Source organism: Littorina saxatilis, linkage group LG17 (assembly GCF_037325665.1).
Source record: "Littorina saxatilis isolate snail1 linkage group LG17, US_GU_Lsax_2.0, whole genome shotgun sequence".
Classification (NCBI taxonomy): domain Eukaryota; kingdom Metazoa; phylum Mollusca; class Gastropoda; order Littorinimorpha; family Littorinidae; genus Littorina; species Littorina saxatilis.
This window is the reverse complement of record NC_090261.1, coordinates 63,760,820-63,832,908: the sequence shown is the minus strand read 5'-3', so window position 1 is coordinate 63,832,908 and position 72,089 is coordinate 63,760,820. Positions and strand designations below refer to the sequence as shown.

The window sequence follows — 72,089 nt, the reverse complement described above, 5'->3', positions numbered from 1 at the left end:
ACTGAAATCACACCGCTCTTTCGACATGACAACAACAAGGCCCCGCCCCCCAATACCGCCATCACGACCCCGGACACCAGCCCCCTGCTGTGCGGGAACCACTGAAATCACACACTCCTACCCGCCCAAGTTTAACGCTTTTTATACGTTATAAGAACATGTACCTTATAACTGCCCTTTTATTACTGCCCTTTTATTACTGCCCGTAAGGATTTAGTTGTGGTTTTCGGCGGTGTCACGAAAAACTCGGGTAATTTCTTGCCTGATTTGTATTGTACATGTATCTAGCATCTCATCAGAGAGACATACTGACGCTGAGACTGAGAGACATACTAACGCTGAGACTGAGAGACAAACTGACGCTGAGACAGAGAAACATACTAACGCTGAGACTGAGAGACATACTAACGCTGAGACTGAGAGACATACTGACGCTGAGACAGAGAAACATACTGACGCTGAGACTGAGAGACATACTGACGCTCAGACAGAGAAACATACTGACGCTGAGACTGAGAGACATACTGACGCTGAGACTGAGAGACATACTAACGCTGAGACTGAGAGACATACTGACGCTGAGACAAAGAGACATACTGACGCTGAGATTGAGAGACATACTGACGCTGAGACTGAGAGACACACTGACGCTAAGACTGAGAGACATACTGACGCTGAGACTGAGAGACATACTAACGCTGAGACTGAGATACATACTGACGCTGAGACTGAGAGACATATACTGACGCTGAGACTGAGAGACAAACTAACGCTGAGACTGAGAGACATACTGACGCTGAGATTGAGAGACATACTGACGCTGAGACTGAGAGACACACTGACGGTGAGACTGAGAGACATACTGACGCTGAGACAGAGAGACATACTGACGCTGAGACTGAGCTTGACGGCGGCAGGGAAGATGACGGCGATGGCGACCCCCTGCAGCACGCCGTACACCATGACGGTGGCCAGGAAGGATCGCTGCACCGCCCAGTAGTTGCCCACAAACGACGCTCTGCAACAGGCACTCGCTCTTTGGTCGCACTGTTGTTTGCATGATGTGTTTGCAACGTGAAAATAAAGCGAAATGAGCAGTTTCAAAGATGGAACACGAACAGGTCAAACACCGAAGGCATGTTGCATTGTAAGAGGAATAAACAAATAAAACAAACGAAACAACAACACCAACCACAACAACGACACCATCAACAACAACAACAACAACAACAACAATAACAACAAACTAAAACGGGAAAAAACTAATATTGGCAGTTTCCATAACGCCAGTGAATCTTTTTTGGCGCGGGAAATAGCTCAGTCGGTAGCGGCGCTGGCTTCAAAACCAGTTGTCGCTATCGGCGTGGGTTCGATCCCCACGTTCGGCGAGGGATTTATTTTTCAGAGTCAACTGTGTGCAGACTCTCCTCGGTGGTCGAACACCCCCGTGTGCACGCATGCGCACGATAAAGAATCCAAGTTCACAGCGAAAGTCTCAGGGCTTGGAAACATGAATACACGCATGCAGGAAAAAGAAAAAATATGGGTAGCGCCGTATACTGTATGGCAGCTCGCTTTCCCCAGGGAGAAAGCGGCCCGAATGTCCATGAGGGTAAGCTCACAGGACTATATGAATCTTATCCTTATCATTATTGTCAATTGCATGCATAATGTTGCCAAAAGGGAAATGTTCATTTTGCAATCTTTCCATAGAGAAACAGCCGCTCAGACTCCCAACAAAACTAAGGGTGACAAAGCACGCTGCTCGCCGAATGATCTGGGCAATCTCGCGAGTTTTCTCTCAACAGTTAGCAAACCACGAAGCGCAAGCATACTTGCACAACAGACGTAACAAACTGAAACAAACACCATATAAAATACGGAAACAAAATTATCTTTTTTTCTCAACATGTCCCTCCAAGAATACTTCTATTCATACAACACACGTCAGCAGACTGAAACAGCCAACAGGGAAAGCAAACAGCGTAGTGGTCCCACTTACGTGTAGAAGAGCCAGCCGATGGCGATGAAGAGTCTGTTGGACATGCGTTTCTCCACCACGCCCAGACAGGGTGTGGCCAGCGAAGACAGGATGAAGCCGCTCTGGTCAACCCACAGCGTCTGGCTGTAGTCCACCTCGCTCTCCCCCGTCACGTTGCGTAGGTATGACGTCAGGTAGGGCATCAGGTTGGCTGAAACACACGGTGACGTCACATTAAATGGCTATGACGTCAGGTAGGGTATCAGGTTGGTTGAAACAGATTGTGATGTCACATTAAATGACTATGGCGTTAGGTAGGGCATTAGGTTGCCTGAAAAACACGATGACGTCATTGTTGTGGCTATGACGTCATAGTTACGTCCCGTTATGTAGCTATGACGTCAGAAAAGGCATGGGTTGGCTCAAACACATGGTAACGTCATGCTTGTTGTGAACTTGCTGCGGGACTATTCCTGGTATGTATGTATTTACAAAGATTGTTGCTTGTCTCCCCAGTGTCATTCTAGCGTTGTTTCTGGTGATGAAGCGCCTTTGAAGCGTCGCAATAAATTAAGGGGACTCGCAGCTGCTCTTCATGCGAACAAGTGTGCGGGTTTGAGAACCGATTTGACTGCCAGCAGTGTCACCACAGTGGAAGGCAACAAAGGCCTCTGAAGTATAAGTGATAAACCTTACCTGAGGTATAATTAAGTGACAAAAGAAACGTTAGCGTCTTACCTGAGGTATAATTAAGTGACAAAAGAAACGTCAGCGTCTTACCTGAGGTGTAGGTGAAGCCCAAGGTGAGCTGGAACACGACGCAACACGTCACGGTGACCAGCCCTCTGACCGGGGCTCGCGTTCCGCAACACTGACTTCCCGACACTCCCGCTTCCTGTCCGTGTTGTCCCCCAGGCTCTGAGCTACGTCCACAACACCCCATGACTACCACAATGGACGCTTGGCTTGATGGTACGAGGAGTTTAATCAAGAAAAATGGCGGTCAGTTTAAAACTGGTGTAAGCTTTTACACATCGGGACTGCTCAGTCTCTGGAACTGTAAGTCATGAACCCTTTAAGTTTAGAAAATACCTATACAGACTAGAACAAGGGTGGTTTGGACTGGATAGATTATGATCAAAATCGAAGGTTTTCAAAATGAATTATTCCGTTTGAACCGTTTTATGTACAGACACCAACAGCCTTCCAAAGAAATCTATCTAACATCTTGATCAAAAGCGGTTCAGACCGGATGCATTCTTCAAGTGTTCTTACCAACTCCACCCCCTGTCACCCCCAGCCCCCCCCCCCCCCCACCACAAAAAAGTATCCAGGTTAGTGCAGCTACCAAAGTACTAAGAGCGTTTTCAAAGGGTCTCAATTTATTAAAAGAACCCGTCACATCCAACTGCAAAACTCAGTGTGCGTACGTGTGTGTATGTGTGTGTGTGTGTGTGTGTGTGTGTGTGCGCGCGTGCGTGCGTGCATGTGCGTGTGCGTGTCCGTGTACGTGCGTGTCAGTGCGTGCTTGCGTGCGTTTGGCGAAAGTTAGAGTCAGTAAATGTAGCCTGAATCAGGCTGTTTCAAGCATTGTGATTGTTAAGTGAATACTGACAGACTTATGGGGGTACATGACATAAGCGTCGAGCTTTTGTCGCGTCGAGCATTTGTCCGGTCGAGCTTCTGTCGTTCGAGCATATGTCGCGTCGAGCTTTTGTCGCGTCGAGCATTTGTCCATTCGAGCATTTGTCGTTCGAGCATATGTCGCGTCGAGCTTTTGTCGCGTCGAGCATTTGTCCATTCGAGCATTTGACGTTCGAGATTTTGTCGTTCGAGCTTTTGTCGTTCGAGCTTATGTCGGACACCGGACTTATGGTGTAGTGAAATGTTCTACGTTTGTTTGGTAATATGTTTGCTGGATAAGACCTGTGATGCGAACGCAGTATATGAAGTCGAACGGAAAACATCTTTAACTCAGCACTTGTCGAGTGTTCGTGTATCCCTGTCCTTACTGGGATAGGAGGGTGCGGGGGAGGAGTGTGGAGGAGTGGGGGGAAGAAAGAGGGGGGGGGGTGTTCGCGGCGGAAGCCTCTTTACTTTAATGGGAGTAGCTGTTGAAAAAGATGTTGTTGACACCAAAACAGTTTGCACGTTGCTGAATGTTGCCATTGCTCTACACCTTGTTTTGTTTCTTATCGTTTTTTTAATATAAATACTTGCTCATGCAGTTTCGTCTGATTACAATTGCAGGCTAATCACTCATCATTCCTCGGCTCTGACACAAATATGTGTCAATGGCTTATCGTGTAGACTTGGGCCGGGCTGAATTGTAGCACTTGAACTTCATGAAGAAGGCTTTGAGTTAACTAGGGATGAAAACTTAATTTAGGCATGAATAGGGGTATACACGCACACGCACACACACACACACACAAACACACGAACGCACTCGCGCATATACACTCACACACACACACATAAACACACGCGCGCGCGCGCACGCACGCACACACATGCGCGCACGCACGCACACACATGCGCGCACGCACGCACACACGCATACCCACACACACACATGCACACACGCACGCACATACACACACACACAAACTTACGCACGCACGCAAGCCCATCATATATACATCATCAAAAATTGGGGACGACTGTCCATACACATGCACGCACACACGCCCGCAGTCGTGCAACTCTTTGTCAACAACCACAACATCTTTGTATTGGTGATGTGACTTTATTTTATTTGCTGTTTTTGCGTGACGTTCACATTAAACGAAACATCCAATAATGACATCAATAAACATCAACCGATGCTGACAACACGTGACAGAGATGTGACACGGTGAGTTGAGTGGTAATAACAGCATGCTGAGTATAATTATGGCAAGTGTAGACCAATTGAAAGCGAACGCGACATGTGTGTACTATCATCACCTGGGGGGGGGGGGGGGGGGCGCGTAACACCTATAGACATGCACATATTGACTAAATCTGTGTGAATGCATTCTTCCAACAATAAAGGGAGCGCTCATTCTCCATCCCTAGACATCCTGCACTCCCTAGACATCCTGCACTCCCTAGACATCCTGCACTCCCCAGACATCCTGCACTCCCTAGACATCCTGCACTCCCTAGACATCCTGCACTCCCAAGACATCCTGCACTCCCTAGACATCCTGCACTCCCCAGACAACCTGCACTCCCTAGACATCCTGCACTCCCAAGACATCCTGCACTCCCTAGACATCCTGCATTCCCTAGACATCCAGCACTCCCAAGACATCCTGCACTCCCAAGACATCCTGCACTCCCTAGACATCCTGCACTCCCTAGACATCCTGCACTCCCTAGACATCCAGCACTCCCAAGACATCCTGCACTCACAAGACATCCTGCACTCCCTAGACATCCTGCACTCCCAAGACATCCTGCACTCCCAAGACATCCTGCACTCCCTAGACATCCTGCACTCCCTAGACATCCTGCACTCCCCAGACATCCTGCACTCCCTAGATATCCTGCACTCCCTAGACATTCTGCACTCCCAAGACATCCTGCACTCCCAAGACATCCTGCACTCTCCAGACATCCTGCACTCCCTAGACATTCTGCACTCCCAAGACATCCTGCACTCCCAGGACATCCTGCACTCCCTAGACATCCAGCACTCCCAAGACATCCTGCACTCCCTAGACATTCTGCACTCCCAAGACATCCTGCACTCCCAAGACATCCTGCACTCCCCAGACATCCTGCACTCCCTAGACATTCTGCACTCCCAAGACATCCTGCACTCCCAAGACATCCTGCACTCCCTAGACATCCTGCACTCCCTAGACATCCTGCACTCCCTGGACATCCTGCACTCCCACCCCTGCCCCCAGCCCCACCGTCCCAGCTCCAGTAATATCCCCCTCTTTAGTTCCAAAATTATCATTCGCTCCTCCACCAAGAAACAGCATATAGTCGCTGGATAAGCTACCAAGACTTTCGACTGTAGTCAAACCCAGAAAATAGTTTGGAGGTTAATTCGCGAGAAAAAAATGTTATAAGCCATCTCCAACAAAAATGTTGGAAGATGTACTGGTGACAATTCTCTTCATTGAAAAGAATACATCGATAAAAGTGGTGTCGAGATGTTTTTCTTCGGGACAAATGAAGCAAAAATAGTTGCTATAAAAAAAAATTGTCTCGTTAAAAAAATTAGACGCTCATAGCACAACGCAAAATCTCGAAACATGATCATAACCAGAAGATCGCGACACACTAGACACACTAGAACACAGATCAACACGACAAAGATCTCAAACAGAAACGTGTTATTGTTGTTGTTGATATTGTGTCCTGCAAACAGCAAACACACAAATAGGACGTAATTGCGAGCTCAAAATATAGAGTATCACTGGTAAGCAGACAACATTTTTGTTTTTCGAAACGTGTTGACAATTAAGTTCGACAATTTGATCACGAGTAAACAACAGCAATGCGTCGTCTGTGAAAGGTTTACTGCATTAATAATGCCCTTGCAGTCGTGGGATGTGTGTAAATACATTCACAACAATCTCTCCCAGGTCTTTCGAGCTTTGACATTTTAAATAACAAAATAATTAAACAACCGTTTCACTTCGAGATCAAAATTAAAAATAGTTATTTATGGATGACACCTTAGATGTAGTCTTTTACTGTGATATCTCTCCTGCATTCCGACTCAAAAAACCGATTTACAGAGCGATCCCCCGTGAACCCATTCATTATTATATGCAATTTATATCGCGCACATATCTCAACCACGGATTCAAGGCGCAGGGATTTATTTATGCCGTGTGAGATGGATTTTTTTACACAATATATGACGCATTCACATCGGCCAGCAAACCTCAAGCCTATTAGGGCGAGCATTCACCTTTCACACGGGTGGACATTTTTATCTATGCCTATACAATTTTGCCAGGAAAGACCCTTTTGTCAATCGTGGGATCTTTAACGTGCACACCCCAATGTAGTGTACACGAAGGGACCTCGGTTTTTCGTCTCATCCGAAAGACTAGCACTTGAACCCACCACCTAGGTTAGGAAAGGGGGGAGAAAATTGCTAACGCCCTGACCCAGGGTCGAACTCGCAACCTCTCGCTTCCGAGGCAAGTGCGTTTACCACTCGGCCACCCAGACCATGCTCTGTTCAAAGTCACACATGCAGCATGGAGAAAGGCTTAAGACCAGGACTGCACAACACGAGCACAATTCTCAGCTAAAATCGTATGTTTATAATTACAATGTATTTAGAAAACAAACACACATTTTCTCAGACACTGAATTTCGGCCTGGTACAGATTTTGCGGCTTGCACACAAAGTGACCTTCAGGCCAGCAAAGTGACCTTCAGGCCACCAAAGTGACCTTCAGGCCACCAAAGTGACCTTCAGGCCAATTTGTCTCGCATCGTTACTCGTTAGCAGGATATATCATATCATGTTTAATCAAACATAAGTGACAATGAGCAAACTAAAACAAAAACAGGATATGCATACTGTCTAAGATACAACAGAAGTGCAAACAATGTCCAAATTATCCCAATTGCTACGATCTTAACTAAATTGCCGAATATTCTGAGAAGATCATTGCAACAACAAAACTTCAAAACTTTATTCTTAACATAAACACAACAGAAATGTACATCTACTTGAGACAAATACACGGTTGCTGTTCACATTGAACTGTATGCCAGACAGGAAGGATCCAGCTCAACCAGGCAACTACGGTATGCCAGACAGGAAGGATCCACCTCAACCAGGCAACTACGGTATGCCAGACAGGAAGGATCCAGCTCAACCAGGCAACTACGGTACGCCAGACAGGAAGGATCCATCTCAACCAGGCAACTACGGTATGCCAGACTGGAAGGATCCAGCTCAACCAGGCAACTACGGTATGCCAGACAGGAAGGATCCATCTCAACCAGGCAACTACGGTATGCCAGACAGGAAGGATCCACCTCAACCAGGCAACTACGGTATGCCAGACAGGAAGGATCCATCTCAACCAGGCAACTACGGTATGCCAGACAGGAAGGATCCAGCTCAACCAGGCAACTACGGTATGCCAGACAGGAAGGATCCAGCTCAACCAGGCAACTACGGTATGCCAGACAGGAAGAATCCAGCTCAACCAGGCAACTACGGTATGCCAGACAGGAAGGATCCATCTCAACCAGGCAACTACGGTATGCCAGACAGGAAGGATCCACCTCAACCAGGCAACTACGGTATGCCAGACAGGAAGGATCCATCTCAACCAGGCAACTACGGTATGCCAGACAGGAAGGATCCATCTCAACCAGGCAACTACGGTATGCCAGACAGGAAGGATCCAGCTCAACCAGGCAACTACGGAATGCCAGACAGGAAGGATCCACCTCAACCAGGCAACTACGGTATGCCAGACAGGAAGGATCCACCTCAACCAGGCAACTACGGTATGCCAGACAGGAAGGATCCATCTCAACCAGGCAACTACGGTATGCCAGACAGGAAGGATCCACCTCAACCAGGCAACTACGGTATGCCAGACAGGAAGGATCCATCTCAACCAGGCAACTACGGTATGCCAGACAGGAAGGATCCAGCTCAACCAGGCAACTACGGTATGCCAGACAGGAAGGATCCATCTCAACCAGGCAACTACGGTATGCCAGACAGGAAGGATCCAGCTCAACCAGGCAACTACGGTATGCCAGACAGGAAGGATCCAGCTCAACCAGGCAACTACGGTATGCCAGACAGGAAGGATCCACCTCAACCAGGCAACTACGGTATGCCAGACAGGAAGGATCCATCTCAACCAGGCAACTACGGTATGCCAGACAGGAAGGATCCACCTCAACCAGGCAACTACGGTATGCCAGACAGGAAGGATCCATCTCAACCAGGCAACTACGGTATGCCAGACAGGAAGGATCCATCTCAACCAGGCAACTACGGTATGCCAGACAGGAAGGATCCATCTCAACCAGGCCACTACGGTATGCCAGACAGGAAGGATCCAGCTCAACCAGGCAACTACGGTATGCCAGACAGGAAGGATCCAGCTCAACCAGGCAACTACGGTATGCCAGACAGGAAGAATCCAGCTCAACCAGCCTGTAGTGAGGGATACCAAGATCTGAAACCCGTTTAAGATCGGAACTGGTTCAGTTCCTGTTACTAAACATTACAGCTGTTGTTCAGGTAAACCGGAGTACTCCAAATGACAACGGTTTGTACAGCTGCACAAAGACCTCCTCGCTACCCAAGCGCCAGCGACCAGGCTGTGTCCATGAAGACATGCAAGTGTCCAGCAATAGACGCAGGTCAGTGCAACAGTGTGTGCCCGTAAAAAGCCGTATCATCAGTCCACAATCCATTCTCTTCCCGCCATCAAGAGGGAAGAATTTACCCGATGCTCCCCAGCATGTCGTAAGAGGCGACTAACGGATTCTGTTTCTCCTTTTACCCTTGTTAAGTGTTTCTTGTTTAGAATATAGTCAATTTTTGTAAAGATTTTAGTCAAGCAGTATGAAAGAAATGTTAAGTCCTTTGTACTGGGAACTTGCATTCTCCCAGTGAGGTAATATATTGTACTACGTCGCAAGCCCCTGGAGCAAATTTTTGATTAGTGCTTTTGTGAACAAGATACAATTGACAAGTGGCTCTATCCCATCTCCCCCCTTTTCCCGTCGCGATATAACCTTCGTGGTTGAAAACGACGTTAAACACCAAATAAAGAAAAGAAGGCAGGGAAGGTTTAGTTGGTTCTGTGCAAGCAACAACCGACAATCCATTCTCTTCCCACCATCCAGAGGGCAGGGAAGGTTTGGGTCTATGCAAGCAACAACCGACAATCCATTCTCTTCCCACCATCCAGAGGGCAGGGAAGGTTTGGTTGGGTCTGTGCAAGCAACAACCGACAATCCATTCTCTTCCCACCATCCAGAGGGCAGGGAAGGTTTGGTTGGGTCTGTGCAAGCAACAACCGACAATCCATTCTCTTCCCACCATCCAGAGGACAGGGAAGGTTTGGGTCTGTGCAAGCAACAACCGACAATCCATTCTCTTCCCACCATCCAGAGGGCAGGGAAGGTTTGGGTCTGTGCAAGCAACAACCGACAATCCATTCTCTTCCCACCATCCAGCGGACAGGGAAGGTTTGGGTCTGTGCAAGCAACAACCGACAATCCATTCTCTTCCCACCATCCAGAGGGCAGGGAAGGTTTGGTTGGTTCTGTGCAAGCAACAACCGACAATCCATTCTCTTCCCACCATCCAGAGAGCAGGGAAGGTTTGGTTGGGTCTGTGCAAGCAGCAACCGACAATCCATTCTCTTCCCACCATCCAGAAGGGAGGGAAGGTTTGGTTGGTTCTGTGCAAGCAACAACCGACAATCCATTCTCTTCCCACCATCCAGAGGGCAGGGAAGGTTTGGTTGGGTCTGTGCAAGCAACAACCGACAATCCATTCTCTTCCCACCATCCAGAGGACAGGGAAGGCTTGGGTCTGTGCAAGCAGCAACCGACAATCCATTCTCTTCCCACTATCCAGAGGACAGGGAAGGTTTGGGTCTGTGCAAGCAACAACCGACAATCCATTCTCTTCCCACCATCCAGAGGGCAGGGAAGGTTTGGTTCTGTGCAAGCAACAACCGACAATCCATTATCTTCCCACCATCCAGAGGGCAGGGAAGGTTTGGTTCTGTGCAAGCAACAACCGACAATCCATTCTCTTCCCACCATCCAGAGGGCAGGGAAGGTTTGGGATCGGGACTGTGCAAGCAGCAACCGACAATCCATTCTCTTCCCACTATCCAGAGGACAGGGAAGGTTTGGGTCTGTGCAAGCAACAACCGACAATCCATTATCTTCCCACCATCCAGAGGGCAGGGAAGGTTTGGGTCTGTGCAAGCAACAACCGACAATCCATTCTCTTCCCACCATCCAGAGGGCAGGGAAGGTTTGGGTCTGTGCAAGCAACAACCGACAATCCATTCTCTTCCCACCATCCAGAGGGCAGGGAAGGTTTGGTTCTGTGCAAGTAACAACTGACAATCCATCCTCTTCCCACCATCCAGAGGGCAGGGAAGGTTTGGTTCTGTGCAAGCAACAGCTGACAATCCATTCTCTTCCCACCATCCAGAGGGCAGGGAAGGTTTGGTTCTGTGGCAAGCAACAACTGACAATCCATTCTCTTCCCACCATCCAGAGGGCAGGGAAGGTTTGGTTCTGTGCAAGCAACAACTGACAATCCATTCTCTTCCCACCATCCAGAGGCCAGGGAAGGTTTGGGTCTGTGCAAGCAACAACCGACAATTTATTCTCTTCCCACCATCCCGAGGGCAGGGAAGGTTTGGTTGGTTCTGTGCAAGCAACAACCGACAATCCATTCTCTTCCCACCATCAAGAGAGCAGGGAAGGTTTGGTTGGGTCTGTGCAAGCAGCAACCGACAATCCATTCTCTTCCCACCATCCAGAAGGGAGGGAAGGTTTGGTTGGTTCTGTGCAAGCAACAACCGACAATCCATTCTCTTCCCACCATCCAGAGGGCAGGGAAGGTTTGGTTGGTTCTGTGCAAGCAACAACCGACAATCCATTCTCTTCCCACCATCCAGAGGGCAGGGAAGGTTTGGGTCTGTGCAAGCAACAACCGACAATCCATTCTCTTCCCACCATCCAGAGGGGAGGGAAGGTTTGGGTCTGTGCAAGCAACAACCGACAATCCATTATCTTCCCACCATCCAGAGGGCAGGGAAGGTTTGGGTCTGTGCAAGCAGCAACCGACAATCCATTCTCTTCCCACCATCCAGAGGGCAGGGAAGGTTTGGTTCTGTGCAAGCAACAACCGACAATCCATTCTCTTCCCACCATCCGGAGGGCAGGGAAGGTTTGGTTCTGTGCAAGCAACAACCGACAATCCATTCTCTTCCCACCATCCAGAGGGCAGGGAAGGTTTGGGTCTGTGCAAGCAACAACCGACAATCCATTCTCTTACCACCATCCAGAGGGCAGGGAAGGTTTGGTTCTGTGCAAGCAACAACCGACAATCCATTCTCTTCCCACTATCCAGAGGACAGGGAAGGTTTGGGTCTGTGCAAGCAACAACCGACAATCCATTCTCTTCCCACCATCCAGAGGGCAGGGACGGTTTGGTTGGTTCTGTGCAAGCAACAACCGACAATCCATTCTCTTCCCACCATCCAGAGAGCAGGGAAGGTTTGGTTGGGTCTGTGCAAGCAGCAACCGACAATCCATTCTCTTCCCACCATCCAGAAGGCAGGGAAGGTTTGGTTGGTTCTGTGCAAGCAACAACCGACAATCCATTCTCTTCCCACCATCCAGAGGGCAGGGAAGGTTTGGTTGGGTCTGTGCAAGCAACAACCGACAATCCATTCTCTTCCCACCATCCAGAGGACAGGGAAGGTTTGGGTCTGTGCAAGCAGCAACCGACAATCCATTCTCTTCCCACCATCCAGAGGGCAGGGAAGGTTTGGTTCTGTGCAAGCAACAACTGACAATCCATTATCTTCCCACCATCCAGAGGGCAGGGAAGGTTTGGGTCTGTGCAAGCAACAACCGACAATCCATTCTCTTCCCACCATCCAGAGGGCAGGGAAGGTTTGGGTCTGTGCAAGCAACAACCGACAATCCATTCTCTTCCCACCATCCAGAGGGCAGGGAAGGTTTGGTTCTGTGCAAGCAACAGCTGACAATCCATTCTCTTCCCACCATCCAGAGGGCAGGGAAGGTTTGGTTCTGTGCAAGCAACAACTGACAATCCATTCTCTTCCCACCATCCAGAGGGCAGGGAAGGTTTGGTTCTGTGCAAGCAACAACCGACAATCCATTCTCTTCCCACCATCCAGAGCAGGGAAGGTTTGGTTCTGTGCAAGCAACAACCGACAATCCATTCTCTTCCCACCATCCAGAGGGCAGGGAAGGTTTGGTTCTGTGCAAGCAACAACTGACAATCCATTCTCTTCCCAACATCCAGAGGGCAGGGAAGGTTTAGTTCTGTGCAAGCAACAACTGACAATCCATTCTCTTCCCACCATCCAGAGGCCAGGGAAGGTTTGGGTCTGTGCAAGCAGCAACCGACAATCCATTCTCTTCCCACCATCCAGAGGGCAGGGAAGGTTTGGTTGGTTCTGTGCAAGCAACAACCGACAATCCATTCTCTTCCCACCATCCAGAGAGCAGGGAAGGTTTGGTTGGGTCTGTGCAAGCAGCAACCGACAATCCATTCTCTTCCCACCATCCAGAAGGGAGGGAAGGTTTGGTTGGTTCTGTGCAAGCAACAACCGACAATCCATTCTCTTCCCACCATCCAGAGGGCAGGGAAGGTTTGGTTGGGTCTGTGCAAGCAACAACCGACAATCCATTCTCTTCCCACCATCCAGAGGACAGGGAAGGTTTGGGTCTGTGCAAGCAGCAACCGACAATCCATTCTCTTCCCACCATCCAGAGGGCAGGGAAGGTTTGGTTCTGTGCAAGCAACAACCGACAATCCATTATCTTCCCACCATCCAGAGGGCAGGGAAGGTTTGGGTCTGTGCAAGCAACAACCGACAATCCATTCTCTTCCCACCATCCAGAGGGCAGGGAAGGTTTGGGTCTGTGCAAGCAACAACCGACAATCCATTCTCTTCCCACCATCCAGAGGGCAGGGAAGGTTTGGTTCTGTGCAAGCAACAACCGACAATCCATTCTCTTCCCACCATCCAGAGGGCAGGGAAGGTTTGGTTCTGTGCAAGCAACAACCGACAATCCATTCTCTTCCCACCATCCAGAGGGCAGGGAAGGTTTGGTTCTGTGCAAGCAACAGCTGACAATCCATTCTCTTCCCACCATCCAGAGCAGGGAAGGTTTGGTTCTGTGCAAGCAACAACCGACAATCCATTCTCTTCCCACCATCCAGAGGGCAGGGGAGGTTTGGGTCTGTGCAGGCAACAACCGACAATCCATTCTCTTCCCACCATCCAGAGGGCAGGGAAGGTTTGGTTCTGTGCAAGCAACAACCGACAATCCATTCTCTTCCCACCATCCAGAGGGCAGGGAAGGTTTGGTTCTGTGCAAGCAACAACCGACAATCCATTCTCTTCCCACCATCCAGAGGGCAGGGAAGGTTTGGTTCTGTGCAAGCAACAACCGACAATCCATTCTCTTCCCACCATCCAGAGGGCAGGGAAGGTTTGGGTCTGTGCAAGCAACAACCGAGAACACCTGGAATGCCCTGCCTCCGCCAAAAATATGCTGTTTCAATTTAAATACAAAATCGCATCTCCTTTGCAAACGTTCTTCCTCCTCCAACACAAGCGCCCGGTGTGACAAACAATATGTGCACGTGACGGCCATTAGGACCAGCTTACCTCAGCTGCACCAACTGTGAAAAGTCACCCTGGCAATTAATAGTACCGCCGATTTAACGCCTCAAGTCAAAGCTTGTAACCAAAAGACCGCATGGGAAACTTGGATACGCTGACACATCCATGCTGCAGCAAGGAACCGCTTTGTGCTCACGAGGCTTCCCAAGGGAAGAATTTTCCACCCACAATGCTGTGTTGTAAAACACTGATTTCGGGACAAAAAGGTCTCCTAAGAGACCAGACAATACCAGCCAATCAGCGGGGGGAGCCGTGTCACTTTTTGGGCCACAGGGCCTCCACGGAGAAGAGTATATCGGCCATGTTGCCGTCCAGCAGGGCGTCGTCCAGAAACATCTCTGTGGGGGGAATGACTCCGGGAGGAAAGATGCCGGGGGGCAAGGCACCAGGGGGCGTGGCGACGGGGGGCGGGGTTTGGGTGTCAGGGGGCGGGGCGTCAGGCACGTAGTAGGCGGCCCTGCCAGGCGGTGTGAGGTTGAGGAGGCTGACACTGCGCCGCCTGGCCAGCACGTAGTCCGGGATGTCGTGCTCCCCGCGCACCTCATCCAGGGCGGTGTTCAGCTTGTCCAGGTCCCCCGTGGAGGCGCTGCAGGGGATGACTTGTGCCGGCGTCAGGGTGGAGCTGATGGTGACCATGCTGGAGCGGTTGCTGCAGCTGCCGTACCCCGAGTACCTGCTGCTCCTCCTCCCCTCCCCCGCACCGCCCCTCCCGTAGTCCCCCTCCCCCTGACTGCTGGCTGTGGAGGACCCGAGCAGCGCCTGGCGGAGCAGGGGACGTCTGCTGGCCTCACGCTGCTGCTCTCTCTGCTGGATGAACCTGCAACATCGACACCCCGTCCCGTTAGATTAAGCTCAGTTTGGCGTGACTTTGTGTACTTTTGCTACCTATGCAAAATGGGCAGCAAGAAATCGGTGTGTGTGTACAGAGCGATGTATGCACAATGGAAAGGGCATCTGTGAAAGAACCATCTAGTACGTGCTTGCATCTCCGCCTCCTGTCCCCTGCCCCCCCCCCCCCCCCCCCCCAGGCCCCAACCCACATTCTAGAAGCCACGAAACACACACAAACACACATCCCTAGTATAACCGCCATTCAACCTAACGCGGCGTTCTAGAGCTGGGATAAGCATCGACTTCGCTGTCCCCGTCAGACCGTCCATGTCGACACCTTCACATCCCCCCCCACCACCCCCCCCCCCCTCACCAACACAGCCCTCATCCCCCATGTCAACCCAACACCTTTTAAACAGACACCCACCTAGCGCGGCGAGACGCCCCGTTGTCCCAGCCCTCAACCCCCACCCCTGTCACACACACAGACACCCACCTAGCGCGGCGAGACGCCCCGTTGTCCGAGCAGTACGTGCTGGGCATGGCGTCCAGCTCGCTGTCCCTGTCCGAGCCACTGTACAGACTCTCCATGGACGCGTTGCGCACGTCAGGATCTTCCTCCAGGTCGTCGTTGACAGTCAACTGGCGCGCGCTGAACGCGTGCTGACGCCACGCCTGGTTGGGGTCAAGGGAGTCATCGAACGACCTGAAAGTGAAGGGAGACTTAGGCGAGGGTTGATCTTGTGCATCGTGTTGGTCAGTCTGTCGTGCGAACTGTCTGTTTGTCAGTCTGTATGCATATATCTCTGTCTGTCAAAGTCCCTTCGCGGGTGCCTAGGTGTCATCGAACGACCTGAAAGGGACGGGAGTGTTAGTCGAGGGGTTGAATTGGTGCACCGTGTATGTCAGTCTGTATTGCTAGCTGTGTGTCTGTCAGTCTGTATTGCTAGCTGTGTGTCTGTCAGTCTGTATGTTTGTCTGTCCTTCAGTGTATGTCTGCCTGTCGCTCATAGTCACCAGGGCCGAGGTGAACGAGGCAACACCGAGTGCCACACAAACGGGCGGTGCGCAGCCGCGGGATCGGATGAGTTGAAGTTGAGATTTGTTGTGATTTAAACCAATCAGACCCCGCAGTTTGTAACGACCCAGTTGGGTGGCACCCAGTTTCGCTTCATGCATCCCGGTTCAGATGCAAGCTTCAAACGTGTGGTGACGTCATGGCTGGCAAGGGTTGAGTTGATTTCAGAGAGCTCAACATTTTGATGGCGTCAGTCCAGGGTCTTTGGTGCGCACCATGTCTTTCTGGCAACTTGTCTGGCTGGTTATGTGTTCGCACACCTGTCTGCCTGTCTCCCCCTTTGCATGCTAGCACAGCACAGATCAAAAAACCTCCTCGATGAGAAAATGAATAGACTCGTTATCTATTGGTCAGTTTTGAACGTATTCCTTCTTTCGCCTTGTAGTTGGCCCAACTGCTCAGTCAAGAAGGTGAGTCTATAGCTGTCATCGTTTCTCTTTATACCTTACTCGCTAGCAGTCTTTGAAATATGACTTGTTCTTTGTATTTGTAGACAGAATAAAAAACGCTCGCGCTGGACCCGAGTACTCTTCAGACATTCACACACACACACACACACACACACACACACACACACACACACACACACACACACACACACACACACACACACACACACACACTCTCTCTCCCTCACTCCTTCTCTCTCTCCCTCTCTCTCTCTCTCTCACACACACTCACACACGCACACACACACACACACACACACACACACACACACACACACACACATTCTATTTTCTTACGTCACTATTCTTGGTTTACGGTACCATTCGGCGGCTTTGCTACGAGTATGGCATAGTCTTGGTTGGCCGAGACCTTGCACCGTTCTATCAGACTGCCTGGCTGGCTGTTGCACCGCGAATTCCTCCCACCGCCAAGTCGTTTTTTTGTGGTTTATTTCGCATTTAGGTCCCAGGTAACATTATGAAGTTTTAATACGATCAATCGGACCTATTATCAAGTTAGTGTATCAACTTTTGAACGAACTGCGGCCAGTAGTTTCCCAGCAATAAGCTGTTAAGTCGAGACACACACACAGACACACAATTAAAGTCTGTTGGACCCTTGTATAAAACACGCTCGCGCTGGACCCGAGTACTCTTCAGACATTCACACACACACACACACACACACACACACACACACACACACACACACACACACACACACACTCTCTCTCCCTCACTCCTTCTCTCTCTCCCTCTCTCTCTCTCACACACACACACACACACACACACACACACACACACACACACACACACACACACACACACACACACACACGAGTACACTACCACATCTCCATTCTACAACACGTCACGTTCCAAATCAAAAGACGACATTCTATTTTCTTACGTCACTATTCTTGGTTTACGGTACCATTCGGCGGCTTTGCTACGAGTATGGCATAGTCTTGGTTGGCCGAGACCTTGCACCGTTCTATCAGACTGCCTGGCTGGCTGTTGCACCGCGAATTCCTCCCACCGCCAAGTCGTTTTTTTTTGTGGTTTATTTCGCATTTAGGTCCCAGGTAACATTATGAAGTTTTAATACGATCAATCGGACCTATTATCAAGTTAGTGTATCAACTTTTGAACGAACTGCGGCCAGTAGTTTCCCAGCAATAAGCTGTTAAGTCGAGACACACACACAGACAATTAAAGTCTGCTGGACCCTAGTACTAGCGTACTCGGGGACTAGCGTACTCGGGGATAATTATGCTCTATCGCTATTAACAGCTATTGTGTTTTCAGCGTAGCAATAGGGTCCGATATTTAGACGAGACAAGTATAATGCCGACGAGTCAGCGTAGCAATAGGGTCCGATATTTAGACGAGACAAGTATAATGCCGACGAGTCGAAGACGAGTCGCATTATACTTGTTCGAGTCTAAATATCGGACCCTATTGCTACGATGAAAACACAATAGCGTTTATATAGCTATTCTGACATTAAATTCTGTCAGAAATCATGTTTTTGTCAGCAACAAGTACCAGACTGGTCCATGTCGTTGATTGCAGACGACGGTTCCCTTTCCGCATGAAGCCACGGAAATAACCGAACATTGAAAAACACACGGACATGTATTACGGAGAAAACTCGAGATAACCGGATGTTTAGCATTACGTCAATATGCTAGGATTCATATGACGTCATGACGTATCATGCTTGCCTACGTAGATTGTATGTTCGAAAGTCTGACTTCTGTTGGGAATTCGCGTGGTGAAGACTGCGGTAAATCTGTAGATAAGAGAACAAGGATTGTCTCAGAAGAAACGACTAAACCGGTAACTTCATTTCAACATTGCACTATACAATGGACGTTCTATGTGACAGGAGAGTTTGCTGATTTTGTATTAACCATTGGAGAGATCGTCTGCTAGAATCAGAGATAGGTCGCTTCAGATTGCAGCTTCTGGAAATTTGCAAGGTGTGTTGCCTGTTAAAGAACTGGATTTTACACGTAATGTATGTCATGTACAGTAAGCAACAACAAAAACACACACAAAGCAAATGGCATCGTCTGTCGACTAGTCACAGAAACAAACCTGGCGAGGTATGCGTGTACGTTTTACACGTGGAAGAAACTGGAGCCATGCGTCTTTGTTATTAGGGACATCCAGATTCAACCTTCGTCAGACGAACATTCGTCAGTGGTGGGGATTTCCTCTCTATTTTTAACTTTGTGCCTCAATGCGCATGCGCTTGGTTTTTCGCGCCCACCACTGCTTGCCGAAGACCGGGATCTGCGTGGTGAAAAAGGCGTGTTTGACGAACCTCAATCAGCAATCTTCGTGAGTACTTTTAGTCCTTTTCATAATGTTAAAACAAGGAACTTAGTCGATAAATATCGACAGGGGGCCGACAAATGGTTTAAATGGGAAATGTGTGTATATGGGTGTGGGTTTGAAACAAACAAACAAACCAACCCATGTGAACCCCGGGCCGCAGGCCTTCGATGTAGTGATTGAAAAAAAAGGATGTTCTCAAATGGTTCAATTCTCATTTGGTCTGATTCTCAAATGGTACCGGTATACTCCCCCCCCCCCCCCTGGCCGCAGGCCTAGGAGTAAAATTTTTATAGACACTGACCTTCTTCCCAGGGGTCATTGACCCAGTTTTAGCTATGAGAGGTGGTTCGCCCAGAGGCTGTAGAGTATACTGGGGCGGTCTCTTTGATGTCTTGAGAGGAAACTTGGCCAGGGTAGTACATGCACCAGAACTGGTGGACACCAAGGACAAACATGAAATCGAAGCAGTTTGCTTTCAGAGAGAACGGTCGTCAGCAACTCAAACTTCTCTGTTTTCTTTTTTTTTTTAAATCTGACTTTCTTTGTGGCCCCCTGACTCCGCCCCCTCCCTCTGTAAGGACCCTCCTCCACAAGGACCGATTTTTGTCAACATTTTAAAGGTCGCTAGAGAGGGGTTCCACTGTATGACCTAACCGCTACTGGCAGACGGCCTCAATCTTCACGCGCAAAGACGAGATTAATAGGTGCTCGGTTTTGGTATTTTGAATTACATTACATTAAACCTTTGTTGGGTTTCATGGTCATGGCAACAGCCATAATAATATTACATGATGTATAATATCATATTTCAGCATATGTGAATTACATGTCATCATACTAAACTGTCATACATTTTTATTCCTACATTATTCTGATTGATCACAACCAAACCTACTATCATTGGACACATCCAAATGCAAGCGCCTGTTCTTGACAATTTCTCTCTGATCTAAATATAAAATCAGTGCAATTTCCTGGGTCGGGCTTTGCCACAGACACTCACGGTTTGGCCTGTAGGTAAAATGTACAATGTATTTTCTGATTTGTGCACAAAAGCTTTTTTTCTTTTTTCTTTTTTTTAACATAACAATGTTTAATGTCACTGTATGTTTAAAAGACCATGGTCATATTTGTAAAAAAAATGTTAAATTAGAAAATAAATAACATTTTGGTTCATGATTTTTCCTACACCTGTGCTAAAAATAAGAAATAAAAATGTCGGGTATATAAGTCACTCAAATACAGCTAGGTATGAATGGCTCGGTTTGAGTTTGTTGCAGTTGACCCTGCACAATGCGACATATCATGTTTTTGTTGAACAATTTTGACGTCACCCCTCCCATAGGGTGACGTATTTCACAACTTCCTGTGTTACACAAACTCTGTGATGACCAATTTTGACGTCACCCCTCCCATAGGGTGACGGATTTCACAACTTTCTACAGATGAACAATTTTGACGTCACCCCTCCCATAGGGTGACGGATGTCACAACTTCCTGTGTACACAAACTGATGACGTATTTCACAACAAAATGGCGCTGCCCATGGTCAACCTCGAAACTATCCGTATAGAATGGGGGCGTCCTCGCCCCCATAAATATGTTTTATTTTATGTGCGCAGTGTTAAAGTTTAATATCTTTACGACGCTTCTGTGGACTGTGCATCTGTAAACTGTTCATTTTGGAGGCCTAGTGCATGAACACGGATACCCACACAAAACTCAGAACTTGAGTCGACGGGCGGCATATCCTGCCAATTATCTCCCTTGATCTCTCTTGCACAAGACACTTGTTTCCACTAGGCCTATTTGTTTTAGAGTTGGGAGATTTTACAGGAATGAATCTAAAAATCGAGAAAAAAAATTCAGTGTTGCTTGTGTACCCAGCATATTCAGATGTCTGGAATATTCAGATAAAAAAGACTCGTCATATATAACACTACTCGTCATCACTGTTTCGAAAAACAGACGAACGCGCACGAAGAACTTCGCGTAGATCTGGACCGAAATTGGAAATTGGTGACCGTGACGGGGATGTGCGTCACCACTTCAGCAAACTCGCGAAGATCGGAACTCACGAACTTTGACGAAGGCAAATCTGGATATCGTTTGGATATCGGCAAAAATGGCCCAACTTCCGTAGCGTTATGCTTTGATGATCGGAAAAGGGATGTATGAGACCATCCAATCACAGCCCCCGAATTCCCCCACGTGTCCATCAGAATAGCTATATTCCAAGCTCTCACAAGCTCGTGCAAAATCAGTGTATATAGAAAAGCATGTGGTACAGCTATCTGGCAAGAGTTTTTATGACCGACGTTCAAAAATCGTGAAAATTAACAGGAAGTGTGAGAAAGCTGTGTATTATGAAAGGGATGAGGTCTTAACGGGGGGGGGAGGGGGGTGTGTGTTTATAAAGGGGTCTTTCACTGTAGCAGCAACGTGGCACGTGTCAGGACCAACTCACTTTGAGTACGTGGACCTGCCGAAGCTGTAGCGCTGAGTGTCGGCCCGCGTGTCACAGGACGCGGAGTGCTGCCTGACGGTCGTGGCGCTCCTCCTCGCCCCCGCGCTCAGCACTCCCCCGTTCACACTCCCCCTCGAGCTCCCCCCGGTCCCCGTCACGCTGCTCATCAAACCGTTGCTCCCGGACCGAGTGCTGGCCCCGCAGACGGAGTGCAGCTGCTTGACGAAGACGGACGTGTCGAGCGGGACGTTGTCGGTCTCGGCCATCTCGGACAGCCAGGCGATCAACTTGTCGTACGAGTCTGCGGGGGGTCCCCGCACCTCCTCCACTCGCTTCAGGGCGTGCACTGCAACATAACGGGCGTAACGGTCAATAGTCAATCAACATAACGGCTGTAACGGTCAGTGGTACATCAACGTAACGGGCGTAACTGTCAGTAGGACATCAACGTAACGGGCGTAACGGTCAGTAGGACATCAGCATAACGGGTTTAACTTTCAGTAATTAATCAACATAACGGCTGTAACGGTCAGTAGGACATCAGCATAACGGGCGTAACGGTCAGTAGGACATCAACATAACGGGCGTAACGGTCAGTAGGACATCTACATAACGGGCGTAACGGTCAGTAGGACATCTACATAACGGGCGTATCGGTCTGTTGGACAAATAACATAACGCCGGCAAGCTATCAGCGTGTTGTTGAAGTCTACTTAGGACATCGGAGCAACTATTTCACTTTAGGGTGTTCACTTCAACATCACAGCAACTCCACTCGCTTGATCGCGTGAACTGCAACAGTAGCTTACACAAGAGGCAAGACTGTGTGACAAGATACGTACTATCGGCGGGTTGTTGAAGTCTACATGTACTGAGCAGCTGGCAGCGTTGGGGTCTGCATGCTTTGAATATGAAAGGAAAATTTATACTTCCCGTAATAAAATAATTTTTAAAAAACAGGCACACACGTTACAGTATATGTCTTTGTGATGAGACCGTTTGTTACACATCCAGTTGTAAGACTGGAAAGGACAACCATTATCCAACCATATTCAAAAAACAGAGATTGATTTTACATAAAGCCTTTTGACCAAAGAAACGCGAAGTAAAGATACATTTCTAAATGGTTCCGTTGTGACGAGGTCTGACAAGACTGGCAATATTAACGGTAAGCACTCGTTCCCTGCAGCACGAAGAGGCAACAAGATCCCAGCTGAGATGACTGGCAATATTAACGGTAAGCACTCGTTCCCTGCAGCACGAAGAGGCAACAAGATCCCAGCTGAGATGACTGGCAATATTAACGGTAAGCACTCGTTCCCTGCAGCACGAAGAGGCAACAAGATCCCAGCTGAGATGACTGGCAATATTAACGGTAAGCACTCGTTCCCTGCGGCACGAAGAGGCAACAAGATCCCAGCTGAGATGACTGGCAATATTAACGGTAAGCACTCGTTCCCTGCAGCACGAAGAGGCAACAAGATCCCAGCTGAGATGACTGGCAATATTAACGGTAAGCACTCGTTCCCTGCAGCACGAAGAGGCAACAAGATCCCAGCTGAGATGACTGGCAATATTAACGGTAAGCACTCGTTCCCTGCGGCACGAAGAGGCAACAAGATCCCAGCTGAGATGACTGGCAATATCAACTCAACTCAACTCAAATTTTATTGGCTTCAATTTTCATAGAAGAATTTGTCTTGCGCTTGGGAGAAAGTAAGAGTATAACATATAAAAACAGCATTCATATCACATTTCATGTATCACACACAGTAATCACTAGTATAAGCCTACAATTATCACATTTGTACCTGTATCATACATGCAAATAGATAGTATCACATTTCCACGTATCACACACAATATATACACTCGTTCCCTGCAGCACGAAGAGGCAACAAGATCCCAGCTGAGATGACTGGCAATATTAACGGTAAGCACTCGTTCCCTGCAGCACGAAGAGGCAACACGATCCCAGCTGAGATGACTGGCAATATTAACGGTAAGCACTCGTTCCCTGCAGCACGAAGAGGCAACAAGATCCCAGCTGAGATGACTGGCAATATCAGTCTGAGACTTGAATGGCCTGCAGCGTCTCGGCAAATGGCGACTGATGATGGCTTTATTGATAACACCTTGGAACCGACAGGACCTATTGAGCCGAGGTGACGGTGACAACAGACAGCGATATCGATCAACAGACCCGCCCGCTAGATACCGTGAAACAACAGGCTGTGTTCGTTCTGTGGCGAGTATCACTGTCTGATTTATTGACTTGGGCGTTGGCCTGCCTCGACGACGGAGAATGTCAAATCACGACCTTAAATTGAACTTAGCGAAGCTGTCAGCTTTGTCTTAGCGACGACACGTCCTTTTGAGAGCAATGTTGTTTTTTTTCTTGATGTATAATTCAGTTCAGTATACAGATAAAAGCAGGTTCGTGTTGATGGGCTTATTTGTTTCAGGAATATTACATTGGGTTTTTTCCTTCACAGCCGATACTCCTTATTCTGCGTTGAGGTTTGTTTTGGCGATGACATTTGCTACTTTTAACAACCCGTCCTTGCTTGTGAAAAAATAAAAACACTTTGAAGGTAGCAACATGAACTCATCGCGTCACAACCAGTGGTGAGTTGCAACAACCAGACTAGCTCGACACGACGACACGCGCTCACCGACAAACCTCGTTGACACAACAACCAGACTAGCTCGACACGACGACACGCGCTCACCGACAAACCTCGTTGACACAGAGAGTAAAACACACACTTGTGTCTTCAGCGAGCACGCACTCGCTTAATTGAAAGAATACACGAAGCCCGTTTAATGTCCCACCCTGTCCCAAGTTCGTCTCGTCCACAATTGTGCCGAGGGCAGCAAATGAATAAGAATCAGTATATATAACCTACCAAAGGAACGACCAACGTGGAAAGACAACGTTATTTTTGCACGAGGAAAAGGCTGATCAGGGAATCAAAACTGACCAGATAATTAATTAATCCTCCTGATTCCTAACATTGTCGATTATTATCCTGTCGACCAATACGCTCATTGACAGGGAGTCGGAGTCCCTGCGGCGAACTGCAAACCTCGTCACGTCAACAACCTTGACTGTGTAGCATGGCAACGGGAACGCAGAAGAAGAAGAAAAAGGTCATTGACAGGAAACACTGCCGATACAAAAAATAAGTTACAGGCCGGCCTTTATACGGTCATTAAGTGAAAATAGTACCAATGCCAAACACTGCCGATACAAATAATAAGTTACAGGCCGGCCTTTATTCGGTCATTAAGTGAAAATAGTACCAATGCCAAACACTGCCGATACAAATAATAAGTTACAGGCCGGCCTTTATACGGTCATTAAGTGAAAATAGTACCAATGCCAAACACTGCCGATACAAATAATAAGTTACAGGCCGGCCTTTATTCGGTCATTAAGTGAAAATAGTACCAATGCCAAACACTGCCGATACAAATAATAAGTTACAGGCCGGCCTTTATACGGTCATTAAGTGAAAATAGTACCAATGCCAAACACTGCCGATACAAATAATAAGTTACAGGCCGGCCTTTATACGGTCATTAAGTGAAAATAGTACCAATGCCAAACACTGCCGATACAAATAATTACAGGCCGGCCTTTATACGGTCATTAAGTGAAAATAGTACCAATGCCAAACACTGCCGATACAAATAATAAGTTACAGGCCGGCCTTTATACGGTCATTAAGTGAAAATAGTACCAATGCCAAACACTAGGAAAGGCGGTCCGTAATTCAGCCCAAAGTCGACTTTGTGAAGACTTCGCGAAGTCTTTTTACGGAAAACTCGGTGCTAAAGCTTCGTGCGGCCAGCTTCACCAAAACTCGGTGCTAAAGCTTCGTGCGGCCAGCTTCACCAAAACTCGGTGCTAAAGCTTCGTGCGGCCAGCTTCACCAAAACTCGGTGCTAAAGCTCCGTGCGGCCAGCTTCACCAAAACTCGGTGCTAAAGCTTCGTGCGGCCAGCTTCACCAAAACTCGGTGCTAAAGCTTCGTGCGGCCAGCTTCACCAAAACTCGGTGCTAAAGCTTCGTGCGGCCAGCTTCACCAAAACTCGGTGCTAAAGCTCCGTGCGGCCAGCTTCACCAAAACTCGGTGCTAAAGCTTCGTGCGGCCAGCTTCACCAAAACTCAGTACTAAAGCTTCGTGCGGCCAGCTTCACCAAAACTCGGTGCTAAAGCTTCGTGCGGCCAGCTTCACCAAAACTCAGTACTAAAGCTTCGTGCGGCCAGCTTCACCAAAACTCAGTACTAAAGCTTCGTGCGGCCAGCTTCACCAAAACTCGGTGCTAAAGCTTCGTGCGGCCAGCTTCACCAAAACTCGGTGCTAAAGCTTCGTGCGGCCAGCTTCACCAAAACTCAGTACTAAAGCTTCGTGCGGCCAGCTTCGCCATGTATACCTCGCGTAGTCGACTTCACACAGTTCGGGTCAGGCTTAACGGTCGTTGCCATACGGCCTAATCCACAAAATACTGCTAAAGCTACTCTTACACTCTGCCGAATCGCCCTTGCGAATAGCATTTTCCAATAATTCACAATGATCGGGACATGGTCGCAAGACTTTCGTAAATGTTCTTAGCTATTCCTTACAATTCGTCTCTTGTTTTGAACAGAGCAACTTGCTCCTAATACTCGCAAGGAAGTCATATTGCTATTTTTTTCGCAACGTACTCGTTAGTACTCGCAAGAAATTTGTAATCATCGCAAATTAATGTATTCGTGGCGCTAGCAAGCCATTCGCAACCATTCGTTATGCCTGTCTTTACATTGTGCCGAATATGAACATGTATTCGGCAAAAAAAATAGACACATGGACATGAATAATAGAGAAAATTGGAAGCCTTACCAACCAAACACAAAAAGACATAACCAAACACAAAAAGACATAACCAAACACAAAAAGACATAACCAAATTTCAGAATCAAACAACAAGAATGGTAAGTTAATGAAACGTTTGAGTTATGACAAAAGAAAACATTACTATCACATGTTATCGGCCCAATGGTCTTTGACGTGGACATACAGACAGACGGACATACAGACAGACGGACATACAGACAGACGGACAGACAGACAAACACTTATGGTTCAGATGATGAGCATAGCTTACAAAGTGTCCAGTCTCTGGCGAAAATGACGACAAGGTCGTTATTGGGGGGTTTTACTGTGCTACTACCAATAACAAATAACGACTGACAGTCGTTGCCACGAGCCGGACCTAGCCCGGAGGGTCGTGTTTCTGGCAGCCAGCTATTTGTGGCCCAGCCAGGTTGACTTTTTGGCTGTGACATAGCGGCGTGAGACGGAATAGATCGACACGCTGTGACATAGCGGCGTGAGACGGAATAGATCGACACGCTGTGACATAGCGGCGTGAGACGGAATAGATCGACACGCTGTGACATAGCGGCGTAAGACGGAATAGATCGACACGCTGTGACATAGCGGCGTGAGACGGAATAGATCGACACGCTGTGACATAGCGGCGTGAGACGGAATAGATCGACACGCACATCTATAGGCTGACGTGTGTTTCCTGCGCTACCATGAGCACAGAGTATCGCCTGAGTGTCCTGGTTTGACTGACAACAGTCTTCTGGACTGTAAAGCCGTCACAGTGCTTACATACAGACAAATTCACACCGCTTAAAAACGAACGTCCACAGATAAGCTTTGCTGAAAACTACAGAAAACGACCCGAATGAAAAGAAGACTGAGGTGACATGCTATTGTTTCTTCCATAACATCGTGAGAAGTTTGAAAAGTCTGGACTGTCCCTTGTTGTTACTTGCGTTGCAGCCTACACTGACCCTTGTTGTTACTTGCGTTGCAGCCTACACTGACCCTTGTTGTTACTTGCGTTGCAGCCTACACTGACCCTTGTTGTTACTAGCGTTGCAGCCTACACTGACCCTTGTTGTTACTTGCGTTGCAGCCTACACTGACCCTTGTTGTTACTAGCGTTGCAGCCTACACTGACCCTTGTTGTTACTTGCGTTGCAGCCTACACTGACCCTTGTTGTTACTAGCGTTGCAGCCTACACTGACCCTTGTTGTTACTTGCGTTGCAGCCTACACTGACCCTTGTTGTTACTTGCGTTGCAGCCTACACTGACCCGCGTCCTTGCTTAGACCTCTATGCCTGGGCAACCAAGAAGAACAACAAGAACAAGAACAAGAACAAGAAGAAGAACAAAAACAACAACAAAAACAAGAAGAATAACAACAAAAACAACAGACAGAAGAAGAAGAAAAGAAGAACAAGAACAACAACAAGAACAAAAACAAGAATAACAACAACAACAACAACAAGAAACAGAAAAACAAGAAGAACTACAACAAAAACAACAACAAAATCAACAAAATCAACAACAACAACAACAGACAAAAAAAACGAAAGAGGAGAAAAACTCACCCCCCAACACAATGAGAGACACTGATAATGACTACATTCGCCAGCAGACGAGAAGCTGAAGACACGATCGATCAGAACACACCAGGTGGCGCCACTAACGATGACGGCACCAGGAACACAGACTTTCCATCTTAGAGGCGCCTTGTTGCGTGGCCGTGTTTAAACGACGGACCAGGCTTGACATTAATCAGGAAGAGCCAGTCACAGTTTGTATCTCTACACGCAAATGGCTGTCGCGTCTCTGATGGTGATAGAATGTAGTTGTTGCCGTAGCGGCGTTCGACCGAACGCACCTATTTATATCTCTCACGTTGACAGGCCTTTTGGCCGGCTTTTCCTTGTTTGTAAACACGGGTCTAATGTTGACGTGCTGCTTTGTTTTCTCCGTATTGCTTTATTCTGCATCTGCATTCAGATTCCAAGGCCGTTTCGGTTTTGGATTCTAAGGAGAGCTCAAAGCAGTTGCCAAATCGTGACATAAGTAGAAAGTTGGCATTTAGATCCGTAGGTTGTTGTTGCTGCCTGGTCGTTCCGTCACATTGCTGTCTCTTTGTGCTTGTCTGCTCTGTGCTTTGTTCGATGGCTTTTAAATGTAAAGCTCGTCGATAATCTGTTTCATGCGATGTGTTCTTTCTTGTTTTCTCACAAGGACACAGAAACAGAACAAAAAGCCTGTCGCACATACGCGCTCTCGCTCGCACGCACGCACACACACACACACACACACACACACACACACACACACACACACACACACACACACACACACACACACTGCAGGGGCGGATTAGGGGGGTGGTTACAGAGGTTCCGGACCCCCCCCCCCCCTCAGCTGTAAAAAATAAAAAATTAAAAAATAAAACAATAAAATTGTGAATGTTGTTGTTGTTTCTGTCTGTAAAGCCGGTAGAGAAAGGGAGAATGTACGTTCTGGCTCACCGATTCCGACAGACCCTAAATATTAACGCAAAATAGGCTTCTGGACTAAACTTTTACTAAAATGAAACATGCGACAAAATCAGAAAAATACTGCATAAATCCATACAAAAAAAATACAGTAAAGTAAGGTTGTTTTGAACCAATGCCGGGTCTGTCGGAATCAGTAACCCAGAACGTACATTCTCCCTTTCTCTCTGTGCAACGCTAAATTTAGTTTCCATTGAAATATTAACTAGTTGCAGCCAGCGTGCGTATTGATCCAATCTGCCCGTCGGTCGGCAAGCCATAACTACCGTATTGATCTGGTAAAAACAAACAGCAAGCCTGTCTTCTATATTCCTCCAATGGCAAGACAAGATTAAATCATGTGTTGGCAACAGTTACGTCACGTCCGCCCAACACTCGGTATTGATTGTAACATAGCATAGTGATTTTGTCATTTTTCCTGGTGCTGTGGTGGTGTGAAGACGTGTTTTCTGTGAGAATAGTGTTTTGCCTGTCTCAAACATACATGTCTCAAGAATCTATAGAGTTAGCTCCAGGAAGTTAGAGAAGCAAACGCTGCACAACAAGCTCTGTTGGATTATTCTAAACAATCAACTTATTTAATTCTTCCTGAAAATATGAATCAGCAAACAGAACAAGAAGATAGGAATTTATCACAGTCAAACACTTCTTCTAGTATGGAGCAGGATGATCATGAACTTCATACTGGGCTCAGTCAAGACTTTGAGGTGATTGATTTACCGAATGTTGACACTGAAAAACTAGAGAGTTTAAAAAAACACATTGAGTACCATACAAAACTTCTTGAATTTTACAAACAACTTGATTCAATTTTCCAAGAGAGAGGACATAAGGCTGCAGAAGAGTTTGAATTGAAAGCAAATCTCCCCAAAAAGCCAATACCTGTTACCTTCCAAAACAAACGGGGAAAGAAATCAAAAGTCTTGACTTCACTTAGAGGGTCGGAGCTCCTAGAGGGTCTAAAAAATCATCTGTACTATGATGGTTCAACAAGCGAATCTTTGTTGTTTAGTACAAGCCGAACAACAGATATTGAGGAACTCAAACAAAAGCTTCTTGTTTGTGAAAAACAATACAAAAGTAAAGCAACAGATACCCTAAAAATTGTGGTTGTTTATGGACAATATTTAGATGTGCTGAGGAATAGACATTTTGGAAGATTCAAGGGTGTTTGTTTAGAAGTGTTACGTATAACACCTAGATGGGCGAGAGATCTCATTAACATAAGCATTCTTCTCAAGACATATCCCAAATTCCAACAACTAAATCTTCCAATAAAAACAATGTTGTCTCTTCGCAAGCACATCCATCAAGCCTTGGAAAACAATGAAGAGGAAGCAGCTTTTTGGATTGGTAAGTGTTATTTCTCTCTATTGCATACATTTGTTTACTGGTAACCAACGAGGGGATCTGCAGTTCCCCTCCTTAGTAACGATGAGCATAATGGTTTATTTTTAGTATAGCTCTATTAAATATGTATTTGTTTACCTGTAACTAAGTAGAGGAACTGCATTTCCCCTCCTTAGCAACGATGAGCTGGATTGGTCAGTGTTATTTCTCTCTATAGCATACATTTGTTTACCTGTAACTAAGTAGAGGAACTGCATTTCCCCTCCTTAGCTACAAGTTTTCATTCTTTTTGTTTATGTTTTCAGAATAACCGGTGGATCCGGCTGGGAAAACGTGCGTGCTTCACTGCTCTACTTCGCTTCAAAGGTTGCCTTCGGGCGGCCGCCGAGTGTTAACTTATTCAATTGACTTGTTTATTTTATTCAAGCTTTTGATAAGTGTACTTGGTGGCTGCTTTGAAACTCAACAAAGCCTACTAACTCCCCTTTCACAAACACTTCCCAAACGCAAGCAACCCCGTCCTCTCCCCCGCTGCAGTCAAAACAAAGCTGTCATAGCGGGTTTTCCCGATTGACAAAAATTCTTATTACACACTCAGACTATTTGGAGTCGCGTTATTCTCCAGTGCCCAATTGCATAAGAATATTCTGGTGATGAATAAACGCGCTTTGTGTCATTAGCATCTAAAGATTTCTTGTTTACAATAGTTGTGTTGATCTGATGAAGCGCGGAACTGATCTTAGGGTTGTCATGGTGAAACACTCGCTTCTGAAACAGTGCTTCCTTGTAGTTATCATGCGATATGCTCGACTTTACAACCTGTTTGCTTACACCCTTTGCTTTTTTAACCACCCCTTTCTCACTTGCAACACTGTACATCTTTGCACGCAATCCAACATACTCCTTAATTATCTTCCCATTCATTTCATCTTTCATCTTTCCAATAACCTTCTTGTTAACATTTGAGTGCAATGGTGATTCTTTAGGGTAGTCGCAAGTGTCATAAAAAGAATCTTTTCCTTTTACTGCAGGACTTTCAGCTTCTAGATCTTTGTAAATGTCATCCGCTGGAATGTCAAGTAAGAATGAATCTGTGTCTGTGTAAAGTACTCTCGATTTGGGATATCTTGGTTTCAAATAATCATACAAAAACTCAAGCATCAACAGTTTTGACAACTCTAGCACAGTAAAGCCTATGAATACTGGTTTGTCAAGCTTGACTACAAGTTTTTTCATTAAGATACCATACAGCTGTTCATGAAAGTATTTAAAGTCTTGATACTGTGGTTTGGATGTCAGCTTGATGGCCTCATTTTCTCTTGTAACAAGTCTAACATCCTTTCTCTTGTGTGGGTTTTCCATTGTCTTACCAAAGCAACTGTTGTTCATCAGTTTAAAAAAGTCTTTCTCTGATGCATCAGCGGCTTTGGTTCTCAGTTCTGTGTTTTTCATGATGTAAGGTTTCATAAACTGTTCTTGATCAAATAAAATTATACGATGAACAGCCTTCAAAATTAATCCATGTCTAATGTAAAACTGTAACAGTCTGTAGTGACACACATACTTCTTTTTGTGAAACAGATTGGGCACCAGCTTTGGAGGTTCTCTTGGGTTTACTTTTAATTTCTCAGCCGCTAAAGGATAATCATTATGTAGATCATGAAGTGATAGTGGATAGTCTAAGTCAACTTCTAGTATCCATCCCTTTCGACTGTCTGGGCCTGCTTTTAATATTGTCAGCACAACACATTGTGAAAATGGTCCTGAATAGATCTTAAAGTTCCGAAGTGGAAGCGTCTGACACATTGCCCAACCATACAAATTGTTTGCATCTAGATACATGATGTAATTAGAAGGTTTCATAGGATCAAAGTCGTCCAAGTATTTGTTGTTGGCTTTGCAGTAATTGTGTGAAGCCATACTGATTCCTCCACGTAGTCCATTTTCAATCATCTGAAGTGTAGGTAGATCTGATAGCAAGTCAATCTTTACTCCTGTAAATCTAAGAAATGCATCCCAGCTCATGCCTGGTGCAGATATGTAATGTGAAGGATCTAGATTGTAGTGCTTCATACATGTTCTTCTGTAATTCTCAAATATATCTGCAAGTAAACAAACATCAGCCAACAAATATTGATCATGATAATCACCCATTGTATTACATCCTAATTTATTCCATGCAGTCTTAGCGTGTTCATAGTCTTCGTCACTTATACCTTTACCCTTCAGCCGTGAGAAGTAAGCATCCTTTGGTGGTAACTCATCTTCATCAAACCTCTCCCACGAATCCATGTATTCATATGGATAGACTCCCTTTCTAACTAAGTCACTGTCAAAGTACTTACATGTGATTGGGAAAGCAGTTAGTGATGAAGATAAAGACTCAAGTGTTCCCATCAGATGTTGAGCAGAATCGTAGAAGTATAAACTATTCAGAGTAAAGGCCATGTACTTTTCTGAAGACTGCGCAATGCATCTTGCTTTGTATTCATCAGTTACTGCCTGCATGATCAGATGTGAATCATAACCGCGCAAGTTATGGAAGAAGATTGGAAGCTTCCAAGTCTTAGGATCAAACTTTAATTGTAGATTACATTTGCTGTGTGCTGCTCCTCGGAACTGCCCACTTACATGATCATGATCTCTTACTATTGGATTGTCTGTGTTTGGTGTTAGACTTTGTTCGCATATCCAACACTGTGTGGTAGAGTTAAACTGTTCTTGGTCTTCAGGTTTCATAACAATGTCTGAAAGATTCAGTTGTTTGGAGCAGTCATTTCGCACTTGGTTCATTTGCTGTAAGAAGTTCTTTGCTGCATTAGGTCCTCTGTACAATTGCGGTTTAGAATGTTTACCATCTGAACTAACAACAATAAATGCATATGAACAGACTTGATGATTACTTAGAGTTACTGTTTTAGGTAGGTCTTTTGGTAAAGGTCCTTCATATGGCACAATGATAGATTCAAAGTCAGCATAAACAACATAAGGACTTTTCTGTAGTTTGCATACATTCTTAAAATACACTTTGCTGTCTGGCGGTGGTGTTGTTAACTTCACAACCGCATCATCAACGCTCTTACAATGTTGCTTGTGTATAAGTGCTGCATGAATTGATGGAATACGCAAAAGACATCGCCTACAAAAGTCTTGTTTACTATGGTGATTGCTTGTGCTCGCCATCAGTCTACTCATTGTACGAATCAAAGTGTAATGATATTTTACACCATCAGTCATTAGTAACATGTCAACATGGTTAGTATCACAATCACCAATCGTTGGTGAGTTCTTTGATATTCTGACTGGTTTCAGTTCATCTTCCTCATCCCACGTGTAAACATTTACGGTGATGGGTTTGTTTTGCTGTTCAAATTTGTCAATGCTTGTAATGCTGACAGGAAATTCAATACCAGTAAAGTTTAGTTTATTTCTGTATGCATGATAGTTAGACACTCTTTCTGCATTTTTCTTTACACTGTACAGTCTTGCCAGAACACACCACATAAAACATTTGTCATCATCATTCTTTATGTTCAGCACAGCACGTTTTTTGACAAGAGCAGGAGGTAAAGGTATGTAACTTCTACCTCTGATGGGGGCAAATTTACTTAGCTTCAATTCTATTTTTAGAATTTCACCTTCTGACCATCCGGATCCTTTCATCTTTGCATCCTCTGCAGCTTGCTCAAACCGTTTCATCATTTCATCTGCCCAGTTTCCATTCAATTCTGCCATAGAATTAAGTGCTAGTTGTCTGGTTGAAACATGAACTTCTAGCACCTCATCACTGACTGTTTTGTATTTTATTAAACTGACTATCTGCACTTTTACTGGAGGTTCAATCAACAAATTGTTTGGAATTTGTTCAATGGCGTCTTGCACACTGGACTGCACATTTTGAGGATCCGTTACTTGTAATTCAACGGTGTCAAATACTGTCGATAAAGATTCTAATACAGAGTCTTCCATCGCTGTGAGTTTGATTTTATAACTCAAAATAAAAATATAAATCAAAAAAATGAAGTTGCTTAGAATTCTTTCTCAGAGCTTCCATTTTTGTTAACACTATAAAATCTGAAATAAAAAATCATTTAACATTTGTACCACGTGGAACTAATTGTAATTCCTCTTTTACAAAGGCTCTTTGCGGTGCTGGTTCTCTCAAGTAATATATAGGTGGATTTGTCTCTACTACTCTCTTGATTTCATGAATGTCAATACTCCAGATTGGATCCGTTGCACGCTTCCTGCTGTCACCCTCAGCTTCACCGGGTGCATATAAATATCTGACTTTCTGATTGAAAGGTAGTAATGCCACTGGTGTTGTTGACTTTGGAGCAACAGGTATTGTTTTCTGTTTGATTGCATCAACTGGTCTTAACCCTGTAGCTTTAAATACCTCCAGATTCATTGCTCTAAGTACTGATGGTAATCTTTTGACCCATTCAGTGTTACGCAATTTACTTTCTGTGTCCAAAAATTCCTGATGGTACTGATATGAAAACAGTTTTTCTGCCAACTGTTTGTTAAAGCTCTCAACAATAGCCTGTGACCTGTGGTTTCCTGGAATACCTCTCTTCACTGTAACATGATGTTTTAACAGAAGCTGGTTGACAGCTCCTTTAAACTCCTTACCATCATCGCACTGAATCATTCTGGGATACTTTAGTGGTCCACGTCTGTAAATTTCTTGCAGGGCAACAGCTGTAGCTATAGCACTTTTCTCTGTCAACGGTTCAGCATCTTTGTATCTTGTTGCAACATCAACTACAGTCAGTGCATACTTATATTTCTTCCTTCTGACTGTGTCATGCGGTAAATACAGCAGGTCTATTTGATGAGTGTCATTCGGTTTAATGTTAACAAAGTGTGGTCGTGTAATTTTTCTTGGTGCAGGTAAATAGATCTGCCAAACTGCCTGCTTTGACAACCATTTCTTTGCTATATCTTGAGAAACACCTGCTGCGTCACTGAGCTTGTCAATAGCAGTTCTTCCTTTCCAGTATCCTTTTGGGGAATAATATATTTTAGATAACAAAGCATCACTCATGGTTTTTTAAATGACAGAATATTAAGATTTGACAGCACGCGCAATAAAGTAAACAACAGCCATACCAATAACAATGAAAACAATCTCGCCCACCTTCTGCTCTTCTGAAGGCTGATAAAAGTCACCCAGTTTTGGAGGAGCACTTGTCTTCATTTTCTTTCCAGTTACAAGATAGTATTCTTGAATGGCTGCATCAACATTGGCAAAGGTTTTGTTTGCATGTCCTTGCTGCCTGAGTTTATCATTCATAAAGTCTAACTGCGCAATTCGTTTCTTCTCGTATTCATCCTGTGCTTTCGCCAGTTGTTCCATGGCTTTGTTGTGCCTTTCCCTCTCTTCACCATTTTGCAGTTTAGAAAACAAATAGTTGCTGCCAGAAAATGCAAGCGCATTTACAATCGCACCTCCCACCATCATAACCAAGCTAGCCATTTTATTGTCTTACATGTTTATATTTTCTGGAATAATTCCTTGCTTCACCAGGAAGTCTTTTGTTGCAAAGGAAGCTGTCACAACACCAATTAGTTTAGCACCGTCTTCGAAGTCTAACTTTCCCAAGTCGGCTGGTTTCATTCTGAGGAGACTTTTACCCAGCATTGTGTAACCTACACTCAAGCCTCCAATCACTGCAGCGTGATAAACTAGATTAACTATTGTCTTTTCAGAACTCATTTTTATGTTATCAAAATTAAAATATTAAAATTATTCCATATGAAATGAATCCACTGCAGGTACTACTGTGGGCTTTTTTATTGTTTGTACTGCTTTGTTTGTTGGTTTTGGTGTTTCTGATTTTGGTGTTTCTGACACTTTATATTTGCCTTGCCAAAGTTTGTAAAGCAAGTATCCACCTCCTCCAACAACAGCTGCTACAGCTACTTTTCTGTATGATAGAAATGAAGATTTTAATTCTTGATCAGTTTGTGTGACCTTAGTCACTTCAGGAATGTTTGGTGTCTGCTCAACCTCAGACATAATGTTCTGCTTTGCCTTTTGATTTAACTTTTTTTGTCTGTTCCATTCGGCTAGTTTTTTTCCTGCTTCTACTCTACCAGGTTTCTTTGTCACTGTGTTCACTTCTGGTATTTTCGTCTGCTCCACTGTCTGCTTCAACTGATCCGTCATCTTTTTTATTCTGAAAATTAATGTGTTTGAAAGTAATTAATCCAGCAACAAATGGTACTAATAAAGCACCAAATCGATAATACAGGCCACAGGCAAGAGATTCGAGGGACTTGGAAACAACAGGGTCATGAGTTAGATCATGTGTTAAGTCTTCCTCCGAGTCGAGAGGTGTAAAATGTCCAAAAATCTTTGTGTACAAACCTATAACAGTCTGTCCAATACTTCTAACCATCTTAGAACCAAGCACTGATTCATACCGTCCATGATACTTTTCTATATCTTCTGAGGAAAGATGTTGTACTTCTTCCACAGTTAACTGCCGCCCAAGGTAGTGTTTTGTTTTTCCACAAACAGCAAGTGAATACAATCTTTCTTTTTTATCAGGTATAGTCCTACTGTCACAGATTTCAATATCTGTAGAAGTCTGCATCAGCAATTCATCACAGTTCATTTTATTTTGATGCAGAATAAAATAAAAATCTAGTAATTAAACTTGAGTAAGAACTTGGGTAGGAACTTAACAAGAACTTAGGTAGGAACTTGAGTAAGAACTTAGGTAGGAACTTAACAAGAACTTGAGTAAAAACTTAACAAGAACTTAGTAAGAACTTGACAAGAACTTAGGTAGGAACTTGAGTAAGAACTTAGGTAGGAACTTAACAAGAACTTAACAAGAACTTGAGTAAGAACTTAGTAAGAACTTGAGTAAGAACTTGACAAGAACTTGAGTAAGAAATTGACAAGAACTTGGTAAGAACTTGAGTAAGAACTTGACAAGAACTTAGCAAGGATTTCTACAAACATACATACTGAACTGGTTGATCAGTTTTTAAAACCAGTTTCGAGTGCTTAGAAGATTTCAGATTATTCTTTATTCTTTCTCTCTCCTGTTTGTTTTCAATGACATCATTTTCTCGAAGGCACTCTTCAAAACTGTCACGGTCCTTTGAATAGAACAATGTTATTGTTTTGAGTTGCTCTCTAAAGTCTTTCAGAACTGCATTGTATTTTTGTGTTAATATCCAAACTGATATTAATGCATGTCGTCCACTGAATGCAAGCTTTGCTAGTGCACTTTTCTTTCTAACAATGTCACGTTCTGCTGCACAGTCATCAATAATAAACAGTGTTGGTGTGTTCTGAAAAAGATCGAAATAATGCTCCAAGCAAACATTTAGACGATCAGAAGGATTTACAATAAATATATTTTGATCAGACCATATGAATTTTCTCTCCTTGTATGTTCTGTTATGCTTTATGGTTGGACAGAATATGACTATGTGTTCAAAGTGATTTATGTAAACAGTCTGTAATAAATCCAAAACATATCTTGTTTTGCCGCAACCTGTTGCCCCACAAATCAAAGAACAGTGTGGATCTTTTGGAAGAAAATCTAGATACTTCATTTTAACACGTTCAATAAACAATATCCTGTAATCTGCTTTCAGAGATGTTTAACTGCGCATCTGACACAACAAACACGTAGATCTTAACTGATTTACTACTACTCCCTACTTCCTTTTCAATTTGTATTGTGATTCCTTCTGATCCGTTTTCAATTCGCCTTCCACTTCCATGCAGTTTGTTGTCGTCAGTTGTTCTGAGATCCAGCCATAACGCATATTTATTTGTCAAGAAATCTTCTACGCCAACACCGTGTAAATGCAGATCTTTAGCCACAAGATCAGATGTTGGGTCTTTCAATCTTCCTCCAGTAAAGTACTTTCTTGCTTCATCATAGTGTTGGTATGGCAGCATGCCAGATGCAAATATTTGGTTTGGCTGCCCTTCAATTGTGCAATATACTCTATTGATTAGTGGATTGTAAAACTTTTCTATTTGCCTTTCATATGAATCTTTTGGTTCCTCAAACAACATAAGTATTCCCTTCATTGACCTAGCTGGTGTATTCAAGTTAATGTTCCAGATTGGATCAGCCTGGCTTTTTGAAAGTGTACTGTGATTCAACACTCTTTCATAATAGATAGGCAGCTTAGAACTGTACTGATTTTCTATAAGTCTAGCCAGTTCAGGATGGTTTACAACATCAAACTCTAAAGAAATTCCAGACACCTTATACTTTGCTTCCGGGTCTTGTGAAAGCATAACACGATCATAACTATTGAAAGTCAGGTCGTATGACAGCCTGTCACGCAATGCTCCTTGATAGAAGGGAGGATGTGAATTTATGAGTTCAAAGTCAAGTGGAATACAAAATTTGTTTCCAAAAGCAACATTGACAGCGTTATCTTTTTTGTTGTCAGCTTTATCTCCGGCTCCTATTCTAACTTTTATCCCATTGTCTGACTGAATCCCTTGAAACACTCTGTTTTTCTTTTCATTGTCAGTTAACCAATTATCTGCATAAACTAAAAATACATCTGCATTATTCAATGACATCACTTCCCGCCCTTCCAGTTTGACAGTAATCTTCCTCACAATTGCTCTTCCTACATTATAAGCCAAAGTCCTATTTTCATCTGAGCCAGATTCTAATTCTAATTTGAATGATAGTCTTACAGTGCCTGGTACAATAACATCGTTCTTACCTAGATTAGGAAACCTAACAGTAAGTATTTCATTCTGATCAATAGTAGAAGGATTATTTGTAACTATAACTGTTTGCCTTATTCCTTTTACCCCGAGAGGTTCTTTCAGCCTTCTGTAAGGATCAAGAACAGAACCGAACGATTGTGCCATCTTTTTTTATTTTCAAAATAAAAAATAAGTTACAAATGGCAGAAGGTGGATTTGAAGATTTATTTGAGCCAGCGGACGACATGAGCGAAGCAATCCCTTTGGTTCCCTACCATCATTCACTGCATTATGAGGTGGCACGACATGAACTTCTGGAAGGTAAAGTTAGAGATTTCTACAAAAGTTTAGGAGAAGAACCTGATGTTTTAGATCCAAACCAGTTCAAAATGGAAGCAAATCATTTATATACAACTAGCGATAAAGGAGAAAAAGTCCAACTTACATATAAATCTAATCCTGCTAAGTTTCTATCAAAAGTTTCACTAAAACAAAAACTTACTGCTAATCGACTTAGGCAATTAGATATTGTGCCTAGCACACGGTCATCATCTTCCCATGTTGTTTCCTTACTTCAACAAGCAGAACTAGGACTACCAACTGCTACTCAAATAGAATCTGTTCCATTGCAAGATCTTAATAAACTTGCAGATGAGGCTGATCAACTTATACAAGAGATAGAGACTTCTTTTTCTGAGGAAACTTCACTGAAGACTCCACATGAACTATTACCTATGAGAGAAATAGAAGCCCTTAATCAATCACTACAAACCATCAGAGGTGAAATAGCAAATAATCTGTCAAAACTAGGTCAGCTGGATGAAGATATAAACAAAGAGAAACAAAAACTTGCTGATGCTGATGATTTGAACCTAGAACAAGAAGTAAAAAACAGAATTTCTAAGCGTTTAAAAGATTTGCAGGAGGAGAAAGCCATAAGGTTAGAAGTTCTAAGTAACAATAGAGAACAACTGAGAACACAGGTCAGCAGAATAAAAAATACAATTCAAAGAATCCTTTACGAAGACACAACTCTTGCTGAAAGAATTAGAACGCTTTTCAGAGAGCAGGGAATCACAATAGCTAGTATACTAACTGCGTTAGGATTTGCAATAAGCACATTAGTGTTAACACTCACAGGTGGCACTGTCACACCTCCACCTCCACCTTCACCTTCATCTCCATCTGATCCGGGATGGGTAAAGAAACAACTCAAACACATTGCAGAACTATTAAAGAAACTAGCAGCAAAAGCTTTGGATGCACTTCCAGGAATCATTGGTTCAATTGTTAGCTGGCTGTTATCTTTTGCAGGTAAAGTTGTTGGTTTCATGGCTGAACATCTCTGGACTCTAATAGTTTTAATTGCAGGTGTTCTGCTAACGAGAATAAAGCAAAAGTAAGCCTACACCCACTCCACCAATTACTAGAGCAGTCTTCTGCGATTCATGATCATCACTAATACTAACAGCTTGATCATCCCTAGTGACAGAATGATCTTCACCTGCAGCGTGATCTTCACTTGTCACGCTTTGTTTCTGTTCATTGTGATATGGCTGTAACATCGTTCTGATTTCTGAATTCAGTTCTTCACCCTTTCCAAGCGGCTGGGTGTCACTAGCAATAATGATTTCATTGTTATAATTTGTTATTGTTCCAATCTGCAGCTGGAGATCAGAAGGTAACATGTAAAGGCCGTTACCAACAGCAAAGTCAACTTTTGATCTTGCATAACGGAGAGAGTCTTGATACCTTTTGATGCTGGAAGGCAGATCAACTGCAGAGTTTATGACATCTTCTAAATTTGATAACAACTGTTTCTGTGCACCAAACCCTGTGCTTGTTCTCATTATGTTTGATCGTGTCTGTGCCTGCGAGCCTAGCAAGCACCACGCATATGTTCGGATAGATTCATTGATCCTTTCAACACCTGATCCAGTGAAACCTTTGCCGGTGTCTAATATAAAAGTAGTCCATGCATTGTGGTGCTGTTGTTCTATTGATCCTAACTGTACCTGCACATTTGAAGAAAAAGATGTATGACCTGGCCAGTAATCAAAATTATACCTCCTGTGGACACCCCATAAATATAGTGTTCCCATGCCATGGTTTTTGTCTTGCTTTTGCCTAAAGTCGGTCTTAAAATCTATATTGAATTCATTGCAGAGACGCTCATACACTTTCATGTTTATCCTATTGTTGAATGGGTTCCAGCTCTTTTCATGCGGCATTGGTGCCTGAAGTTCAGACAAGATTCTCCTGCACTGATAGTAAACGTGAAATGTGTACACACACTTTGTCAGTAAGTTTGAATTATTCATGTGGTCTGCATAGGACACTCCACATCCCGTGGTTGCACAGAATATTGCAAAGTTTAACTGATTCTGATAGAACTGAATTGGGTGAGAGTTCCACATCTTTGGAACACTATCATTTTTGATTGGGGGATTTAGGTAAGAATGGAATGGGTCAGGCACTTTAACGCGAATGGATTCTGTTTCTGTTACAGCAAAGTCCAACTCATGGAAAGAAATAGTCTTTGGATTGTAATATGGTCCAGTTTTGTATTTAACATCTTTGTTGAATTTATACTGACTCATTTTTGTTGTTGAATAAAAAATGTTTATCACACTAACAAATGTGAAGACTAGTGTGCCAGTTAAACTTGCAAACCCTATCAACAATCAAAATGGAAGAATGAAAGTTGCACTGCATGAAATTATGTACAAGGTTACTTGGTATAATATCAGTAAAAAAAAGGCTAACAACTGGGTTAGAATTAATGGTAAAACACATTCTGTAGAAGATGGTTACTATGACTTCTGCACTTTAGAGAAAGAATTGTTTGCTCCAGTAGGTATTACAGCGAGTTTAAATCATGCAAGTCTCATTGCTACTCTTACTATGCCCAAAACTAGAGAAGTAAACGTTGAGTTTCCAACCAAACTCCTTGATATGCTTGGAATTACAAAAATATACAAGGGAACACGTCCCATTGACATGGATGTTAACAGTGTACTGTTTGTTCACATGAGAGAGCTTAACACATCCTATAATCTGTTTAATGATCAGCGTTCTGATCTGCTTAGGATTCTTCCACCGAGTGATGCCTCTTTTTGTAAAATGCACGTGCCAACATTTAAGACACTTCAGTTCAAGGACTTGGAGGAAGGGTGTCATGAATTCCTACACATTGATCTGAAAAATCAAAGTGGACAACCAGTTGATTGTTTGTTTAACATTACATTGGAAATAGTTCCATAAAATATTGAGTATTAAAATGTCGAGTGGACCTACAATAGCTTATCCTGTTGCATGTTCAACTATAGAGTTGAAAGATTTAGCAGACGCTATCGACTTTGAGAGCAATGCTGAAGTTGGTGCAGTGTATGCATTCGAGTTTACAGACACCGGTTATTACAAGAGAAAGGAAATCGACGATGAAAAGAAACCAAGATTCCTCAAACTAGGTCAAATCCGTGATGTTAATGTACCTGATCCAATTGTCGATGACACATTCTACATGTGGAAACATCAGAATAAAAAATGGGTACTTAGTCCTGTTATGAAAAAGATTGACTGGGAAATGAAGTTTGAATTTGTGAGTCCATACACTCTTGTTGGAAAAGATGACACATTCCGTAAGTCAATCAATGCTAAACCACTAATTGTTAGCCTTGTTCCTGCGATTAACAGCAGGGGAGAAGTTGCAGTTAAACCTTTCCATAAGAACAACTATCTCATTCACAGAAAACAAAGTGTTGAAAAGGACGCTGACACCATTGTCGATTTTATACCCAAGCTTCCAATAGGGCAGAATGCAACTATGATATTTGATATAGTTGTCAGGAAAAGGGAAGAAACCACAAACACTGTTCTAATGAGAGGAATAAATCTCAACTGGAGACCATTAAATGTTGAAGAAGTCAGAGTATTTATTGCTGTTCAAAAGGATTCTAACACAATAAAAAAACAGACGTCAAACCAAAATGTTGTTGTTAACGCAGATATAAATAATTTAACAGAAATAAGAAGTATTAATCTTACTTATCTTGATTTGATTGCTTTCTACTATACAGATAAGGTGTTAAGCAATGAACAGCTTCAAAGCTTAGCAGAAACACTGGCCAGTGAGAATTAAGATAAATATTTTATATTTTGCATTAAAAAGATGACTAGCAGTGTGAAGCTTTATCCTAATATTGATGAAAGTGCAGCAGAAAGTCAACAATTCAGACTGGCACACATTAGTAATATACAAAAACAACTAGAAGATGAATTAGAAAAATATTCTCGCGCTAGACGTAAGTACTCAACAACTTACAACAGCCTTTCTAATGCCAGCACTGGTTCTACTATCCTTGCATCAGCTGCAGGTGTAACGGGAACAATTCTGTTAGCTACCGGAGTAGGGACTCCAGTTTCTCTAATCCTAGGTGGTGTGGCAGCAGCAGTTGGTGGTTTATCATTTATAGCATCAGCTATAATGAAAAAAATTGTGAAAAAGCTTGAAAAACACGAATCCATTTCCACTCTTGCATCATCAAAATTGTCTAGCCTAAAACTGTCTATCAGTAAAGCACTTGAAGATTCAAAAGTTTCTGACGAAGAATTCAAACAGATACAAACAGACTTTGATGACTACAAAAGTAAGAAAGCAAGTATTCAAACAAAAACACGAGCTGAATATAACAAGCCACTCGATATAGAAGATCTGAAAAAGCAGTTTTTAAAAAAGGGGATTCAAATAGGACGGGAAGAAAAAGTAAAAATAGAATCACTTGTAAAGAGTTAACTATTCGTTTAGACAGTCACATTGCATGTATCAGATATAATTCTAACAGTGAAAGAACATATGAAGTAAAGTTTGTAAATGAGAGAGCGTATTGAGCTTAAGAATGTTGTATAAGAGAAAGGGAGAATGTACGTTCTGGGTTACTGATTCCGACAGACCCGGCATTGGTTCAAAACAACCTTACTTTACTGTATTTTTTTTGTATGGATTTATGCAGTATTTTTCTGATTTTGTCGCATGTTTCATTTTAGTAAAAGTTTAGTCCAGAAGCCTATTTTGCGTTAATATTTAGGGTCTGTCGGAATCGGTGAGCCAGAACGTACATTCTCCCTTTCTCTCCGGTGGAAGTGTTAATTGTTTAATCAGTATCATTTTTGTACAGTTTTAACTGCCACTCCCATGCGACATGTCTTCCTTCTAACCATACTATATGATGTCGGGAGCAGATATCATGGAAGATAAATTGCCATTATTTAATACTAACTTTAAAAGAAATAATGAGTGGCTGCTGACACCAGTCTGTTGATCCTGTTTAAAATCAAGGATAAGCCACAAATTGTTTATAAGTTAGCTAAAATTCTTCAGCTTCAGGGGGGCTTTGCCACAGTACCCCACCTCTACCGACCCCTGGACCCCAGGTTGTAACCCCCCCCCCCCCCCCCCCCCCCCCCCGGGCTTAACTGCTCCGCCCCTGGTCACACACACACACACAGACACGCACGCACGCACACACGGACACGCACGCACGCACGCACACACACAGAAAAATGAGAAAGAGACAGGGGAAACAGAAAGGCCAAGGTAAGATAAGATTATCCCCGAGTACGCAGTAGGAGGGTCCTGCAGACTTTAATTGTGTGTCTGTCTGTGTATCTGTCTGTCTGTCTGTCTCGACTTAACAGCTTATAGCTGGGAAACTACTGGGCGCAGTTCGTTCAAAAGTTGATACACTAACTTGATAATAGGTCCGATTGATCGTATTAAAACTTCATAATGTTACCTGGGACCTAAATGCCCCAAAAAACACAAAAGTTCTTGACGGTTGGACGAATTCAATCGGAGCGACAGCCAGCCATTGAGCTGATAGAACAGCCGAACCCGTGCGTCATGAAAAGCATGCGTATCGCTCATGGGCTCATAGAACCGCCCAGTCAGCCAGCGACAACCAGGCTTTGCGTGCGTGCGTGCTTTGCGTGCGTGTGCCACTGCGCGACCTAATTTTATGAAGCAGCAACGTTAGCAGTCTAGTCATTTGAGTTCACTGCCAATGGCTTGATGGAAAGCGCGTCCGACTATGGCCAAAGTGATCCGGGTTCGATTCCCGGCATGAGCGGTCTAATTTTTTTTTCTTGTTTACTATTGTTTATTATGAACGTTTTAATGTTTTATTTTACTGTAATAATTTTTTTAATTGTGTAAAATTATTTTTTTTTTTTTTTTTTTTTTTTTTAAATCCACGTGCACAAGACAAAAACTTTCATACTGGGGGAGCGAGCCATTCTGAAGAGTACTCGGGTCCAGCGCCAGCGTTTTTTATTTGTATCCGCTCAGTGTACCATTGAATAACTCACTGCCCCAGCTCTGCTACTTTTAGTCACATCGACCAACCATACATACATTGTTAATGACAAGACCTCCCCCGGCAAGGCCTGGCCTTGACCAAGGCCGAGAAAAGGTTATTGGGATGTCTTCTTCTTTTTCTTCTTCTTCTTCTTCATCTTCTTCTTCCTCTTCTGCATCTTCTATTATTAAATCGCATTTTTTTCTCTAGGCATTGCATTCTATATGTACATGTTTAACGTGTTTCTACTTATGTGTATCTCTAGACGTGTAGCAGTTGTTTTCTTTACTTGTTTATTCTTAAACCATATTAGATTAGTCACAGAGAAGTACACACAGACAGAAATACCAGCAGGACAGACGTGCAGAGAGGGTGTGAGGGAGAGAGGGGGGCATACAAGAACCGGAGCCAGATGAAATTACAAAGAAATGGACAGAGACAGAGATGTGCGGACAGACAGACAGGCAGAAAGACAGACAGACTGACAGACAGTAAAACAGACAGACTGACAGACAGTAAAACAGACGGACTGACAGACAGTAAAACAGACGGACAGGTATAGAGACACAACCGGGGAAATTCAGTGTTAATGTTCAGCTTTTGGGCAACGAGGGAAACAAGGGAAAAAACCACTTTCAAACGACAGAACCTTCGCCATGCTTAGCTCCCTTGGAGCTAGGAGCCGAATCAAGTTGTTGCCGTTTGCCTGCTTTCGTCCAAAAGTTGTGAAAGCAAGTGAACACGCGATGGAGAGAAGGTGATACGAGAGGAGCATGAATCGTCATCACAAAGACGAGTTAAGGACGCTGCATATTACCTGCAGACGCCTCAAACATCTCCACAGCACAGGGAGTGTGATACGAATTGCACGTGCACTTCTAGACTTATTTTGGTGGACGACCTACCATTCACCAAGACAGCGACCTATATCCAATAGATCCCGGGATAAAGCTACCTGGCCTTCCATGAGGGTAACCTCACATGACTTAATGATACCTTAACCTTATATGGGAAGGTAGAGAAACCACGAACACAGCAGACCGGCACGGTTGGCCTAGTGGTAAGGCGTCTGCCCCGTGATCGGGAGGTCGTGGGTTCGAACCCCGTGCGGGTCATACCTAAGACTTTAAGACTGGCAATCTAGTGGCTGCTCCGCCTGGCGTCTGGCATTATGGGGTTAGTGCTAGGACTGGTTGGTCCGGTGTCAGAATAATGTGACTGGGTGAGACATGAAGCCTGTGCTGCGACTTCTGTCTTGTGTGTGGCGCACGTAATATGTCAAAGCAGCACCGCCCTGATATGGCCCTTCCTGGTCGGCTGGGCGTTAAGAAAACAAACAAACAAACCACGAACACAGAAGATTAATATTATCAATTATATCTTCCCTGACGTGCAGGGGCACCATCATTCGCTTGTGTGTGTGTGTGTGTGTGTGTGTGTGTGTGTGTGTGTGTGTGTGTGCGTGTGTGTGCGTGCGAGTGTATGTGCGTACGTATGTGCGTGCGTGCGTGTGTGTGTGTGTGTGTGTGTGTGCGTGCGTGTGTGTGTGTGTGTGTGTGTTTGTGAGTGTGTGTGTGTGTGTGTGTGTGCGTGCGTGTGTGCGTGCGTGTTTTAGTGTCTGTCTGTCAGTCAGTCTGTTTTCAGTAGTTTTGTTGTTTAGGTATGGCTAAGCACGCACTATGGGCAAGAGAAAAGCCACAAAGGCGATGTTTACCATCAATGGCAGCCAACAGTCAGCGCTGTGTCGCGTCACAAAGCAGAAGCACATTACTCTGTGTGTGTTTATAAATAGAAAACGGAAATGAAATCAATTTGACAGTTTATAATGCAATATTTGAAATGAATGGCTGGATTACTTTTATTCTCAATTTTTTCTTTTTTTAACTTTCTCTGACAAGGCATTGTTTTGAGAAAGCTGACGCCCAACGCCTTCGCCAGACTCTCGTTAAAAATGCAGGACAAATATCAACTTTGCATTAAATAGAAGAAAAAAAGGTGGAATACAATTCACACGTAAACTAGCTTTAAAAAAAAATATATATATTGTCTATATATTATATATGAGACAAAAACATGCGTTAGCATATTTTATTGGGACGCTACAAAGCGACACCCGATTCGACAGTCATCTGGCAATGTATGGCAGGCAGAGACAGACACAACGCCCACAAACTGGCTTACATTTAAAGGCCAGTTTCGTCTCACTGTATCAGATCTGGTCATGCTTTTACATAGAATAAGACCATCCCTCCACTTTGTCACTTACCAAAAATGAACACCATGACTGCATGCTGTGGTGAGTTAAAATTTTAATGAATTGATTTCCGAAAAAGCTCCAGCGCCTTTTGCAAAATTCATTATTTTAAAAAAAATCTGTGCACAGAAGATTGCCCGCGCTGTTAATTTTTGATATGTGACCAAGTGGAGGGATGATCTGATCCCATGTGGAAGCTGCCTGACCAGATTTGAGACGTTGATGCGAACAATTTACACGGGGCGGAGAGGGCCTTTAAAGCCCAATTTCAGTAGCTTCAACCTGTTTGTATTGGGTTCCTGCTTATCTTTAAAGCCCAATTTCAGTAGCTTCAACCTGTTTGTATTGGGTTCCTGCTTATCTTTAAAGCCCAATTTCAGTAGCTTCAACCTGTTTGTATTGGGTTCCTGATTATCTTTAAAGCCCAATTTCAGTAGCTTCAACCTGTTTGTATTGGGTTCCTGCTTATCTTTAAAGCCCAATTTCAGTAGCTTCAACCTGTTTGTATTGGGTTCCTGCTTATCTTTAAAGCCCAATTTCATTAGCTTCAACCTGTTTGTATTGGGTTCCTGCTTATCTCTAAACAGGACGAGTTCAACGTTTTGAAAAGAATTGGTGTACTCAATGTTTAAAGGTACAACCCTTCCCGTGTAAAGAGTTGGGCTGATCATCTCAGTACCAGCCAGGATAAGACGGTCCCTCCACTCGGTCACATACCAACAACTCACCACCCTGATCATCTCAGTACCAGCCAGGATAAGACGGTCCCTCCACTCGGTCACATACCAACAACTCACCACCCTGATCATCTCAGTACCAGCCAGGATAAGACCGTCCCTCCACTCGGTCACATACCAACAACTCACCATCCTCATCGCTCTCTTTCCGGAGTTGGAATGTTTTGATGAATTAATTTCGCCGATTGACACCGGTGGCTTTAGATAAATTAATTCTTTAAAAAAAATCACCCGCTGCACAGAAAGCTTTCAGGGTGTTGATGATGTGTATGTGTCCACGTGGAGGGAGGGCCTTAACCGGGCTTCCCATAGAAGCCTCTCCTAAAGGCTCCCGGGACCCCCACTTTCAATGTTTAGACCCCACTGTAGAATTTTAGACCCCACTGTAGAATTTTAGAGGGTCCGAAGGGTACAAAATCCGAAAAGTCCCGGAGTACTTATACAACATTGTTGTCACGCTTAGTGTACTGTGTACAAAAGCTGACGATTGCAGTCTGAAAAAGTATCTACGGTACGCACAATAATTAAGTGCGTCCTAGGACCCGCTCTTTTAACATTGAGTGCGTCGCGGTACCACCTACATCAATTTGTAGTTCGTCTTTTCGGCTTCTAGTGCGTATAGGACGCAGGGACGCGCACCCTGGGGAGCCCTGCCTTGACCCATGTACAAGCTGTCCAAAGCCGAGCCCTGCCTTGACCCATGTAGAAGCTGTCCAAAGCCGAGCCCTGCCTTGACCCATGTACAAGCTGTCCAACGCGGAGCCCTGCCTTGACCCATGTACAAGCTGTCCAAAGCCGAGCCCTGCCTTGACCCATGTACAAGCTGTCCAAAGCCGAGCCCTGCCTTGACCCATGTGCAAGCTGTCCAAAGCCGAGCCCTGCCTTGACCCATGTACAAGCTGTCCAAAGCCGAGCCCTGCCTTGACCCATGTACAAGCTGTCCAAAGCCGAGCCCTGCCTTGACCCATGTACAAGCTGTCCAAAGCACTCTAGGGAGCCCTGCCTTGACCCATGTACAAGCTGTCCAAAGCACTCTGGGGAGCCCTGCCTTGACCCATGTGCAAGCTGTCCAAAGCCGAGCCCTGCCTTGACCCATGTACAAGCTGTCCAAAGCACTCTGGGGAGCCCTGCCTTGACCCATGTACAAGCTGTCCAAAGCACTCTGGGGAGCCCTGCCTTGACCCATGTACAAGCTGTCCAAAGCACTCTGGGGAGCCCTGCCTTGACCCATGTACAAGCTGTCCAAAGCACTCTGGGGAGCCCTGCCTTGACCCATGTACAAGCTGTCCAAAGCCCAGATGGTGAGCAGCATGCTGTACCCGGGAAGGACTGTGCCTTTCAATGTGGGTGCGGCTCACTTGCGCAATGTATGGTCGCTGTTCTGCCCTTCGTCAAACTTGAAGCACCGCGGAAATCAATATATGCACTCAAAGAAATATTGTCTGCTCAGTCAATTGTGTTCTTTCTCGGTTACAATGGCAAACATACATTCTTGCTGAGCATGGCAAACAATACAGTTGTTCCGAAAAATAGCTCATATTTCAAATCTCTCTCTCCTTCTCTGTCTGTCTGTCTGTCTGTGTGTCTGTGTGTCTGTGTGTCTGTCTGTCTGTCTGTCTGTCTCTCTCTCTCTCTCTCTCTCTCTCTCTCTCACACACACACACACATACACACACACACACATACACATACACACACATACACACACACACACACATACACACACACACACACACACACACGTTGTAGGACCTTCCTTTCCCTAACACCAATGAAGCAGGAGTTCTCTAGTAACCACCCGTGCCATGCACCCGGCGTCCGTAGCTCTGTAGTTGATTGGCCGACTCGGAACATGTGACAGCCTGTTATGGGCACGACATGACTTTGCTTTCTCTGCCCCCCCCCCCCCCCATCCCCCAAAGGGCCCTCCATCCCCCAAAGGGCCCTCCCGGTCAGTGGTCGACTGCTGCTGGTGCCAGTCGTATTCATTTTATGCCATCTTGATGAGGTCTCGAGTGTGAATGTGTTAGGCATTTATTAGGTCATGGCATTTTCATCACTGCCATGTGTGTGTGTGTGTGTGTGTGTGTGTGTGTGTGTGTGTGTGTGTGTGTGTGTGTGTGTGTGTGTGTGTGTGTGTGTGACTCGCCAAATGCGAGTACAGTTGCTGAAACAAACAGTTGGTTTGGCTAGTAAAGTTTGCTCTCTGGCTAATACATTTTCAGAATCACTAGTCAAGGGCGAGTACATCATTTGATGGACTTTCATGGCTGTGTTGTATAATTATTTGTTTTTGTATCTGTGTGTGTTTCTCTGCTGTCCGTCAATTCAACATTCACAAAGAACGGCCAGCGACAGACGAAAAACAAACAGGAAAGTCAGAAAAAAAGCGACAGAAGCCATTACAGCGGAAGCACAGACAGGAAACATAAAGCACGCTGGGAGAATCGGATACTAACGATGAGTGCCGGGCTGATAGAACGGCGGTATATGGCCACAGATATATATAACTCAGTGTATGGCGTCCAAAGTGTGCGTGATTGCCGGCCAGAGGCTATGGAAGCGAGAGAAGTGCTGGCAGGGGAATGGAAAGTCGTATCACCTTCCCTCCTCACCTCACATGGCCGCCGTGATGGCACTCTGCTGGATTCTTTATTGACTCGTCTGCACTCCGTAATGTTCTCTTATGGCTTGGTGACGTCAGAGGCTGTCATGTCCGATGGCACTTTTCATGAGGCATTCGCGAAAGATGATAGAGTGGGTTCCGAAGTTGTATTTTCCATTCTGCTAAAATAAGTCTCTACCCTTGGTCTCTACGTACTGTCATTGTTATGGTGATCCTATTTTAAAGTCCTTGCATGTGTGAGATGGTAAGCAGAAGACGGGAAGGACTTTAAGAAGAGTAAAGGGGTCGGAGGGTTGTAGCTGTGTCAATACAGCGCGTAAGGCGATCAATAACCAACTCCCTGCTGCTCTCTCTCCGTGGGACATGCGGTCCTTGAAATGATTATCGTATGGAAACGACTAATCATGCATTACGCGACTACACAACTTGAACAAGGCGCGTGATGCTGTTGCTCGCTTGTCGGCAGAAGATGCTCAGGATTTTGACAAAGTCAAGGACGCCGTGTTCAGACATTACGAACTCACAGCCGAAACCTACAGATCCAAGTTCAGGACAACATGTAAAGCGCTGTTAGTGTTACGTTATCTGTCCCCATAGCGCTGTCAGTGTTAAGTTATCTGTCCCCATAGCGCTGTCAGTGTTACGTTATCTGTCCCCATAGCGCTGTCAGTGTTAAGTTATCTGTCCCCATAGCGCTGTCAGTGTTAAGTTATCAGCGCTGTCAGTGTTACGTTATCTGTCCCCATAGCGCTGTCAGTGTTAAGTTATCTGTCCCCATAGCGCTGTCAGTGTTACGTTATCTGTTCCCATAGCGCTGTCAGTGTTAAGTTATCTCTCCCCATAGCGCTGTCAGTGTTAAGTTATCTGTCCCCATAGCGCTGTCAGTGTTAAGTTATCTGTCCCCATAGCGCTGTCAGTGTTAAGTTATCTGTCCCCATAGCGCTGCTGTGTGTTATGATCCCAGGACACTTGTTCCTTCTTCCGGAACCCAGTGCCCCCCAACCCCACAGTCTAGATACAGCCCTACATAAACGTGCGGTTACCTTTCCCCCAAAGGCAGGGAGACAAGACGACAGCGAAGAGATGGTTCAAGTGCCTCTGTACCGCCCACGTGTGGTTCCTGACAGCCATTTGACACCTCTCACAGCGCTCTCACTGCCAGATGATTGACATAGACCGACATGATCTGATCACTGTGTGGCTTGTGATCTCCCTCCCCCTCCCTCTCTCCCCCCTCCCTCCCTCTCCCCCCTCCCCCTCCCCCTCCCTCTCCAATCAAAAAATGATTGACATCTACCCACAGCGGAATCTGTGTTTGCACAGACACGGCCTCCTATCCTCCATCAGTTTTATCAACTACGATTATACTCATAGTTGATGTTCGCGTGAACTTTAATAGTGTCTCCACGGCGTGTTGTTACGTTTTGAAGAACATTGACTCAGTGTATACTTTTTTCCTGGCTAGCTATGTAAGCAGGAATCACTATTTCCTGGCTAGCTATGTAAGCAGGAATCACTATTTCCTGGCTAGCTATGTAAGCAGGAATCACTATTTCCTGGCTAGCTATGTAAGCAGGAATCACTATTTCCTGGCTAGCTATGTAAGCAGGAATCACTATTTTCCTGGCTAGCTATGTAAGCAGGAATCACTATTTTCCTGGCTAGCTATGTAAGCAGGAATCACTATTTCCTGGCTAGCTATGTAAGCAGGAATCACTATTTCCTGGATAGCTATGTAAACAGGAATCACTATTTCCTGGCTAGCTACGTAAGCAGGAATCACTTTTTTCCTGGCTAGCTATGTAAGCAGGAATCACTATTTTCAGAGAGACAGCAGGATACAGGTGTCATAGTCATCTGCTGGAAGGACAGACCAAGTTGTGCACCGTTTTGAAGAACAGTGTGTGAGTGACGTTTTCAAGGACTGTGACTATAGCTTAATACATGTTTTTCGTGCTACTGCTAGTCTAAGAAAGCAGAAAACAGTATTTTCCATATGACACAGATGTAATTTTCTTCTGCTTGGGACTAAAAAGGACTTTCCAAGTTTCTCTTGCACCTAATCATAGACTGAGTGCCTGAACGAAGAGAAATATATTTGTTGCTACCTCCGGTTTGACGTGCCTTCTGACGTATTAGTACTTAGTTTTTAGTTGCGGTTTCTTTTAAATTCCATTATATAAACGGTGTCATTACTATTTTTATTTTCATTATATTTTCTTCAGATTTTCTTGTGCATTTCTTCTTTTGTATATTTTAGTAATTTTCTTACTGACAGATTAACCACATCGTATGATGAACTGTCGCAGTGCATGGCCCACAAAAGAGGGCATGCGAATTGGACACCTAAACATAAATCATGCCATTAATAAGTTAGCAGACATCTCGTCAATCCTTTATAACTCTGGTAAACCTTTTCATATTTTTGGATTGTCAGAGTCTAGGCTGTCGAGTAAAGTAGCAGACTCTGAGCTCACAATCCCGGGTTATGTCAACTTTACGCAGAGATGCACAGACACACACAGAAACTGGAGTGTTACTTTATATCAGTGATTCCATAACTTTTACACGCCTTACCCACCTAGAGCAACACCATGTTGAATCAGTGTGGATAGAAGTAAAATTGAAAAGAGCCCCAGCGATACAACTTGGTTTCTGCTACAGGAACCCATCTGAACGAGTGAACTGGAGGGATAATCTCTCTTCTATGTTAGACGCAGTTTTACTCGAGGGAAAAGAAACAGTAATCCTTGGTGATTTTAACATTGATTTACTTAAACCAAATAAGGTATGGTTGGATATATTTGAATGTTATAATTTAAATCAGGTTGTGCAAACCCCCACAAGGGTAACAAACACTTCAAAAACGCTTATTGACCATGTATACGTATCTCATTTACACCATATAGCTGAAGTTTGTGTTCCAATACACGGCTGCAGTGACCATTACCCCGTGTGTGTCACCTGGTCCCGTAAAGGTGTAAAAGTCCCTCACGCTGGTCACAAAACAAAAACATATCGTTCGTTTTCCAAATTTAATGAGGAAGATTTTCTTGAGGATTTGTTGCACTCCCCACTTGAAAATGTTTATAATTTGACTGATCCGGACGAAGCTTTTGGATATTGGCATGATGCTTTTTTAAAGGTTTATAACAAACACGCTCCATTAAAAACCCAGAGGGTAAAGCATAAATTGAAACCAAAATGGTTTGATCAAGAATTGCAAGAGGCAGCTGATTATCGCGATATTTTGATAAAAAGAGGGCTGGAAAATGAGTATAGAGATCAGAGAAACAAAGTTACATCTATGAAGCGATGGAAAAAGAAAAAGTATTTTCAGGAACTTACATCATCAAAACAAAATTCTAAGTCCATGTGGAAGGCAATAAATGAGTTAACAAATAAACAATCAACATCCAAATGCTCTGTCGTTAAAGACATATCATCGGAGGAACTGAATAAACACTTTTCTAACATAGCTGAAAAAGTCGTTCCCGAAGACAAAACTCATTTAAATGATTTGAAGGTTCTGACATATTTTTGTGAATCTAAAAATATAATGTCGCAATTAAACATTCCATTTATTACTGCAACAGAAGTATGTAATGCACTCATGCACCTCAAGCAAACAGGAACCCGTGGAATTGATGGTCTGGACGGGAGGATTCTTAAATTAGCAGCCCCTGTACTTGCTGATTCTTTAACTTACCTGTATAATCTCTGTATAGACAAGTGTTATTTTCCAGTTGTGTTAAAGCAGGCTAAAGTTATTCCACTTTTTAAGTCAGGGGCTAAAACAGAACCCTCCAATTACAGGCCAATATCTATTTTATCGGTTTTATCAAAGCCGTTGGAACAACATATCAACAAGTTTATTCTGTCACATTTTAACGAAAATGCTTTATTTCACCCAAATCAGTCCGGGTTCAGAACTCATCATTCATGCCACACAGCACTTGTTTCTTTAGTTGATCAGTGGTTGAGCAAGATCAACGAAGACAAATTATGTGCTGCTCTCTTCGTTGACTTTGCTAAAGCATTTGATGTGATTCATCATGGCCTACTTCTTAGGAAACTCGCGCTGTACGGCCTTAGAAATGATACAATATTGTTAATCAAGTCTTTTGTTTCTGATCGAGTACATGCTCTGTGCGCCAACGGCTCTATGTCTAGCATGCAGTCGGTAGGTTATGGCATTCCTCAGGGATCTGTACTCGGCCCTCTTCTCTTTACGATTTACATTAATGACCTTCCCCTACACATAAGCAGTAACTGTGAACTCTTCGCTGACGATACCACTATTCACAATTCCCACTCAAATGTGAAGGTATTGTCAAAACAACTTCAAGAAAGTGTTAACGAGCTTTTAGCCTGGACCGAATTAAACCACATGGCTCTTAATCCAGACAAAACAAAAAGCATGCTTATTACCACCAGACAAAAACGCCAAAACTTAAAATCTAAACTTCCACCTTTAACGATTGATAATCACATTGTTGAAGAAGTTAATAAACACAAAGTTCTAGGTGTTATTCTTGATAATGATTTATCGTGGACTGATCACGTTACAGGAGTTTGTAAAGTGCTCTCCAAGAGGCTTTACTTGTTGTCCAGAATAAAACACTTCTTGAACAGGCATGGCAGGCAACTTTCCTTTAACGCTCACATTCAATCGATCATTGATTATGCGTCAACACTATGGGATTGTGCGAGTGCAAAACCTCTGAAACCTTTATTTAGTATACATAAAAGAGCAATCAAAGTTATTTTATTACAAGTCTCGGTTTCCAACGAAGACTATAAACTTTTAAACATTCTTCCTCCTAAATCAAGACTCATGTACAATAAAGGCGTTTTGATGCATAAACTCATAATTTGAAGAGCGCCTGCACCTCTTTCTTCTCAATTCACTTCCCACAATTTAAGAGACCCGACAAAAATGTATGCTCCTCGGCCTCGTATAGATCTTTTTAAGTCCAGCCTACTCTTTTCGGGGACTAATCTTTGGAATTCACTTCCAAGCGGTCTCAAACATTCTGTCAATGCCAAGACTTTTAAAGACAGATATTTCTCATTCCTTATACATGGCACATTTCGTTCTCACTTAGCCTGAATATGTATATTGTTGATGCCTTATTTGTACCTTTTACACGTTTCAGTAGATAAATGTACCTAATTAATTTCATAACATGACTTATGTAACGATGCTACATGCTATTACTTGCAACGTAGTTGCTTCATTGACTCCTCAGTTTCACGGTTTTTTTCTTCCCTCGAAGTTTCACACGTTTTTTGTTGCTTGAAACAGTTCTCATTATACCTTTGACAATAATATGTCATGTTCGTTTGTATGTATATTTTTGTTTGTTTAGTCTGTTAATCGTTTGCTTGTTTGTCGTTTACTTTTATTACTTCTTTAATTGATATTCCAACATTTTTAAAACGTATTATCATTAGATTAAACCCTCCCATGGGCGAGGGCTGGATGTAAAAAAGCACCTGTTTGCTTATGCCATTACCCTCGTAAATAAAGAATTTGTCATTGTCATTGTCATTGTCTCCCCCCCTCCCCCTCCCCCTCCTCCCTTCAACACTCACAGCGCTCTCACTGCCAGATGATTGACACAGACCACACCGGATACACTAAGAAGCACGCCAACCGTTTCTATGCTGTGACGTCATCAAGAAAACGTGGGTGTCTTCAGAAAACCGTCCAAAAAAGCACTAACAAGACTTGTTAATGAATACTTTATTGTATATATACAGCTGTAAAAGACATCAGTGCACATCCCTATATACATTTTACGAGATTTACTTCCCTATGCACGCAGCATTATAGCAAATGAGCCTCAGGTAGTGCTTCCTTGTGCTATTTTCCATCGTGTTGTCGTGTTTTTTTGACACACGAAGACAGACACTGTGAGTTTTTCTTCGGTCGTTTCTTGATCATGTCTGTGCGTCCTATACCTGGCAGAGGTCTAGTCAGTTGGCAATTTAAAAAACACTGTACGTTCTGCTGAAATCGTATGATGACAATCAGCGCCATGGTATGATAACGATCAGTGTCATCGTCGAGTCTGAAATGGGTACAGAACAGCGCAACGTTTTATTCGTTTATTTCATGCAAAACGGCTCCTATGACAGTTATAAAGGTTGATACACTACATTCAAATGTGGTTTCATCTTATATCTAATGTTTGCTACCACAGAAACAAAATCACGAGCAAGTGTGGTAGCTTCTTCTTCTTCTGCATCGTTCCAGAATGTTCTGGTTACGTGTGAGCTCGTTTGCCCATTTGTGTTCTCCACACTATACTCTGAGAGCATAGTCAGCTTCACTCCGCTTTCTTTGAGCAGGCATGCTGGGTATTTTCGTGTTTCCAAAACCCACCGAACTCCGACATGGATTACAGGATTTTTGGTCTTGTACTTGCGTGTACACACGAAGGGTTTGTTTGTTTGTTTGTTTGCTTAACGCCCAGCCGACCACGAAGGGCCATATCAGGGCGGTGCTGCTTTGACATATAACGTGCGCCACACACAAGACAGAAGTCGCAGCACAGGCTTCATGTCTCACCCAGTCACATTATTCTGACACCGGACCAACCAGTCCTAGCACTAACCCCATAATGCCAGACGCCAGGCGGAGCAGCCACTAGATTGCCAATTTTAAAGGTTTTAGGTATGACCCGGCCGGGGTTCGAGCCCACGACCTCCCGATCACGGGGCGGACGCCTTACCACTAGGCCAACCGTGCCGGTCACACGAAGGGAGTTAAGTCACAAGCAGGTCTGCACATAGGTTGACCTGGGAGATCGGAACATTCTCCACTCTGATCCCACCAGTCGGCAGCGACCGGGATTCGAACTGACGACCTCCTGATTAGGACGTCTTACCACCAAGCCACTGCGCCCGTCTAGTGTGTTAGCATTTTGTAACTGCCTCAACCTTCTTCTCCTTTCTTTAGTTTTATAAGTTTTTTTTTTTGCAATGGCTTCTGAAATTTCTCTAAACACACCGAAGGTGAGCCGGGCTCTGTGAGTAATTGTGTGTGTGTGTGTGTGTGCGTGTGTGTGTGCGTGTGTGTGTGTGTGAGTGTGTGTGTGTACGTGCGTGTGTGCGTTTGCGTGTGTGTGTGTGTGTACGTGCGTGCGTGTGTGTGTGTGTACGTACGTGCGTGCGTGCGTGCGTGCGTTTGTGTGTGTGTTTGTGTGTGTGTGTGTGTTTACTGTACAAGCAAAGCACGAGAGTGAGAGAGAGAGAGAGAGGGGGGGGGGGGGTCACGGGAATCAAATGGTGCACACACAAAATTGATTCATGATTCTCTCCCTTTTCAATGCCGTTCCGCTTCCTGTCTACCTAGGATATTCCCGTTCGGTGAGCGTTCAATTGGAAGGGTGTTCGTACTGTGTGCAAAAGCCTGACAGTATCTGTGATGGTTTACGGGAGGCTTACTGTGCCTTTAATGTGTGTCATCGACGGTCTTTTGGGCGGCGATCCGTTGCCGACACAACATTTAGCAGATATAACAAGTCTTCGAAGAGAAATGCGCATTGTGAATGCAATGGTAGAAAATTGATAAAGTATGTGTGTTCAATGTTTGCCTCTTAAAGGCAGAGTAAGCCTCCCGTAAACCATCACAGATACGGTCAATCTTTTACACACAGTACAAACACCATTTCATTTAAACACTCACCAATTGAGAACATCCTAGGTGCCCTCCGTAAAGAGCGAACAATTTTCAAAGAATTTATTTTTGCGTGGTTTATCTTACCCCTGAGCCATCGTGAACCCGTGTGATCCAGTTTTCCCTTTTCACAATGCAGTCGTCATAGTTAGTCATTTGAATGCGACTCGACGTGAGCTTATCTACAATAGCACGTTTTTTGTATGCACGAAACAACGGCTGTGGTTCACAAGAACTCTAGCGATGGCTTTTGACTGTTGAGAGGAACGGCGATTTGCACTGATAAACCGGCCGTCGTCTGCTACGACCCTTGCGTGACCCTGCTTCCGGGCTTTTCTTTTTTTTAACTTTCACAACTTCGAATTGTTCTGATCTTGTCTTGATGAAAAACGAATTCTTTTATGATTAAAGAATGTTTGTGTAACAAGCTGTCAATTTATTATTTAGATTTTAAAAGTTAGGTCTAGCGCAAAAACGAGGCGCCGTTGTTGTTAACGGAACAAGTCTACGAAAATAAATTCTTTGAAAATGTCTCACGCTCGACAGAAAGCAGCCAGGATGTTCCCGTTCGGTGAGCGTTCAAATGGAAGTATGCTTGTACTGTATTTAGACGCTCGGGGAGCTCTGTGATGGTTTACGGGAGGCTTACTGTGCCTTTAAATTAAAGCAATTATGATGTCAATCAGCAATAAAGGCACGTAGGATGTCGTTTAACAGTGTGCGTCAGGAAAAACAGTACATGCAACCTCGCAGTGATAGCAACGGAAATCCATACCTACACAAGAAAATTGAATACTGTCATGTTATCAATTAGTGTGTCATGTAGTGTTGATGGCGTACAATATATGAACAATAAAAGTACACAGATTTTGTTAATTTATTTATGACCTAAAGGGACGGATCACATGATTTTTAAGGTGGGGTTTCCAAATTTCTTTTCGGGGCAGATCGACGACGCGAAGCCCGAACTTAGATAAAAACAAGGGAAAATGGAGCAATCTGGTCGATTATGTTTTCTTTATTTTCAATTTTTTTATTTTTTTTCATTTAAAAAAATGTTAGGCTAGGGGGAAGGGGGTTCCGGAAACCCCGGACACCCCCCCCCCCCCCCCCCCCGATCCACCCCTGGCCTACTCCCTCATTTGAACAAGAATACTATTACCTTACTGCCGGACGTACACAATGGATGTCACACTCCCTCCAGGGGGTAATTCCCGTAACCACTACCTCTCAGTTGCAGTAGGTTTGAAGTGCGACAAAAAGAAGTAGAACTATATCAACAAGTAACACTATTGATAATATGCGCGCATGTTATTATCGCTACCTCTCATTTACACTAGATGTGGATATCACATTTTTATACCCATTATTGGCTATCACTATGCGTCAGTAGCACTGATATTCATACAAACCCTGCAGACACACACACACACACACACACACACACACACACACACACACACACACACACATGCTCTCTCTCCCTCCTTCCCCTTTCTCTTTCACTCTATTCCTCTATCTCTCTCTAAATTGACTACATACAACAACGCAACTATGATAAACCATGAATGGTTAACATGTCTGTTTAGTTCCTGTTCCTGTCTCTCCTCACCAACCCAGATCCAAGGCCGGGCCGGGCGGCCACACCACAAGTACTTGTGCAGTCTACATTATGCTGTCTCCATGATATAACAAATTCTCCTCTCTCAAAAAAATCCCAAACGCTAACAGTCATGTCAGGGACGAAGCGTGGACCGGGAATCAAAACAAAGCTAGCGTTGGAGAAGGAAGCACGTGAAAATCAATGTCCCGCAGCAACTCACGTACAGATCCACTTTAAATTTGAACAACTGTGTAATAAGGTGTTCCTGGTGTGTGATGTCATAGTTTTAACCCAAAAACCAAACTATACAGCTCTTGGGAGAATAAGAGACAGTTTTTGACCCATTAGGTCCCTTTATACACCTACAATGTGTGTTTTCTTTTGCGCTGACTGTTATCCATTCCCTGCGCTGAGCGTAACCCACTCGATTATGATGCTTGCGCTGTTTTGAATCACCACTTTTCTTCAGTAATCAGTTCTGAACGATAATTATGCCCTTATCCTTCCAACGTCGGCGTCAACGTTGTAGTACAGCAGCGAGAGGACGTCGTGCAAGCTATTGTAAACGATGTTTCCCGTACGGGCCCAAACAAAACTTTGCAATAAGCACATAAAACACAATTTTAATGAACAAAAATCAACACCTTCGCTTGTAATTGCATTGGTAGCTCGATACATAGCCAATTACTGAATTTAATTTTATGTATCCTTTTAACGCATGTCTTGTGTACCTCTCGATAACAACATTCGAGCGTATTGGACCAGTTTTCTGTCATTATTGGTACTTTTCTGGAGACACCCACGTTTTCTTGATGACGTCACAGGGTCGCTGCTCGGTTGGCGTGCTTCTTACAGTATCCGGTGTGTAGACCGACATGATCTGATCACTGTGTGGCTTGTGATCTCTCTCCCTTCAACCTGTTGTGCGCTGGAGAAACGCAGTCATGTCCCAAGAAATCGACTGAACGGTGAACCAACATTAATAGAGCTCTTTTATGATGTTGATTGGGGTAAAAAATGGGAAAAAAACATTCTACGCAATTTCTAAACAGTTACATGCAAACCCAAATACGGCACACAGTATGTACAGAAACCAACGACGGGACGTTTACAGCAAAGTCTATTCCCTGAAGTCCTTGACATAGTTATCTAGGTCTGTAGCTGTATTTAAGAAATACCATGCTAGTCACTATACCGTCTTCTGGCACCATAGTGATCGCGTAGTACTTCTATAATCCCATGACATTTTGCCTCCAACTTCCCAGACACGGTGGAACATCGTATTCAATTGAGGTTTTACTCGGACGAAAGTCTCCAAACTCGACTCCTGCATAGCTGGACTCCCACATAGCTGGACTCCCACATAGCTGGACTCCCACATAGCTGGACTCCCAAATAGCTGGACTCCCACATAGCTGGACTCCCACTTAAAACAGGCTTCCTTGCATTCAAGCTACCTTCCAGTTTTGCCGAACAGTTCCGATGTGGAGGCGCCTGGTTGACAATGAGGTGTCTGTCCCTCCCGGCATCGCTTTACAAACCGTCTGACAACCATTAGCTGGCAGCGCCAAGCGATAAAACGCCTTCAATTATTCTAAAGGTCACACAGCTTGTCTCAGCTTTTTTCTCTGTCGTGAGATTTTAACAGAGACTGCCTCCTTTGAAATTGCAGAAATAACTCACATTAGGGAATGGCTACGATGTCGCCTACCCGTAAAGGTTTACAACACAATTCGCGTTCCTTTTAAAGACATCTCCCCGTCGCATATGAGTTTGTGTATTGTACTTAAAGGGAACATAATTACCACTACCAATCATTGGTTTCTTTAAAATTGTACAAATAATTCAAATTAAGGAGATTACTCTGGTGTCGCCTACACGTAACAATTCATGACACAACTCGCGTTCTTTTCCACACACAAAAAAAGCTTTTACCGTACGATTTGTTCTTCACTCTACTGAGAGGTACCAACATTTCCAGAGACAAAATTGCCTTCCTTAATATTGTAAAAATATCTCACATTGGGGAAATTACTCTGATGGTCGCCTACACATAAATATTTCGAACAAAACTCGCGTTCCTTTCATGATGTCCCTTGCCTGACAAGTGAGTCTATTTACGTTCTCAGAGGGGGCATCATTATCGCTGGAACAGCGGCAGCCACGTTTTGATTGGTGGGATCCGCAATCACCTTGCTGTGTTATTGCTGGTCTGTCTGTCTGTCTGTCTGTCTGCATGTCTGTCTGTCTATCTGTCATGGTGTCTCTGTGTCCGTCTGTCTGTATATTTGTCATGGTGTCTCTGTGTCCGTCTGTGTGTCTGTCTGTATATCTGTCATGGTGTCTCTGTGTCCGTCTGTGTGTCTGTCTGTATATCTGTCATGGTGTTTCTGTGTACGTCTGTCTCTCAGTCTGTCTGTCTGACTGTCAAATATCATATCTTAACATATGAAAATAATTACATCAAATGGAAAGAAAAGCAGCCATAAAAAAAAGAACAAAACAATTCTCTCACACTTAAACTTGCTTATCAGCAAATAACAGAGACTTATATCCTTTGGAGAGAAAAATTTTGCAAATAGCAAATAAAACTGAGATGCTCATGTCACTAATGTGGTTTAAAAAGATCAAACTTTGGGATTAAATTGCCAAAAAAATGACATGTTACCTGAATTCTTACATACTCAGTGTAAAGGTGCAAAATACGAACAATACCATCATCTTCCATTAATTCTACGCCTTCGCATATTCACAAACAAAATAGGAGACAGAAGTTGGTCAATTTGAACACACTTTATTACAAGCAGAACAACACGCTGAAAACAAGCCCCTTCAAAGCTCTAAGCCGATCCAAATCACCATCGCTCTGCGTGAAAAATACCGTTTGCTCCTACCACTGATTATCTCCCCTGGCTGCCGCCATTTTGTCACGGATCGAAGTGCTTTGAGAGCCGCGAAGAGTGGTGGCCGGACTGCCGGCTGGGATGATCTAGCTGCCCTAAGGACTAGAAAGGGACGGGAAAGGCAAGGGGGAAAACTGATGATAATTGAATCAAAATAAGAATTTCTGTTTTCTTTTTAGATTAATTTTGGCTGGGCCGTTGCCTGCACAAGCATGAACATTCACAACAGATTTCTTCCATGCCAATGCAGCATTTAGGGCAAGGGAACGGTTTTTATTTTATACTCTCTCTCTCTCTCTCTCTCTCTCTCTCTCTCTCTCTCTCTCTCTCTCTCTCTCTCTCTCTCTCTCTCTCTCTCTCTCTCTCTCTCTCTCTCTCTCTCTCTCTTATCTGTGCATTCTCCTGCAAAGGGTAAGATTCCCTCAGCCCAGGAGTATGACGGCTTACTTGTGCCAAAACCTAGGGTTATCGTTTTCACGTGAAAATTAGTAATTAACAGTGTTAATTACTAATTTTCATTTTTGCCTCGTTTTCGGTCACAGTAGTCGGATTTTAAGAGTCCGCACTGAGAGGCTTCAACGCCCGGCAAACATCACTCTCACACTATTTCTAAAATATCTTTTAATAGAAGGCCTTATCGAGCAAGTAATTCGACGGGAAGATGCATGTCACTGTTTTCTGCAATAGCGCTATCCTAAACGTTGTTTTGGGTATCTTAGAAAAGAATAATCGACCCTGAAAACTTTCGAAACGAAGCTGTTCGTCAGTAGCAGACGGACTTTTGATCGGCTGTGGTCTCACACTTTCACAGATATCTTTCAATATAATTCTTTATTCGACAAGTTGTCAGGCAGACAGCTGTACTTCATATTGTTTCCACTACCACACTCATACATTTGCTTAAAAGTGTATTAGGGAAGGACAATCGATTCGACTTGAAAATGTTCGAACCGAGAGAGGAAAAATGGCGGCCGGTCGGACATGTGCAAAAGGTCCGACGACTAGCAGACGGATCTCTTCATCGAGACTCACACACTTTCACAAATATCTTTCGATAGAATTCGTTATTCAACAAGTTTTTGGACAGACAGTTGTATGTCACGGTTATCTACACATGCGCTCAGCTCTTATTGTTAATTTACATCTAATTAAAGAACTATGGACCAGAAAAGTTTCGAATCGAAGGATGTTTTGCTCTGGCAGGTGAAACAGTCGCGCATGCGCATTGAGCCCCCACAGTCACGAGGTACAAGAAAATTAGTAATTAACGCGTGAAAATTACTAATTTTTAGTTTTGGCACTAGTAAGCCGTCAGGAAGCGAGCCAAAACTGAAAATTAGACATTAACACTTGAAAATTAGTTATTAACACTAGAAAATTAGTAATTAACACGTGAAAATTAGTAATTTTCCCGTCAGAATTGTAATTTTCTCGTGAAAATTAGTAACTTTCACGGGTTAATTACTAATTTTTAGTTTTGGCGCTAGTAAGCCGTCATACAGGAGGGCAAATGTGTAGATCGTGCATTAATTTGTTATTTGTGCGCCCGTTCGTGTCCTCGGCCCAGGAGGGCGAGTGTCTAAATCGTTCACTACCTTGATATTTTGTGCGCCCGTTCGAGTTCCTGAACTCAAAAGGGCAAGTGAGTTACCGTGACGATTCTGTGTGTCTAAACTTATCACTACTGTGATTTTGTGCACAGGTTCGTGTTCTATGACAAACTGGAGTTGCTCGTTTCTTATAAGTGCCTCAGGTCGGTCACGCTATAGGGACGGCATTGTGTGTGTCGTGCCCTGAAGCCATTGGCTTATTTTCATCCGCATGGAAAGCGGCTGGTGTTTCGACGATATTATAGTCTGAACACGTGATGCATAATTGAGATTCTACTTCTCTGTGCAAGACTTGTGTTAAGAACCTTTTACAACATTAACTTTGACGGTGAGCTAAATATTTGCATGAACTACTGGCTTTGGGCCGAGTTTGTGAACTGTTCAGCCTCAACTGAATTTCACCAGGGCTGTTCAGCATTAACTGCTTTTAAGCTTGTGTCTCCCTGTTCTCTGTGAACATTTTGTTCATCTTGCATTTAAGCTTATATTATCTAGTATCCCGTTGTTTGTTGTGGGATTTGCTTTACCTTTTGTTCGGTCACCCTTCATTTTTAAGCAAAAAATTGTTTCTTTATTTTTGATTGCATACCTTTGAGTGCTGCTATTTCATCCTGTATCATCCTGTTCTAAATAGCAACTATAATTACTCTGATTTATCCCGGGAGTGTAAGTGGTGAATGCCACTTAATCCGAATCGTGTGACGTTTTGTCGTGTAGGCCTAAAGAGAAAGCGTGTGTGTCTGAATGTGCATTGTCAGCGCTCGCTTTGTGTTGTGAGAATCTTGACATTTACTTGGAGAAATCCTTGTGCGTTTATGATATACTAGAACTGTTGTCTTCGACTGCTCCGGATACTCATATTTCCGGATTTTGCTTGCTTTGTTATTTACTGCTGTTTGTTACAATATTGCACTTCGTCCTAATGTCAACAACATCAAACACTGTTCTCCGTATAGGGCATGTAATTATTTTTCATGTAGTCAACAAAGTACTTGATGTCTGTGTATTGCTAAACCAGCAACCAGTGCTGGTACAGCTCTTCGGTGTAAGTGAAACGCGTCTAGATTCGCGTATCTCAGACAGCCTTGTTAACATTCCGAATTATTCGGTTTTACGACGGGACAATGCACGAGTAGGCCAAACAGGCATCGCTCTTTATGTTCATCAGTCCATTGCTGGGATTGTCAAACGTAGAACTGATCTTGAAGATGAAAATGTTGAATGTATGTGGTTGGAACTAAAACATGACAAATCCTCCTTGCTTATTGGCTATGTGTATCGTGACCCTGCTGAAACGTCAAGGTGGATTGATGGTTTTGTTTCTATGATGGACAGAGTGAAGGCTCGTGACGAGAATGTTGTATTGCTTGGCGATTTTAACATTAACCTACTCAGGCCTCAAACAACGTGGAGCTCAACCACTGCTCTGTTTGGTCTTCATCAGCTGGTTAAAACCCCTACAAGAGAAACAAATACTTCATCAACCCTGATTGATCATATTTACACTGATAGTAAGAATATCGTTGCAAATGCGCAAGTAGTGCATTCCAGTTTTAGTGACCATCATTCTGTTTTTTGCTCGATTTCTCTTAGATTACCAAAATCACGTCATAAAGGCCACACAACAATCGAATACAGAAGTTTCAAGTATTTTGATGAATCTGACTTTTTCTTTGACCTTAACCAAGCCCCATTTTATAGCGTATTCAATTGCAGTGACGCAGAGGGCGCTTGCAATATTTTTCATCATATTTTGTGTTCAATAATTGATAAACACGCACCACTACGTCAGCATAGAGTGAAACATCCCTAGCTCCCCCCTTGGTTAACCTCAGACATTATCGAGGCTATGGCGATGCGTGATTATTTTAAAGAGCGCAACATGAAAACAGAGTATAAACTGCAAAAAAAATAAAGTTTTGGACACAGTGAGACAAGCAAAGGCAGAATATTTTAATAAACTGATTTCTGAAAAAAAAGGATACAGCTACAATCTGGCGAGCAGTGAATGAAATTCTTGATAAATCTAGGAAGGGATCAACCAATTCTCATTCACAAATATCTCCAAATGATTTTAACAAACACTTCATTTCGCTAGCAGACAACCTAAAATCTTGTCTCAATCAGAATGATTCCCTTGATACAGATGATTGTTTTGAAAAATTAAAAACATTCTGTGGACAAAAGTTGACTCAAACTGACACGTTTTCTATTCCTCCAATCTCAGTGCACGAGGTAGGAAAACTGGTAGAACAAATGGCGAATAAGAAGTCAATGGGTCCAGACAAGATTCCAGTCAAGTTGCTAAAACTTGCTTTACCTTACATTGTCGATTCCCTAACTTATGTTTATAACCTAAGCATACAACAAAACGTGTTCCCTTCTATTTTAAAGTGTGCAAAGGTATTACCACTTCCAAAAAATAAGGATCTTACAGACCCAAACAACTTTAGACCTATTTCCCTCTTACCTGTTCTTTCTAAACCCGTAGAAAAGCACATACAAAAACACCTACTGGCATATATGGAACAAATGAATCTGTTTCATCCTTTTCAGTCTGGATTCCGCTCTAAGCATTCCTGCCACACCGCCTTAAGCTCTTTATGCGAGACTTGGCTGTCAGCAATAAACAAAGCAGAAATAACGGGAGCGTTGTTTTTGGACTTTAAGAAAGCCTTTGACCTAGTAGATCACTCACTTCTACTAAAGAAATTAAAGTGCTATTTAAAAGACGACTCCGTCTGTGCCTTTTTTGAATCGTATCTTTCAAAACGGAAACAGTATGTATCTTAACTGTAAAACTTCGTCAAACGAGTTTGTCAGGAGTGGTGTCCCTCAAGGGTCTGTATTAGGACCTATCTTTTTCTGTATTTATATAAATGATTTACCCCTTCATGTGTCCGATGAAAAAGTTAGATGTGAGTTCTTCGCGGATGACTCTTCTGTTCACACCAGTCAAAAATCTTTGGAATCCGTCAACTCTTCTCTTGAAACAAGTGTGGATGAAATCACTGAGTGGTGCGTTTCTAATGCAATGATCATTCATCCGATTAAAAAAAAAGTATGGTGATAACCACGAGACAAAAACACCAATTAAGTCCTTTACAATTACAACTGTCAGTTGGTTCAACTCAAGTGCAGCAAGTTAGGGAACATAGATTATTGGGTGTTACCAGTGATCAAGAGTTGAAATGGCAAACTCATTTGAGTAATATTTGCAAATTAGTATCAACAAATTTGTACCTGTTATCAAAATTAAGGCATTACGCAGATTCTGCAGCACTCAAAATGTTATATTACGCCCACATAATGCCTCATATAAACTTCGCATCAACACTTTGGGATAACTGCAGTGATATTCATTTAAAAAGACTCAATTCCCTGCATCGCCGAGCTGCAAAACTTATTCTGCATGATTTGAATAGGTCCACGGATGATAAACTAAAGCTCCTGAATTTCCTCCCCTTGAAAGATCAGTTGACGTTAAACAAGGCTGTGTTCATGTATAAAATTCTAAATGACGACTGTCCTAAATAATTATTTGCAATCACATTTCAAACATGCCACAAAAAGATATGGGTCCCAAAAAATCATCCCTCCTATACCTCGCATAGACCTCTACAAATCGAGCTTAGCCTTCTCGGGAGCGTTTCTCTGGAACTCCTTCCCCCAACAGATAAGAAATGCAACTTCAGTGAAAATGTTTAAGAGACAGTCACGTTCACACATCATTCGTGAATGAAATGTCTTGTTCGATTGTTATTTTGTTAAACATTTTGTACTAGTGTTAACGGATGTCTAGCTGATCGGAGCAACTTTATTCCCAAATGAAAGGTATAACTATGTCAATGTAATTTTGTAATTTTTGAGTTCTCCTTATGTAATTCCTTAAATGCACATTGTGTTGCATTCCATACAATGTATTTCTGTATTTTATATGATTGAATTTATATTTTTTTATGTGCGTCTGTCTTTATGTGTTGTATAAAGGACAGGTTGGAAGAATAGGCTTTGCCTAAAACCTTTATCCTTTTGTAATAAAGTTCTGAGTCTGAGTCTGAGTCTGAGTCTCTCTCTCTCTCTCTCTCTCTCTCTCTCTCTCTCTCTCTCTCTCTCTCTCTCTCTCTCTCGACTTTTCTTTTCCTTTGTATTATATTGACATACATGTACATTTCAATGTTCTATAATGCTTTATGTATTCGTGTAGGTAATGTTGTAATTAGTAATACTGTATGATTGCGATTGACAATTGTCCTTTTATTGTCTTTATTTTTATGTCTTAGTTTAGCAGTGACAGATTGTAAGACTAGGCGTGAGCCTAAAATCTCCATCCTTGAGTAATAAAGTTCGTTCGTTCGTTCGTTCGTGCGTCTCTCTCTCTCTCTCTCTCTCTCTCTCTCTCTCTCTCTCTCTCTCTCTCTCTCTCTCTCTCTCTCTCTCTCTCTCTCTTTCTCTCTACGTAGTTTTTTCGGTGTGATTATTGTTCAACTATTGATCTGCCTTTTTTCAAAGTAGGAGAAAACTGCAGCAGCTTCCTGTAGTTAGACAGCTGCCCTTCTGGTTGCCAGGAAACGAAAATAATGAGCACACACAAGGGCTAAGCACACAATCGTTGAACAACCACTTAATGTTGTATCCAATCATTCCTTGCCCTTCTGAACACATAGCTCTAACGTCATACAACAAAATGCCATGACAGTTTTTAAAGGAGGAAAAGAAGCAGATAAGAAACCTACATTATCATAACTTACCACCGTCTCTACTCTCCGTCTCTACTCACCGTCTCTACTCTCCGTCTCTACTCACCGTCTCTACTCACCGTCTCTACTGTCCGTCTCTACTCACCATCTCTACTCACCGTCTCTACTCACCGTCTCTACTCTCCGTCTCTACTCACCGTCTCTACTCACCGTCTCTACTCTCCGTCTCTACTCACCGTCTCTACTCACCGTCTCTACTCTCCGTCTCTACTCTCCGTCTCTACTCTCCGTCTCTACTCACCGTCTCTACTCTCCGTCTCTACTCTCCGTCTCTACTCACCGTCTCTACTCACCGTCTCTACTCTCCGTCTCTGCTCACCGTCTCTACTCACCGTCTCTACTCTCCGTCTCTACTCTCCGTCTCTACTCACCGTCTCTACTCTCCGTCTCTACTCACCGTCTCTACTCACCGTCTCTACTCACCGTCTCTACTCACCGTCTCTACTCTCCGTCTCTACTCACCGTCTCTACTCACCGTCTCTACTCTCCGTCTCTACTCACCGTCTCTACTCACCGTCTCTACTCTCCGTCTCTACTCACCGTCTCTACTCACCGTCTCTACTCTCCGTCTCTACTCACCGTCTCTACTCACCGTCTCTACTCTCCGTCTCTACTCACCGTCTCTACTCTCCGTCTCTACTCACCGTCTCTACTCACCGTCTCTACTCTCCGTCTCTACTCACCGTCTCTACTCACCGTCTCTACTCTCCGTCTCTACTCACCGTCTCTACTCACCGTCTCTACTCTCCGTCTCTACTCACCGTCTCTACTCACCGTCTCTACTCTCCGTTGATCACTCCTCTGCTTCACCCGCACAAAACCTAATTACTTTCACTTCCATGCGAAGTCGTGACAACTGTTGATCTGGCTGTCGCTGTCGGTGTCGGTATTGTCGTAGTACCTACACCTGTACCTGTGTGTCCTATTGTCGTAGTACCTACACCTGTACCTGTGTGTCCTATTGTCGTAGTAACTACACCTGTACCTGTGTGTCCTATTGTCGTAGTACCTACACCTGTACCTGTGTGTCCTATTGTCGTAGTACCTACACCTGTACCTGTGTGTCCTATTGTCGTAGTACCTACACCTGTACCTGTGTGTCCTATTGTCGTAGTACCTACACCTGTACCTGTGTGTCCTATTGTCGTAGTACCTACACCTGTACCTGTGTGTCCTATTGTCGTAGTACCTACACCTGTACCTGTGTGTCCTATTGTCGTAGTACCTACACCTGTACCTGTGTGTCCTATTGTCGTAGTACCTACACCTGTACCTGTGTGTCCTATTGTCGTAGTACCTACACCTGTACCTGTGTGTCCTATTGTCGTAGTACCTACACCTGTACCTGTGTGTCCCTTCAAGATGAGGTACTACGTCATGAAGCAGTTACCTCGCTACATCCCCACTAGTCGGGACAGTGACCGCGCGAGGTCAGGCCCAGACCATTAAGTCTCTGGTGACCGCCGCGTAATGTCCGTTGGTCGTACATTTTTAATGGTCAGCTGATCAAAGCGGAGAAGACAGAACTGCGAGCATTATACATGGTTTTCGAAAATAAGTCTGTCGGGGTTTTCAGCGGTCTGGAAGAATAAGAGCCCCTTTGCATCTGACACGTTTTTCACAACATCCGGAGCATGTTCCACACTTCCGATCGGCTTATCCTGCCATCGGGATGAAAAACTAACTATGATGTTGTGCAGCGTGCGCTAAATATGATAGGCTACCCTTGTCTTTCGAAAAGCAGCCTGCACGAGTTCATCGGAGTTCACACTTTCTTCCGGAAATAACCGCTGGCCCGTCTTGATCGCTCACAACGTGTTTTGGTCGAGGTCACGTGGGTTTGGGTTGAGGTCACGTGGGTTTGGGTTGAGGTCACGTGGGTTTGGGTTGAGGTCGCGTGGGTTTGGGTTGAGGTCACGTGGGTTTGGGTTGAGGTCACGTGAGTTTGGGTTGAGGTCACGTGGGTTTGGATTGAGGTCACGTGGTTTGGGTTGAGGTCGGGTGAGTTTAGAAAAACACCCGTGCTTAGCGAACACTTCCGGTGATCAGCAAGCCATCTGTGGCAATTTGTGGCTCCGATGATTATATTTTCGAAGGAAAATGGTATCATATTTAGCGCACGCTGCATAGCATATACATCAGAGTTAGTTGTTCGTCCTGATCGCACGTTAAAGCCGATCGGAAGCGTGGAACATGCTCCGGATGTCGTGAAAAACTTGTCCGAGGTAAAGGGGCTCTTATCTTCCAAACCGCTGAAAATCATGACAGGGTTATTTCCGGAAAACGTCCTTTGCTGAGAGGAGCCCAATCTAGCGTTGCCTGAGAGTAATGGGGGTGGGTTAGGGGGGTTAGGGAGTGGGAGGGGTTGGAGGGTGTTGATGGGGGGGGGGGGGGGCTCCTCCCCATCGGTTAGTTTTCCTGAGCGAAAACCTCTCTCTCTCTCTCTCTCTCTCTCTCTCTCTCTCTCTCTCTCTCTCTCTCTCTCTCTCTCTCTCTCT

At 44.1% G+C, this 72,089-nt stretch overlaps 5 protein-coding genes across 5 annotated transcripts in view; 3 read left to right on the top strand and 2 right to left on the bottom strand.

Annotated features, from left to right (window-relative positions):
* LOC138953356 (uncharacterized) overlaps positions 1–3,205 on the bottom strand; it is a 9,632-nt gene extending 6,427 nt beyond the window's left edge. The window contains exons 1-3 of the mRNA XM_070325155.1: positions 2,762–3,205; positions 2,003–2,192; positions 772–1,018 (exon numbers count right to left, since the gene is read on the bottom strand). Coding sequence (XP_070181256.1) covers positions 772–1,018; positions 2,003–2,192; positions 2,762–2,924 — 600 coding nt within the window. The 5' untranslated portion in view covers positions 2,925–3,205. The remainder of the gene's footprint in view (positions 1–771; positions 1,019–2,002; positions 2,193–2,761) is intronic.
* A 1,790-nt stretch (positions 3,206–4,995) lies between these two features.
* On the top strand, positions 4,996–5,973 carry LOC138953355 (major royal jelly protein 5-like). Its single transcript, XM_070325154.1, has one exon. The coding sequence runs from the start codon at positions 4,996–4,998 to the stop codon at positions 5,971–5,973; it is 978 nt and encodes a 325-aa protein (XP_070181255.1).
* A 1,740-nt stretch (positions 5,974–7,713) lies between these two features.
* Positions 7,714–9,168, top strand: LOC138953354 (collagen alpha-5(IV) chain-like). Its single transcript, XM_070325153.1, has one exon. It carries the CDS (start codon positions 7,714–7,716, stop codon positions 9,166–9,168), a length of 1,455 nt encoding a protein of 484 aa, XP_070181254.1.
* A 5,086-nt stretch (positions 9,169–14,254) lies between these two features.
* LOC138953353 (histone-lysine N-methyltransferase trithorax-like) lies at positions 14,255–49,714 on the bottom strand. Its single transcript, XM_070325151.1, has 4 exons — positions 49,489–49,714; positions 21,572–21,917; positions 15,728–15,937; positions 14,255–15,217 (listed from the first exon to the last, which is right to left on the bottom strand). Exons 1-4 carry the CDS (start codon positions 49,712–49,714, stop codon positions 14,656–14,658), a joined length of 1,344 nt encoding a protein of 447 aa, XP_070181252.1. The 3' UTR covers positions 14,255–14,655.
* A 10,183-nt stretch (positions 49,715–59,897) lies between these two features.
* Positions 59,898–70,454, top strand: LOC138953352 (uncharacterized). The gene is made up of 2 exons (XM_070325150.1): positions 59,898–59,954; positions 69,531–70,454. The coding sequence occupies exons 1-2, from the start codon at positions 59,898–59,900 to the stop codon at positions 70,452–70,454; spliced, it is 981 nt and encodes a 326-aa protein (XP_070181251.1).
* The last annotated feature ends 1,635 nt before the right edge of the window (positions 70,455–72,089 follow it).

Bases quoted from the DNA above. Each gene is read 5' to 3' on its own strand.
- LOC138953352 (XM_070325150.1), top strand. From the start codon at position 59,898: ATGGATGTCACACTCCCTCCAGGGGGTAATTCCCGTAACCACTACCTC. The intron at 59,955-69,530 runs GTAGGTTTGAAG...ATGCCATGACAG, and splicing joins ACCACTACCTCTCAGTTGCA to TTTTTAAAGGAGGAAAAGAA.
- LOC138953354 (XM_070325153.1), top strand. From the start codon at position 7,714: ATGCCAGACAGGAAGGATCCAGCTCAACCAGGCAACTACGGTATGCCA.
- LOC138953353 (XM_070325151.1), bottom strand. From the start codon at position 49,714: ATGCTGCTCACCATCTGGGCTTTGGACAGCTTGTACATGGGTCAAGGC. The intron at 15,938-21,571 runs GTGAGTTGGTCC...CTTCACTTTCAG, and splicing joins GGCAGGTCCACGTACTCAAA to GTCGTTCGATGACTCCCTTG. The intron at 15,218-15,727 runs GTGGGTGTCTGT...TCGATGTTGCAG, and splicing joins GGGGCGTCTCGCCGCGCTAG to GTTCATCCAGCAGAGAGAGC.
- LOC138953355 (XM_070325154.1), top strand. From the start codon at position 4,996: ATGCATTCTTCCAACAATAAAGGGAGCGCTCATTCTCCATCCCTAGAC.